This window comes from Bos indicus x Bos taurus, chromosome 3 (genome assembly GCF_003369695.1).
Source record: "Bos indicus x Bos taurus breed Angus x Brahman F1 hybrid chromosome 3, Bos_hybrid_MaternalHap_v2.0, whole genome shotgun sequence".
Lineage (NCBI taxonomy): Eukaryota > Metazoa > Chordata > Mammalia > Artiodactyla > Bovidae > Bos > Bos indicus x Bos taurus.
In genome coordinates this window covers 76,756,212-76,828,300 of record NC_040078.1, presented here as the reverse complement: position 1 = coordinate 76,828,300, position 72,089 = coordinate 76,756,212, and positions in this window count along the sequence as shown.

The following is a 72,089-nucleotide window of genomic DNA, read 5'->3' as shown; positions in this document are numbered from 1 at the left end:
GGTAAGGACTTCTTAGTTCTATTGCACATTATTTAAGAGTAGATTTTTTTTTTCTCCACTCTGTCCCTTCCTATAGCTGCAATGATTTTTCACTGCAGTCATGAGGATGGCAATGCTTGCTGCCCTGTTCCTCACCAACTAAAGTTTTTGTTCCATCTGTGTAGAATTTCTTGTCCTTTCAGCATGGCTCCTGTTTACCCCATGTTATTTTGAACCATTATGGAGACTTCTTTGGGATCCTTCTGATCTACTCTGTGACTGCTCCATGGTGTTCATAAAAAGAAAACAAAAGAGTACAGACTCCCTCAGTTTCTGCAGTCTCTGTGGACATCACACTGTTCCCTAGTTTCACACATAGCTTTCATTTACCTGCCAATTATTCTAGGTAAACTATTTTTATTGGTGTTTGATTGCATTTACCCCAGTTAAGTGACTACTCACATTTCCTATCTTCTAATATGTGCCCAAATCTCAAGGTTTGGGATCATTTGTTTGTTCTGAATATTTTTCTCTGTTCAGTTCCGTGCAGTCGCTCAGTCGTGTCCGACTCTTTGCGACCCCATGAATTGCAGCACGCCAGGCTTCCCTGTCCATCACCAACTCCCGGAGTTCACTCAGACTCACGTCCATTGAGTCAGTGATGCCATCCAGCCATCTCATCTCTGTCTTCCCCTTCTCCTCCTGCCCCTAATCCCTCCCAGCATCAGAGTCTTTTCCAATGAGTCCAAAAAAAAAAAAAAAAAAAAAATCAAAGAATCAAACACTTGTCTGAAATTCAGGCTCTTGATAAAATTGGCATACATAAAAAAACATGTTATCAATGAGAGCCAGTATTTCCCCTGCCTGGAGACTAGAAAAGTTTTCTTATGTTGAGTGTCATGATAGAGCTTAAATGCTGGTGGATCACTGAAGTAGCCCTGTGCCCTGTTCACCTCAACCCTGAACTGAGATCTGAGATTGGGCTGGACACAGGCAGACAAGAGAGTCCTTATTCCTGGGTGCAGTGCAAGGAGCTAACAAAATCTCATAATGCTCCTTATCTAGAAGACGTGGGTACAGTATATAGTTGAAATAGTTGCCTAGTGGTTTAACAGGAGTGCTTAGGTAGGCCATTTGTGTTTCTTATTGCTCCAGAGTAGTGAAGAAAGTTGAAGAGGGCAGGAATGCACTGAGAGAAAGTAAACAGAACCTGAAGAAGTTCTGTGAGCTTGATGTGGAAGAGAGTTGCAGAGATGCTTGTATGTTGATGACTGAAGACTAGGCAGGAGAGTCTCATGGGATGCTGTGTGCATTTTTTATGACATTCAAGAATCAGCCAAAGCAATCTTGAGAAAGAAGAATGGAACTGGAGGAATCAACCTACCTGACTTCAGGCTCTACTACAAAGCCACAGTTATCAAGACAGTATGGTACTGGCACAAAGACAGAAATATTGATCAATGGAATAAAATAGAAAGCCCAGAGATAAATCCACGCACATATGGACACCTTATCTTGGACAAAGGAGGCAAGAATATACAATGGATTAAAGACAATCTCTTTAACAAGTGGTGCTGGGAAATCTGGTCAACCACTTGTAAAAGAATGAAACTGGACCACTTTCTAACACCATACACAAAAATAAACTCAAAATGGATTAAAGATCTAAACATAAGACCAGAAACTATAAAACTCCTAGAGGAGAACATAGGCAAAACACTCTCTGACATACATCACAGCAGGATCCTCTATGACCCACCTCCCAGAATATTGGAAATAAAAGCAAAAATAAACAAATGGGACCTAATTAACCTTAAAAGCTTCTTCACATCAAAGGAAACTATTAGCAAGGTGAAAAGACAGCCTTCAGAATGGGAGAAAATAATAGCAAATGAAGCAACCGACAAACAACTAATCTCAAAAATATACAAGCAACTCCTATAGCTCAACTCCAGAAAAATAAACGACCCAATCAAAAAATGGGCCAAAGAACTAAATAGACATTTCTCCAAAGAAGACATACAGATGGCTAACAAACACATGAAAAGATGCTCAACATCACTCATTATCAGAGAAATGCAAATCAAAACCACTATGAGGTACCATTTCACACCAGTCAGAATGGCTGCGATCCAAAAGTCTACAAATAATAAATGCTGGAGAGGGTGTGGAGAAAAGGGAACCCTCTTACACTGTTGGTGGGAATGCAAACTAGTACAGCCACTATGGAGAACAGTGTGGAGATTCCTTAAAAAACTGGAAATAGAACTGCCTTATGATCCAGCAACCCCACTGCTGGGCATACACACTGAGGAAACCAGAAGGAAAAGAGACATGTGTACCCCAATGTTCATCGCAGCACTGTTTATAATAGCCAAGACATGGAAGCAACCTAGATGTCCATCAGCAGATGAATGGATAAGAAAGCTGTGGTACATATACACAATGGAGTATTACTCAGCCATTAAAAAGAATACATTTGAATCAGTTCTAATGAGGTGGATGAAACTGGAGCCTATTATACAGAGTGAAGTAAGCCAGAAGGAAAAACATAAATATAGTATACTAATGCATATATATGGAATTTAGAAAGATGGTAACAATAACCCGGTGTACGAGACAGCAAAAGAGACACTGATGTATAGAACAGTCTTATGGACTCTGTGGGAGAGGGAAAGGGTGGGAAGATTTGGGAGAATGGCAATGAAACATGTAAAATATCATGTAAGAAACGAGTTGCCAGTCCAGGTTCGATGCACGATGCTGGATGCTTGGGGCTGGTCCACTGGGACGGCCCAGAGGGATGGTATGGGGAGGGAGGAGGGAGGAGGGTTCAGCATGGGGAACACATGTATACCTGTGGCGGATTCATTTTGATATTTGGCAAAACTAATACAATTATGTAAAGTTTAAAAATAAAATAAAATGAGAAAAAAAAAAAAAAGAATCAGATACACCTCTTCACTAGTTTTCCTATGTTGTCATGCTCATGCTACAGAAATGCGCTGAATGTAGATGTAACATTAGAGAAAGAGTGGGGAGACCTCAAGTTATCTGAAAGCACTGTTGCTCACACATGGTGGAGTGGGGGTCCAAAGTGTAATTTAAAACTAGTCATATAGAAGCAATGCTGTATTGCTGATCCATTTCAATTTTGAACTGATATTTGTACTGGTTGTGAGTATAAAAAATCTTGTTTCCTATAATATAATATCTACAATAGGTATCATGGAGAAGGAGATTGCAACCCTTTCCAGTATTCTTGCCTGGAAAATCCCATAGACAGAGGAGTCTGGCGGGCTACAGTCCATGTGGTTACAGAGAGTCAGACAAGACTGAACAACTAACACAACAGGTATCAGTCAGCTCAGTTCAATTGCTTAGTGGTGTCCAACTCTTTGTGACCCCTTTGCCAGGCCTCCCTGTCCATCACCGACTCCTGGAATTTACTCAAACTCATGTCCATTGAGTCAGTGATGCCATCCAACCATCTCATCCTCTGTCGTCCCCTTCTCCTCCTGCCTTCAATCTTTCCCAGCATCAGGGTCTCTTCAAATAAGTCGGTTCTTCACGTTAGGTGGCCAAAGTATTGGAGTTTCAGCTTCAACATCAGTCCTTCCAATGAATATTCAGGACTGATTTCCTTTAGGATGTTGGATCTCCTTGCAGTCCAAGGGACTCTCACGAGTCTTATCCAACACCACAATTCAAAAGCATCAGTTCTTTCCTTTCCTTCCAAGGAGAAAGCATCTTTTATTTTCAAGGCTGCCATCACTGTCTTCAGTGATTCTTGAGCCCAAGAAAATAAAATGTGTCACTGCTTCCACTTTTTCCCCATCTATTTGTCATGAAGTGGTGGGCCTGTATACCGTGGTCTTAGTTTTTTAAATGTTGAGTTTTAAGCCAGATTTATCAGTCTTCCTTTTCACCCTCATCAAGAGTCTCTTTACTTCCTCTTCACTTTCTACATAAAAGTGGTATCATGTGCATACCTGAGGTTGTTGATATTTCTCTGGCAATCTTGATTCCAGCTTGTGATTCATCCAGCCTGGCATTTCACATGATTTATTCTGCATAGAATTTAAAAAGTGGGGTGACAATGTACATCCTTGTTGTACTCCTTTGCCAGTTTTGAACCAGTCCATTGTCCCATATCTGGTTCAAACTGTTGCTTCTTGACTCACATACAGGTTTCTCAGGAGCAGGAGTGTGGTCTGGTGTTCCCATAGTTTTAAGAATTTTCCACAGTTTGTTGTGATCCACACAGTCAAAGGCTTAAGTGTAGTCAATGAAGCAGAAGTAGATGCTTTTCTGGAATCACCTTATTTTCTCTATGATCCCATGAATGTTGTCAATTTGATCTCTGGTTCCTCTACCTTTTCTAAATTCAACTTGTACATCTGGAAGTTCTCAGTTCATGTACTGCTGAAGCCTAGCTTGAAGAATTTCTAGCATTACCTTGCTAGCATGTGAAATGAGTGCAATTGTATGATGATCTGAATATTCTTTGGCATTGCCCTTCTTTGGGATTAGAATGAAAGCTGACCTTTGCCAGTTCTGTGGCCACTGTGGAGTTTCCCATATTAGCTGACATATTGAATACAGCACTTTAACAGTATCATCTTTTAGGATTTTAAATAGCTCAGCTGGAATTCCATCACCTCCATTATCTTTGTTCATAGTAATGCTGCCTAAGGCCCACTTGACTTCACACTTCAGGATGTCTGACTTGAGGTGAGTGACCACACCATCATGGTTATCTGGGTCATTAGACCTTTCTTGAATAGTTCTTCTTTGTATTCTTGCCTCTTCTTCTTAATCTCTTCTGCTTCTATTATGTCCTTAGTATTTCTGTCCTTTATTGTCCCTATCCTTGCATGAAATTTTCCATTGGTATCTCCAGTTTTATTGAAGAGATCTCTAGTCTTTCCCATTCTGTTTCTTTGCATTGTTCACTTAAGAAGACTTTCTTATCTCTCTTTGGCTATTCTCTGGAACTCTGCATCAGTGTATGTCTTTCCCTTTCTCCCTTGCCTTTTGCTTCTCTTCTTTTCTCAGCTATTTGTAAATCCTCCTCAGACAACCACTTTGCCTTCTTGCATTTCTTTTACTTTGGGGTGGTTTCAGTTACTGCCTCCTGTACAGTGTTACAAACCTCCATCCATAGTTCTTCAGTTCAGTTCAATTCAGTTCAGTAGCTCAGTCGTGTCCGACTCTTCACGACCCCATGAATCACAGCACGACAGGCCTCCCTGTCCATCACCAGCTCCTGGAGTTCACTCAGACTCATGTCCATCGAGTCAGTGATGCCATCAGCCGTCTCATCCTCTGTCGTCCCCTTCTCCTCTTGCCCCCAATCCCTCCCAGCATCAGAGTCTTTTCCAATGAGTCAACTCTTCGCATGAGGTGGCCAAAGTATTGGAGTTTCAGCTTCAGCATCATTCCTTCCAAAGAAATCCCAGGGTTGATCTCCTTCAGAATGGACTGGTTGGATCTCCTTGCAGTCCAAGGGACTCTCAAGAGTCTTCTCCAACACCACACTTCAAAAGGATCAATTCTTCAGCGCTCAGCCTTCTTCACAGTCCAACTCTCACATCCATACATGACCACAGGAAAAACCATAGCCTTGACTAGACGGACCTTTGTTGGCAAAGTAATGTCTCTGCTTTTGAATATGCTATCTAGGTTGGTCATAACTTTCCTTCCAAGGAGTAAGCGTCTTTTAATTTCATGGCAGCAGTCACCATCTGCACTGATTTTGGAGCCCCCCCCAAAGTAAAGTCTGACACTGTTTGCACTGTTTCCCAATCTATTTGCCATGAAGTGATGGGACCAGATGCCACGATCTTCATTTTCTGAATGTTGAGCTTTAAGCCAACTTTTTCACTCTTCTCTTTCACCTTTATCAAGAGGCTTTTTAGTTCCTCTTCATTTTCTGCCATAAGGGTGGTGTCATCTGCATATCTGAGGTTATTGATATTTCTCCCAGCAATCTTGATTCCAGCTTGTGTTTCTTCCAGTCCAGTGTTTCTCATGATGTACTCTGCATATAAGTTAAATAAGCAGGGTGATAATATACAGCCTTGATGTACTCCTTTTCCTATTTGGAACCAGTCTATTGTTCCATGTCCTGTTCTAACTGTTGCTTCCTGACCTGCATACAGATTTCTCAAGAGGCAGGTCAGGTGGTCTGGTATTTCCCTCTCTTGAAGAATTTTCCACAGTTTATTGTGATCCACACAGTCAAAGGCTTTGGCATAATCAATAAAGCAGAAATAGATGTTTTTCTGGAACTTTCTTGCTTTTTCCATGATCCAGCAGATGTTGGCAATTTGATCTCTGGTTCCTCTGCCTTTTCTAAAACCAGCTTGAACATCAGGAAGTTCACAGTTCACGTATTGCTGCAGCCTGGCTTGGAGAATTTTGAGCATTACTTTACTAGCGTGTGAGATGAGTGTAATCGTGTGGTAGTTTGAGCATTCTTTGGCATTGCCTTTCTTTGGGATTGGAATGAAAACTGACCTTTTCCAGTCCTGTGGCCACTGCTGAGTTTTCCAAATTTGCTGGCATATTGAGTGTAGCACTTTCACAGCATCATCTTTCAGGATTTGAAATAGCTCAACTGGAATTCCATCACCTCCACTAGCTTTGTTCATAGTCATGCTTTCTAAGGCCCACTTGACTTCACATTCCAGGATGTCTGGCTCTAGATGAGTGATCACACCATCATGATTATCTGGGTCATGAAGATCTTTTTTGTACAGTTCTTCTGTGTATTCTTGCCACCTCTTCTTAATATCTTCTGCTTCTTTTAGGTCCATAGCATTTCTGTCCTTTATCGAGCCCATCTTTGCCTGAAATGTCCCCTTGGTATCTCTAGTTTTCTTGAAGAGATCTCTAGTCCTTCCCATTCTGTTGTTTTCCTCTATTTCTTTGCACTGATTGCTGAGGAAGGCTTAGGCACTAAGTTTACCGGATCTAATCCCTTGAATCTATTTGTCATCTACACTGTATAATCATAAGGGATTTGATTTATGTCATACCTGAATGGCCTAGCATAAATGTCTATAAAAAACTAGCATATTCACAGTTGTTAGTGTTGAAAAAACAGTTTGTCACTCCAATTTTTCAACCCATTGACCAATCATGCTGGTTCCAATTAGCTCCATCAAGCATCAAAGTGAAAGTGTGAAAGCATTAGTCACTCAGTTGTGTCTGACTTTTTGTGACCCCATGGATGTAGCTCACCAGGATCATCTGTTTTGGAATTTTCCAAGTAAGAATACTTGAGTGGGTAGCCATTCCCTTCTCCAGGGATCTTCCCAACCCAAGGATAGAACCCAGATCTCCTCACTGCAGGCTGATTCTTTACCATTTGAGCCACCAGGTAGGCCCACTATATTAAAGACTAAAAGATGAACATTTGTGATATAGTGTATGTTAATGGTAGGGCAAAGCAATTTTACAAGTATATTTGTGGTTTTCTGAGATTAGGTCATCTAAAATTTAACTTCACTTTTTTTTTTTAATTTTATTTTTAAACTTTACAAAATTGTATTAGTTTTGCCAAATATCAAAATGAATCCGCCACAGGTATACATGTGTTCCCCATCCTGAACCCTCCTCCCTCCTCCCTCCCCATACCATCCCTCTGGGTCATCCCAGTGCACTAGCCCCAAGCATCCAATATCGTGCATTGAACCTGGACTGGCATCTCGTTTCATACATGATATTATACATGTTTCAATGCCATTCTTCCAAATCTTCCCACCCTCTTCCTCTCCCATAGAGTCCATAAGACTGTTCTATACATCAGTGTCTCTTTGCTGTCTAATACACAGGGTTATTGTTACCATCTTTCTAAATTCCATATATATGCGTTAGTATACTGTATTGGTGTTTTTCCTTCTGGCTTACTTCACTCTGTATAATAGGCTCCAGTTTCAAAATAAACAAATGGGACCTAATTAACCTTAAAAGCTTCTGCACATCAAAGGAAACTATCAGCAAGGTGAAAAGACAGCCTTCAGAATGGGAGAAAATAATAGCAAATGAAGCAACTGACAAACAACTAATCTCAAAAATATACAAGCAACTCCTACAGCTCAACTCCAGAAAAATAACTTCACTTTTTTAATTGCTATTTTACTTCAGTCTCCCTGTAACATAAATTTAAAATTCTTGCAAATTATATTTCATATAAAATTATAAACATGACAGGTGTACCTATAATTTATGCTAAACAAGTATGATAAGAAGTCAGAAGATAAAATTAAAAACAAACACTTATAAGCATTTCCATAAAGTAATAAATTATTAGTCTTCTTATACTTGAAGCAACTATTAAAAAGTACATGTCTTAATTTAAAATATAACTTCTCAAAATAAATTTTAATATCTTTATTTGTTAAAATATAATTTATTGAATAGAAGTATGTATCAGGTATACTGCTAAGCATAGAAAAAATAAGGTACTTTCTGTGGTCAAGGAGCAATAATTTAGGGTGTAAGTAGCTGAAGAATGAGAAAGTTTATGAAATGAAGAGCATTCCAGGTAGTAGGCATGGTGTGTGCAAAGGCCTGGAGAAATAAAAAATGTTGTAATTTTTGGAAACTGTAAGTAAATAGCTGAAGAGAGCAACCATGTCTGGTTGATCACCACTGTATCCTTAGCACGTAATACTGTGGCTGTTCAATAAATATTTTCTGAACTGATTAATTGATAAATACAGTAGTAGATAAAGTTGAAAACGTCTTCTGAAAACCTTTGTAATCCATTTCATTTTATAGTCCAGCATTCACTGAGATATATTTTATAGGACACTAATGGTAATGGAAAATCATGAGATATTGTGGTTAAAGAAAAAAAAAACTAAGGAGCACTAATTGTTCAGATTCAAGACAGTTTTCTTTACTGAAATATTTCACAGTTTCTAGTATGGTAATGTTAATTGTGATCATTAGGAGAGATTTTAATTCAACTGTTTTCCAAATTTTTCTACCTGAGACCCTCCTACTCACTCACACAAACCTTGTCCATAGAAATATCCTTGATACTATGTGCCTTGGGGAAGTCTACTCTACTTTCTACTGAGATTCACTCAAGAGTTTTCAGTAGGGAACTACTCTGTGGTCACAGTTTTTTAGAAACCCCTTTGATGTGAAGAAAGTAGAATGAAAAAAATTTGGTAACTAAGTTGATGTGGTCATACTATGGAAATTTCCCAGTTTCTTTCTTGGTGGCTCAGATGCAGATGCCAATAAAAAAAAAAATGGATTATATTAACAGAGTGTCTAGGAGTTTTGGAGGGACATGTAACACAGTCAGTTTTAAGCTACTGTGTTTACAGTTCAAGTGGACAGCCAAGATTATTCAGTTTATAGTTCAGTTCAGTTCAGTTCAGTCGCTCAGCAGTGTCTGACTCTTTGCGACCCATGAATTGCAGCACACCAGGCCTCCCTGTCCATCACCAACTCCTGGAGTTCACTCAAACTCATGTCCATCGAGTCGATGATGCGATCCAGCCATCTCATCCTCTGTCGTCCCCTTTTCTTCTGCTCCCAATCCCTCCCAGCATCAGAGTCTTTTCCAGTGAGTCAACTCTTCGCATGAGGTGGCCAAAGTACTGGAGTTTCAGCTTTAGCATCGGTCCTTACAATGAACACCCAGGACTGATCTCCTTTAAAATGGATTGGTTGGATCTCCTTGCAGTCCAAGGGACTCTCAAGAGTCTTCTCCAACACCACAGTTCAAAAGCATCAATTCTTTGGTGCTCAGCCTTCTTCACAGTCCAACTCTCACATCCATACATGACCACTGGAAAAATCATAGCCTTGACTAGACAGACCTTTGTTGGCAAAGTAATGTCTCTGCTTTTCAATATGCTATCTAGATTGGTCATAACTTTTCTTCCAAGGAATAAGCATCTTTAAATTTCATGGCTGCAGTCACCATCTGCAGTGATTTTGGAGCCCCCCAAAATAAAGTCTGACACTGTTTCCACTGTTTCCCCATCTATTTGCCATGAAGTGATGGGACCAGATGCCATGATCTTAGTTTTCTGAACGTTGAGCTTTAAGCCAACATCTTCACTCTCCTCTTTCACTTTCATCAGTTTATAGTTAGATTTATTTATGTGTATCTTAGAAGGGACTAGAGATCATAGTGAAAGCTCTGGAAATGGAGTTTATAGAGTTGCTCAGAATGGATTTCCTTTCCCCTCCTTAGCCATTTAGATATTTGAAGTCTGCTGTCACGGCACCTCTAACCCTTTCTTCTCCAGGCCAAATAAACCCAGTTGCCTCTTCACAATCTTTGCATGAAATAATGTGGGGACCATTTTACTCACGTAGTTCTTTCCTCTAAATGCACTGTAAATCATGAATGATTCACTTAAGATACAGGGCCTTACTGAACCTTATACTTCTAAAATGTCACATAGTATTATATTGTTGAATGTGTTTTTCTGCATTTCCATAATCTCCTCTTTCAAACTGGCTCTATGCCATTTACTGCTTCCTCCTACTCTAGTACTCTTGCCTGGAAAATCCCATGGACCGAGGAGCTTGGTAGGCTGCAGTCCATGGGGTTGCTAAGAGTCGGACATGACTGAGTGACTTTGCTTTGCTTGCTTTCCTACTCAACCCTTAGGCAGCTATGCCCCTTGAATTATAACCCCTCTCCAGATGCTTACAGGAGATCTCTCCAGTGTCTACCTCTGGAATCCTTGTTTATCTTAAGTGTTGAGCCTTCCTTTTGTAATTACTTCTTTTTTTTTGTTTGTTTTTGTTCTCTGTCTGTTCTTACGCACTCAAGTTTCAGACTTGTTCCTTGTTTCTAAGCAGTCTCACTCAGGACGTTGATTTGGAGTTATATTATGCTGGGTCTGCAGCAAATATTCCATTTCATGTGCCCCTAATTCTTATTTATCTGTTTATTTATTTTTGGCTGGGTGTCAGTTTCCTTGAAAGCTGGAGCCATGACTTATTCTTTGTATTCCCAGTGTTCATCACAGTGCCTGACGCTGATATTTAGTAAGTGAATGGATGGATGGGTGGGGGGTTGAAAATAAGCAGTTATACTTTTGAGCATATTTTAACATAATATTTTATGCTTCTACATAAAATTTTGCTTGAGAAAACAGTTCTGGCACTAAAACTGCTAGAAAACTAGAGTTCAACTAGGGAATGCCCTGATTAACTGGTTTAATTTTCTTTCCTATGACTATAGAAAGAGAGAAAATTGCAGGAGTATTTAGGCTTTTTATACTTTTTTTTTTTTTTTTTTAAAGAAAACCTACTACAGGAAACACTGGAGATGGCATTTTCAATTTAATTTTTATCTTACTCTCTAAGTTGCATTATATTATTCTCATTTTACAGATGAGAAAACTGAAGTTTAGAGAGCTTGTGTGATTGAAAAGCTGATGAGATGTGAGGGTGGGATTCAACCCTAGGTTTTTTTTCTTTTTTTACTCTGATTCAATTTTTCTTTTCTTATGCTCAAGAGCATGTTCTAAGTATCTTTGGTGAGTACTGTGCCACATGGAGTTATTTCCTTTTATTTTTATGTTTTCATAACTTGAAAAGTAGAAAATGAAAAGCTAAAATATTAGAATTTACTTTGCAGGCACAGTGATTATTTCTTAGTAGTTGGATGCTCTAATTATTTTCCTGGAGAATAAGTTTTAAGACCAAGCATGTTTTTGGTGTCATTGTTATGCTAAGAAGGTACAGTGCTACAGTGACTTAGAAACAATTATCTGTTTATTGCTGTTATTTTGTAATTTAGAGAAAAGACAGTGCTGACACTCAAAGGTAAAGATGCTTTTTGTTGAAATACTTCAGTTTGGGGGTAGGGAAAATATAGAGTTGTTGATTGGTCAGTTCAGTTCAGTTCAGTTGCTCAGTCATGTCCAACTCTTTGTGACCCCCTGGACTGCAGCATGCCAGGCTTCCCTGTCCATCACCATCTCCTGAAGCTTGCCCAGACTCATGTCCATCAGTTAGTGATGCCATCCAGCCATCTTGTCCTATGTCATCCCCTTCTCCTCTTGCCTTCAATCTTTCCCTGCATCAGGGTCTTTTCTAATGATCAGTTCTTTGCATCAGGTGGCCAAAGTATTGGAGCTTCAGTTTCAGCATCAGTCCTTCCAATGAGTATTTAGGGTTGATTTCCCTTAAAATTGACTGGTTTGATCTCCTTGCTGTCCAAGGGACTCTCAGGCATCTTCTCCAGCACCAAAGTTCGAAGGCATTGATTCTTCGGCACTCTGCCTTCTTTACAGTTCCGCTCACTACTGTACATGACCACTGGGAAGATCATAGCCTTGACTATATAGACCTTTCAGACAGAGAAATGTCTCTGCTTTTCAGCACACTGTCTAGGTTTGTCATAGCTTTCCTGCCAGGAAAGGAAGGGTTACCTCTCTCCAATTCTTCAACTACAATAGACTTATAATAAAAGTCTACCATGTATTATCTATTACCTAGTGGGTTCTCTGTGTTACATTTCAATTTATTCTCCTAGAAACTTAGGAGAGAAATTTGCATTTCACTGGAGAGATGACAGAGGTTCAGAGAAATTTAAGTAACTTACCCAAGATTCCCCGTTAGAAGCTGAGACTTGAATAAGATGTTACTGAATATACCCATTTGATCTCCATTCTATACTGTTTCTTGAGCATTAATCATTTTTTGAACATGGAGCTTTACCTCTCCACAATTATCTTCTTTAGGCATGCTAATAACTACATTATGGACACAAACAACTTTCTTTAGAGAAGAGCATAAAGTACATTTTTTTCAATTAACTGTTTAAACTTTCTACCTCATTACTTTAGGGTCTATATGCAATATTTATAACTATTATATATTGGGATTTAAGTAAGGTAGTTTTTGTTTGTATGTGTAAAGCAAAGGTGGCGAAGGAAGTGCCTCTTGATTTCTTAGTGGATCTTGCTGAAAAGTACTTCATAACTGGGGAAGATATTTATCCTAAAGTGTCCCTTGGTAAACTTCCTGAAGGGTTCCTTTTTCTTGGTGATGTGTTCACTTTGACCACTTTCTTTTTGGATTTCTATTAAATTTTTCTTCTGTGATTCCCATGTGGTATCACCTACTGTTTTAAATCTCTTGGCCCTTTGAAAATGAAGTAGATTAAAATAGAGATAAAGGGATGATTTAAGAAAGAGATGGTATGGGTGAAAAGAAGAGTGCCTCTCTTGTCTTTCTATATTCATAGGAGAATATAATATAATGAAGCTGGTCTCATCTCTCAGAATTATGACTATCATTTGCATACTTGATCAAATGGGATTAGGATATGTATCAGTAACTGAATTTTGGGAGGCAAGTTCATTTGGGGATTTTAAGACTTAAAATAGTTTCTGGTGGGTGATATCCTACATGGAGAGAAAAATATTCCTAATTTGGGAGATGATCTTGATTAGGTCCTCTAATTAATGGGATGTGACATTGATTTGCTTTGTTGTTAAGTCGTGTCCCAGTCTTTTGCAATCCCATGGACTGTAGCCCACCAACCAGGCTCCTCTGTTCGTAGGATTTTCCATGCAAGAATACTGAAGTGGGTTGCCATTCCCTTCTCCAGGGGATCTTCCCCACCCAGGGATCAAACCCAGGTCTCCTGCACTGCAGGCAGATTCTTTACCACTGAGCCACCAGATAGAAAAAGGAATTATTTTCTGGGGCTCATTCAGGAGACATATGCAAAAGATCGCCTGGGGAATCAGAATCCACTTGGAGCAACCTGGCTTTGAAAGGTATGAGAAGTCATTTCTCCATTTTCCTATTGAGGGAAAATCTGTTCAAAGAGCTTCAAAGAGCATTGGCTAGAGGACGGGTGTCTAACACTGTGGGAGGGATCTTGGCAAGTGTTTCTAGGGAGAGGGAATGTACTGCTTTAAAGCCTGGTTAGGGTTAGGTTCACTCCTGGTATGGATTGGAATTGCCAACTGCTGGTTCATGAGATGGCTTCAGTTCTACTCGGTTCTCTTTATCTGTTTCCACATATGTCTGTCCATCTATCATCTTGCAGTTATCAACCATCCATCTATGCCTAATATATATTTTTAGAAGGAACAAGAAATAGAGAAATATACTGGTTGATATATCAAAGATGTATTCCTGTGTGCTGAGTGGAGAAAAAAAATAGTAAATTTATTACAAACCCAAAGATGAAGCAGGAAACTGAAAAGAATTTCACCCAGGAAATTTTGGGTCTCAGAGCTGTTTGCTTCCAGGCAAAGGGAAAGCATAATCAGCTGATGAAAGGCTCTGTATTTGGTATGAGACTTAAAGCTACTACTTAAGCTTTGGAGGAAAAATATCAGAAACCCAGAGCAGAAGTGTTTTAGCTTAAATACACTTTAAATTTTGCAATAAAAAAAAGGAACTGTGAGGGGATTAAAAAAAGAAGGAAGACACTCAATTCAACAAATAATGCAAATTCTTATATCTGTTCTGATTCCTGGTATTGGGAACTGTCTCAATACCAGGCCATAAAATTCTGATTGGCTGTAATTGCAGGGGCCTTTCTGTCTCTGAGATGCGATCAAAGATGAGAAAGGGATTTGAAGGTGGTTGTAGAGGGTCTAGGCTGGTCAATAAATAGTCTTCTTCTCACATGATTGTTCTGTGGTTGTATATGTGCCTTAGACAAGGGCAATTGGTATGAAAAAAAAATCCCTTTGCTTCTAAAATCATAGGTGCTAAGAGGCACATTTGTTGACATATGGAGAGAGTGTGCCTGAGAATCGGCAAATACAGGAGAAAGATGAGCTGAAAAATGAAAGAGAAAGAGAGAGAGAGAGAAAGGAAGGAAGAGCAAAGAAAGAAGAAGCATGAATTGAAAACTCCTAAACTCAGCTATGCCTGAAGTTAGCATCCCTAGGGCTTCCCAATTGCATGGATTGTTTTACTTATGAGAGTTTGAGTTCAATTTTTGTTACTTGAAAAAAATAAAAAAAGCTCAGAGAACATGCAGAAGCAGATTAAGAAACAGATTGAAACTTTTAAAGTCCAGTTGAGCATGCATGAAAGGAATGGGGTGAGCACAGAGGAATTGTTTCTAGCAGCAGAAAGAGGAGTGGCAGAAAAGTATGTGCATCTACTATTTAAAGTACATAGCCATGAGTAATTTTACAATAGAGAAAGGGTTTGGAGGAGAGCATGTAATTGAGTACACATCAGTTTTAGCTGAGCCCATGAATGTACTAGGTCTTCCGTGGTAGCTCAGCTGGTAAAGAATCTGTCTGTGATGCAGGAGACCCTGGTATGATTCCTGGTTTGGGAAGTTCCCATGGAGAAGGGGTAGGCTACCCACTCCAGTATCCTTGAGCTTCACGGGTTGCTCAGACAGCATAGAATCCACCTGCAATGTGGAAGACCTGGGTTGGATCCCTGAGTTGGGAAGATCCCCTGGAGGAAGACATGGAAACCCACTCCAATATTTTTGCTTGGAGAATCCCCACAGAAAGAGGAGCCTGGCGGGCTACTTTTCATGGTGTCACAAAGAGTTGGACATGATTGAGTCAGTAAGCACACACATGAATGTACTGGCTTATGTAACTGTAGCAATTACAATTAAAATATCTTTTGAGGAAAATCTACATCCAGGACAAATACAGGAGCAAATGGGGAACATTTCCTGGCCTCAAAAGTTACAGACTGACAAAAGTTACAAGCTGACAGAATTCTAGAAGAGGTGGTAGAAGCAGCAACTGTACTGGCAGAAAAGAACTAGATGAGCCTAGAAGACCCTGGGAATTTACCAGAGTTGTTGAATACAAAGTAGAACAAAGTTAAAAGTAGGAGACTGGAGGGTGGAGATGGTGCAAAGCCACAGATTTTTTTTTTCTTTTTTGGAGGATTTCTTGGGATAAATATAGATTTATTTGCTCACAGAAAAGAATAGCATCTCTGTCCCTGCAAAGAGATCACACTGAATTTAGTAATGACTATTATGAATCAAAAAAATATGGAAATGGGGATCTAAAGGGGTTGAATATAGGGAGAGGATACTCAAAGGAAGAAGAGGTTTTCAGGAAAGACCGTAAGGCCAGAGAACCCATCATTTTGATTTTCTTTTTTTAGAGATTAAGGATATTCTAGATTCCATTCTTGAAAAATAGAGTCAATCAATATATAGGGCAGTGGAACAATGGTTTTAAACTTTTTTTTTTAAGCAGCAGAACATTTTTAAAAAGAAGTCTTAGGCAAAGTTCTGATGCATAAACCAATGAAATATTGAGTAGTTCAATCAGGGAGTGGGGACTTGGGCATCTGCCTGCTCAGTGTCCACTCTGTGGCCCTTGTTGAGAACACTGGGCCCAATACACATAGTATGAAAATCAGTGGTCTTTCAGAAAGGAATTTTTTCTTAGTCCAGTTATCTAGGGTAGGAAAGTAGTCATTGATTTAGGACCGTCACCCTGGCTTTCAATATATACCATATATTTTCTAGGTCTATATGATTTATATTTCTAAGATCTGTATCTTTGCATGATCTGTATTTTCTAAAACCCTGCCAAAGTTGTTGAAATCAGCAGGTAATGCTTGTGGATTTGGAGACTGACATCCTGTTACCTCTTTTCTATTTCTGTTGATGTCTAAAGCTAAGAAGGAAGTGTTTTGTAAAGCAGTAAAGACCTAGAAAATATATGGTATTTATTGAAAGCAAGGGTGATGACCCTAAATCAATGAGTATTTTCCTACCCTAGATAACTGGAGTAAGCAAAGAATTCCACCCTCTACATACACATAGTCCAGATTTCTAGTCATCTTCCAAGTTTCATTGTGAGTAATATCTCTTACAGGAAGCCTCCCATGTCTTTTTCTGGTCCTCTTTTCCCTAGATTGGTAGCATTTTTCACACTATACTGCAATTGTTTGTCTCCTGTCATTAAATTGTGAATGCTGTGAGGGAAAGGATTGAATATTTTATCTCTATACTTCTACTTAACACAGAATGCATTCAGTTGTAGATATTGTAAATAAATCTTATATTTTATAAAATTATAAAATATTTTTCATAAAGGAATAAATATCATTGGAAAAAGAGATGAAGTAGGAGGAGGAGGGGGCAAAGACATTTTATAATTCATTAAGTACTGAGAACATGCACCTAATTTGATATTAACCCCGAGTCTTAAGGATAAGATTGGATAATCTATTCCTCTAGACCAGAATTAGGACCAACTGAGATCATAACACCTATGCATAGACACAAAGGTCTCAAGATGGGAATTCCCACTCTTAGACATTTAGCTTGAAATGAGTGTTAAAACCATTTTGGCATCTGTATCTTGTCAGTTTATAGATGATATTTGTATATTTACTTTTTAAAGTTTCTGATACTTAAAAGTTGTCTTTTTCTCTGATAATGAGTGATGTTGAGCATCTTTTCATGTGTTTGTTAGCCATCTGTATGTCTTCTTTGGAGAAATGTCTATTTAGTTCTTTGGCCCATTTTTTGATTGGGTCATTTATTTTTCTGGAGTTGAGCTGGAGGAGTTGCTTGTATATTTTTGAGATTAGTTGTTTGTCAGTTGCTTCATTTGCTATTATTTTCTCCCATTCTGAAGGCTGTCTTTTCGCCTTGCTGATAGTGTCCTTTGATGTGCAGAAGCTTTTAAGGTTAATTAGGTCCCATTTGTTTGTTTTTGCTTTTATTTCTGATATTCTGGGAGGTGGGTCATAGAGGATCCTGCTGTGATGTATGTCGGAGGGTGTTTTGCCTATGTTCTCCTCTAGGAGTTTTATAGTTTCTGGTCTTATGTTTAGATCTTTAATCCATTTTGAGTTTATTTTTGTGTATGGTGTTAGAAAGTGTTCTAGTTTCATTCTTTTACAAGTGGTTGACCAGTTTTCCCAGCACCACTTGTTAAAGAGATTGTCTTTAATCCATTGTATATTCTTGCCTCCTTTGTCAAAGATAAGGTGTCCATATGTGCGTGGATTTATCTCTGGGCTTTCTATTTTGTTCCATTGATCTATATTTCTGTCTTTGTGCCAGTACCATACTGTCTTGATAACTGTGGCTTTGTAGTAGAGCCTGAAGTCAGGTAGGTTGATTCCTCCAGTTCCATTCTTCTTTCTCAAGATCGCTTTGGCTATTCGAGGTTTTTTGTATTTCCATACAAATTGTGAAATTATTTGTTCTAGCTCTGTGAAGAATACTGTTGGTAGCTTGATAGGGATTGCATTGAATCTATAAATTGCTTTGGGTAGTATACTCATTTTCACTATATTGATTCTTCTAATCCATGAACATGGTATATTTCTCCATCTATTAGTGTCCTCTTTGATTTCTTTCACCAGTGTTTTAAAATGCAAATCAAGACCACTATGAGGTACCATTTCACACCAGTCAGAATGGCTGCAATCCAAAAGTCTACAAATAATAAATGTTGGAGAGGGTGTGGAGGAAAGGGAACCCTCTTACACTGTTGGTGGGAATGCAAACTAGTACAGCCACTATGGAGAACAGTGTGGAGATTCCTTAAAAAACTGGAAATAGAACTGCCTTATGATCCAGCAATCCCACTGCTAGGCATACACACTGAGGAAACCAGAAGGGAAAGAGACACGTGTACCCCAATGTTCATTGCAGCACTGTTTATAATAGCCAAGACATGGAAACAACCTAGATGTCCATCAGCAGATGAATGGATAAGAAAGCTGTGGTACATATACACAATGGAGTATTACTCAGCCATTAAAAAGAATACATTTGAATCAGTTCTAATGAGGTGGATGAAACTGGAGCCTATTATACAGAGTGAAGTAAGCCAGAAGGAAAAACACCAATACAGTATATTAACGCATATATATGGAATTTAGAAAGATGGTAACAATAACCCTGTGTACGAGACAGCAAAAGTGACGCTGATGTATGGAACAGTCTTATGGACTCTGTGGGAGAGGGAGAGGGTGGGAAGATTTGGGAGAATGGCATTGAAACATGTAAAATATCATGTATGAAACGAGATGCCAGTCCAGGTTCAATGCACGATACTGGATGCTTGGGGCTAGTGCACTGGGGGATGGTATGGGGAGGGAGGAGGGAGGAGGGTTCAGGATGGGGAACACATGTATACCTGTGATGGATTCATTTTGATATTTGGCAAAACTAATACAATTACGTAAAGTTTAAAAATAAAATAAAATTTAAAAAATAAAATAAAAATGTTTTTTTCATAATCAAAAAAAAAAAGTTGTCTTTTTCTGTTTGTTTGTTTCTTGGTCCTGATTGTTCTCTTATACCGTGAGTTTCCCTAGGACGGAAGTTGCCAGTTTTCCTTAATGTGCCTCCCCTCAGTGTCCAACCCAGGGTAGGAGGATTTACTGATTGATTGACACAGTAGGGTTCCCCAGAACCATATTTGTAAGAGTAAAGTATATGAGATACTAGGAGCAAGCATCTTAGTATTTAGATATTTAAGATTTGTGTTTATATAAAGACTGTCAAGTATATGTATGTATACAAACACACACATAATCACCATTACCACCACCACCACTGGCACTGCACCTGTGCTTGTATGTCTGATCAGTATATCTACTACATCTGAGAATAAAATTAATCAAGAAACTTCATAACCAAGGTATGCTGAAAATAATGAAGCATTTTGCAATTAAAAGTAGCGCTCTTTAACTACCATGATAGCATAGTCTCAATCTGGAAAATAATGCCTAAATAACATCAACGATGAAGTTGCTTTCCTAGCTCTGATGAACTTAGGCTGTAGCTAGCTGAGAATAGAGAAAATGTCTGGATGAATGTTAAAAAATAAACAATATATAAAGTTAACAACAATAGAAAAATATATATGTATTTCCATTTATACATATATCTATATTTTGGCTATTGTGAATAATGCTATAATAAACTTGGGGGATGCAGATATCCCTTCTATATAAGAATATCATCCATTTCTTTGTATATATACCAAGAAGCAGGATTTCTAGATTATACAGTAACTCTACTTTTAGTTTTTTGAGGACCCTCCATATTGTTTTCCATACTGTCTGTGCCTGTTTATATTACCATATACAGTGCACAGGGATTCCGTTTCCTCCACATCCTTAGGAACACTGTTATCTTTTTAATAATAGCCATTTTAACTGGTGGGAAGTGATATTTTAATGTGGTTTTAATTTGAATTTTCCTGATGATTAGTGGATGGCAAGCCACTCCAGTACTCTTGCCTAGAAAATCCCATGGATGGAGGAGCCTGGTAGGCTGCAGTCCATGGGGCCGCTACAAGTTGGACACGACTGAGCGACTTCACTTTCACTTTTCACTTTCATACAATGGAGAAGGCAATGGCAACCCACTCCAGTGTTCTTGCCTGGAGAATCCCAGGGATGGCAGAGCCTGGTGGGCTGCCGTCTATGGGGTCGCACAGAGTCGGACACGACTGAAGCAACTTAGCAGCAGCAGCAGTGGTATTAAGTATCTTTTCATGTGCCTGGTGGCAATTTGTATGTCATCTTTATAAGTATCTGTTTAGATCCTTTGCCCATTTCATTTTAGTTTTTAAAAGCTTATTGAAGAATACTTTATTACAATGTTGTATTAATTTCTGCTGTATAGCAAAGTGACTAAATTATACACATATATATTCTTTTTCATATTATTTTCCATTACGGTTTATCGTAGGATATCACATATAGTTCCCTGTGCTATACAGTAGGGCCTAGTTGTTTATCCTTCCTGTATATAATAGTTTACATTTGTTAATCCCAAACTCCCAATCCTTTCCTCTGCCATTCTTTCTTCCCCTTGGCAACCACAAGTCTGTTATCTATGTCTTTGAATCTGTTTCTGTTTCAGATATGTTCATTTGTGTCACATTTTAGATTCCACATGAAAGTGATATTATATGATATTTGTCTTTATCTTTCTGACTTACTGCCCTCAGTGTCAGTATAACACTCTCTAGGTCCATCGATGTTTCTGTAAATGGCATTATTTTGTTCCTTTTAATGGCTGAGTAATGCTATATCACATCTTTATCTTTATTCATTCCTTTGTTGATAGACATTTAGTTTGCTTCCATGTGCTGGCTGTTGTAGATAGTGCTGCAGTGAACACTGGGGTGCATCTATCGTTTTAAAATATGTTTTTTTTTCCCCTAGATAAATACCAAGGAGTAGGATTGCTGGATCATATAGTAGCTCTATTTTTAGCTTTTTAAGGAACTTTCATATTGTTCTCCATAGTGACTGTACCAGTTTACATTTCCACCAACAGTTTAAGAGGGTTCCCTTTTCTTCACGGCCTCTCCAACATTTATTGTTTGTAGGTTTTTTTTTTTTTTTGATGATAGCCATTCTCACTGATGTGAGGTGATACCAAATTGTAGTTTAGATTTGCATTTCTCTAATAATCAGTTTGAACTGTGGTGTTGGAGAAGACTCTTGAGAGTCCCTTGGACTGCAAGGAGATCCAACCAGTCCATCCTAAAGGAGATCAGTCCTGGGTGTTCATTGGAAGGACTGATGTTGAAGCTGAAACTCTAATACTTTGGCCACCTGATGCTAAGAGCTGACTCTTTGAAAAGATCCTGATGCTGGGAAAGATTGAGGGCAGGGGGAGAAGGGGATGACAGAGGATGAGATGGTTGGATGGCATCACCGACTCAATGGACATGGGTTAGGGTGGACTCCGGGAGTTGGTGATGGACAGGGAGGCCTGGCGTGCTGCAGTGCATGGGATTGCAAAGAGTCGGACAAGACTGAGTAACTGAACTGAACTGAATAATCAGTTATGTTGAACATCTTTTCATGTGCTTTTAAATCATTTGTATGTCTTCTTTGGAGAAATGTCTATTTAGGTCTGCCCCTTTTTTGATTGGATTGTTTTTTGGGTATGGAGCTGTATGTGACTTGTTTGTGTATTTTGAAAATTAACCTCTTTTTGGTTATATCATTTGCAAATATTTTCTCCTAGCCCATAGATTTTCTTTTAGTTTTGTATGGTTTCCTTTGCTGTGCAAAATCAAACAAAAGTTTGATCAGGTCCTATGTGTTTATTTTTGCTTTTATTTATATTGCCTTGGAAGACTGACCTAAGAAAACATTGCTACAATTTATGTCAGAGAATATTTTGCCTATGTTCTCCCTTCAGAGTTTTATGATATCTTCTCATATTTAAATCTTTAAACCATTTTGAATTTATTTTTTGTGAATGGTGTAAGAGTGTATTCTAACTTCATTGATTTACATGTGACTGTCCAACTTTTCCAGCACCACTTGCTGAAGAGACTGTTTTTTCCCCATTGTATATTCTTGCCTCTTTTGATTATACACTTACCCCTTTTGATTATACTCTTGCCCCTTTTGATTAATTGTCCATTAGTGTTCAGGTTTATTTCTAGGCTTTCTAGTATGTTCCATTGATCATATATCTGTTTTTGTGCCAGTACCATGTTGTTTTTATTACTGTGACTTTGTGGTATTATCTGAAGTCTGGGAGTGCTTGCTATGCTTCCAACTTTGTTCTTTTTTGTTGGGATTGCTTTGGCAATTCTGGATATATTATGATTCCATATAAATTTTAGGATTATTTGTTCTCATTCTGTGAAAAAATGTCACGAGTAATGTGACAGATTCCTTACATCTGTAGATTGTTTTCAGTAGTATGGTCATTTTAACAATATTAATTTTTCCAGTCCAAGAGCATGGGATACTTTTCATTTCTTTGAATCATCTTCAATTTACTTTATTACTGTTTTGCAGTTTTCAACATAGAAGTCTTTCACTTCTTTGGTGAGGTTTGTTTCTAAGCATTTTTTGGATGCAATTTTAAGAGATTGTTTACATTCCCTTTTTGATATTTCATTGTTAGTGTAAAAAATAATGCAACCTATTCTTGGATGTTGTGTCTTGAAACCTTGCTAAATTTATTAGTTCTAATAGTTTTTGTGTGGAATCTTTAGGGTTTCATTCATATAGTATCATATCATCTGCATATAATGAGAGTTTTTTTCTTCCCTACTAATTTGACTATCTTTTATTTCTTTTTCTTATCTGGTTGCTGTAGCTAGGACTTCAATACTATCTTCAAGAGAAGTGGTAAGAGTGGGCATTCTTGTTTTGTTCTAGACTTTAGTGGGAAGGCTTTCAGCATTTCATTGTTGAGTATTATATTGGCTGTGGGCTGTGGGTTTATCATAAATGACTTTGAGATGTGTTCCCTCTATACCCACTTTCATAAGAGTTTTTTTTTTTTTTTTGTCATCAATGGATGTTGAATTTTACTAAATGCTTTTTCTGCATCTATTAAGTTGATCATGTGGTTTATTTCTGTTCCTTTGTTGATGTGGTTATCACCTTGTTTGATTTACATATGTTGAACCATCCTTGTGACCCAGGGATAAATCAACTTGGTCGTGGTATATGATCTTTTTTATGTGGTTTTGGATTTGGTTTGCTAATATTTTCTTGAGATTTCTTGCATATTTATATTCATCAAAGATTCTGACAGTGTCTTTGTCTGGTTTTGTTATCAGGGTGATGGAGGCTTCTTAGAATGTCTTTGGAAGTATTTCTTCCTCTTTAATCTTTTGGAAGAGCTTGAGAAGGATCAGTATAAGTTCTTTGTATGTTTGGTAGAATTTGCCTCTGAAGCCATCTGATACTGGACTTTTGTTTGTAGGGAGCTTTTTTTTTTAATTATAGATTCTGCTTCACTGCCTATGATTGCTTTGTTCAAGTTATATATTTCTTCTTGATTTAGTTTTTGTGGGCTATATATTTTTACAATGTTGTCCATTTCTTCTAGGTTGAATTTGTTGGCATATAGTTTTTCATAGTTATCGTTCTTATGTTTTTTCCTTTTGTATTTCTGTGATATCAGTTGTGATTTGTTGTCTTGAATTTATTTTGTCTATTTGGATCTTCTCTCTTTTCTTCTTGATGAGCCTGGCAAGAGGCTTGTCAATTTTCTTTACCCTTTAAAGAACTAGCTCCTGGTTTTATTGATTTTTTTTCCTATTTAAAAAAATCTAATTTTTCCTCTTTGATCTTTGTTATCTCTTTTCTTCTGCTGACTTTATGGTTTGTTTGTTCTTTTTCTAATTCTACTAGGTGTTGGGTTAGGTTGTTTGAGATTTTTCTTGGTCCTTGAAGAAGACCTGTGTCACAGTGAACTTCCCTTTAAGAATGCTTTTTGCTGCATCCCATATATTGTGTATCGTTGTGTTTTCATTGTAATTTGTGCAAGGTATTTCTAAATTTCTTTGGTTTTCTCACTGTTTTTTCAACAGCATGTTGTTTAGTTTTCATGTAGTTGTTTTTCTTGTTGCTTTTCCTATGGTTGATTTCTGATTTCATGCTGCTGTGATCAGAAAAGATGCTTGAAATTAAAATGCTTGAAATAATTTCTACACTCAATTTTGTTGAGTCTTGTTTGTGGTCAGTCCTAGAGAATATTCTATGTGCACTTGAAAAGAATGTGTATTCTGCTTTTGGGGGATGAAAACATCAATTAAGTCTAATTGTTATATTGTATCATTTAGAATCTCTTTCCCTGTGATCTCATTATATCATGTCAGTTCAGTTCAGTTCAGTTCAGTCACTCGGTTGTGTCCGACTCTTTGTGACCCCATGAACCACAGCACACCAGGCCTCCCTGTCCATCACCAACTCCCGGAGTCCACCCAAACCCATTTAGGATCTCTTTTATTGATTTTCTGTCTTGAAGATCTGTCCTTTGATATGAGGAGGGTGTTAAAATCTCCTACTAGTATTGTATTCCCATCAATTTCTTCTTTTATGTCTGTTGTTATTTGTTTTATGTATTGGGGTGATCCTATAATTGGGTGCATATATGTAGACAAGTGTAATATCCTCTCCAGTATTGATTTCTTTATTATTATATAGTGTCCTTCTTTATAGCCTTTATTTTAAAGGGTGTTATCCCCTTGATGGAGATGTGACTAGTGTTGTAGTGATCAGAGCCTGTGCTGGGTATTGGGTAGGGCCTCCTCTTTTGCTCTGTGGTTGTCATTGCCCTGTCAAGAGCAGAGTCCGCTCACTAGTTGTTAGAGCAGCAGCCCCCAGATACATTTCTGAACTTTGCTGTGAGGTAGGCAGGATTGGAGCACTCCCACTAGGAGAGGAGTCACTAAGTATTTCTCTGCTGGAGTTTGTTCACTGGTGAGTGTGCTCTGTTGTTTCACTCATTGTGAAGACTTACAAAATACATTATTGTTGGCACTCATCTTGGCCCTGCCTCATCTATAAGAATGCCAGAAATTGGCACTTGTGTTCCTCAGGTGTTATTGTCATCAGGTCACCAGCACAGATCTATCACAGTATTCAGGTATCTGAGTCCACTCCGGGAGCTATGGTGGCAGCTCAGACACTGGCCCAGCCCAGCCCTTGTGTGCATACACTCACAAAGCCCACACCTGCTAAGGCCAGACTCATCCCAGCTGTGGGAGGACCCATTGTCTATTCTGACATCCTGCAGGTGCTGAATTTACAGAACTGGCAATGGAGGTATAAATTTGTGGTTCACATAGTTGCAGGAGAGATTTCAGCCCTGCTTCCGAAGTCGTGTGGCCACTGTGGCTCATACGTGGTTTCAGTCGTGTATCTGCATGTGGGCAACATGCTGACATCTGCTCCCAGGGGCCCACTGATGAGGTGGTTGGCATAGTGGCCAGGGTATGGGAGCCTGCCTAACTTTTGCCCACTTGTAATTGGGCTGTTTGTATTTTGCTGTTGAGTTGTATGAATTACTTTTATATTAATATTTTAGATATTAACCTCATATGAGATATTTGGTTGGCGAATATTTTTCCATAGGTTGCATTTTAATTTCATTGATTATTCCCTTTACTGAGAAGCTTTTTAATTTTATATTATTCTACTTATTTATTTTTGTTTTCATTGCCTGTGCTTTTGGTGTCATCATGTCAAAAAATAATTGTCAAGATCAATGTAAGGAGATTTTCCCTTGTTTTCTTCTAGGAATTTTACAGTTTTAGGTACTACACTTAAGTCCTTAGACCATTTTGAGCTAATTATTGTTAGAGTATAAAACAGGGGTCAGATTTTATTCTTTTGTATGTGATTGTGCAGTTTTCCCAGCCCCATTTTCAGAGGAACTTGAGAACTAAAGAATTAATGCTTTCAAACTGTGTTGTTGGAGAAGAGTCTTGAGAGTCCCTTGGATTGCAAGGAGATCAAACCTCTCAACCCTAAAGGAAATCAATCCTGAATATTCATTGAAAGGATTGATATTGAAGCTGAAGCCCTAATACTTGGCCCACCTGATGTGAAGAGTCGACTTACTATAAAAGACCCTGATTCTGGGAAAGATTGAGGTCAGGAGGAGAAGGGGATGACAGAGCTTGAGATGGTTGGATGGCATCACCATCTCAATGAACATGAGTTTGAGAAAGCTCCAGGAGATGGTGAAGGATGAGGAAGCCTGGCATGTTGCAGTCCATGGGGTTGCAAAGAGTCAGACATGACTTAGCCATCGACTACATACACCTTTTCCCTACTGTGTGTTCTTGGCACCTAGTTGATCATATATTTTTGTAGGTTTGTTTCTAAACTCTTGATTCTGTTCATTGTTGTATGTGTCCATTTTTATGCCAATACCAGGCTGTTTTGAAAAGTGTAGCTTTATAATTTACTTTGAAATCAGGAACCATGATTTTTCCAGCTTTGTTCTTACACAGGATTGCTTAGTCTCAAGGTCTTTTGTGGTTTCATACTAATTTTGAATTTTTAGGATTGTTTTTTATATTTCTGTAAAAATAGCCATTGGAACTTCAACAGAAATTGCATTGATGAATCTCTAGAAGACTTTGTCTAGTATAATGTTTTAACAATATTAATTCTTTCCGTCTATGAACATGGATGACTTTACATTTTTTACACCTTCTCCAGTTTCTTTAATCAGTCTTAAAGTTTTCACTCTACAGATAGATCTTCCTTCTCCTTGGTTAAGTTTATTTGTAAGTATTTTATTCTTTTGATGCTATTTTAAATGGGATTGTTTTCTTAATTTCACTCTCAGATAATTCATTATTAGTGTATAGAAATGCAACCAATATCTGTATGTTGATTTCAACTTTATTAAATTTGTTCATTAGTTCTGACAATTTTTGGTGGAATCTTCAGAAGTTTATGTGTATAAGATCACATCATGTGCAAAGAAAGAAAATTTTACCTCTTTTCCAGTTTGAATTCATTTTATTTATTATTTATTTATTTTCCCTTATTGCTCTAGTGTCATTTCCAGTATTATGTTGAATCTAGCTGGTGAGAGTGGGCATTGTTTTCTTGTTTCTGGTTTTAGAGGAAAATCTTTCAGCTCTTTATCATTGGATATGATGTTAGCTGTGGGTTTGTCATCTATGACTTTCATTGTGTTTTGGTAGATTCCTTCTATACCAAATTTTTGAGAGTTTATATCACACCTGGGTGTTAAATTTTTGTCAAATGCTTTTCTGCACTTACTGAGAGGATCATATAATTTTTTTTGATCATATAATTTTTATCTTTCATTCTACTAATGTAGTTTATCATATGAACTGCTTGGCATTTATTGAACCATCTTTGCATCCTAGGGAAAAATCCCACTTGATTGTGATGTATAATCTTTTTAATGTGCTGTTGAATTCAGTTTACTAGTATTTTGTTGAGAATTTATGCATCTTTTTGGTTACATCTGTTATTTAATCAAAGCCTCAGAATAATTCCATATAACTGAGAGTTACAAAATCAACTCTGGATTCTATATAGCAGTATTCCTCTAACTGTGTATTGAAACAGTCCTTTCCACCTGGAATATATTTTCTTATCTTTAAGGTAAATAGATAAGGATTCAGTGGTCAAACATACTTATTTAATCCCACATTTCTCCAAACCAAGTAGGACTTCCCAGAGCATTTTCTATTAGCAACATTCTCTCTTGGGGACTCAGTGGCATAAAATAATCTGGATTTTAAGGGAAAGGCTCCAGCCACCCCAGAACTCTAAATTTTATGCTCATCAGGCTGGAGTTGGGCTTCCCAGTGTTTGAGTTGTTAGGGTATCAGTCTCCTCAGAAAGGCCCTACCAGGGCAGCCATACCTAACGACCCCACTTATAGAATTTTTATTATTGTCCTTGTCAAGTTCCAGCATAGAAGGAAGGTTGATGTGAAATTTGTGTAACTAGCAAGAGGGCTGTACAGGACATCGTTCAGTTTTCTGCCTCCTTGTCAACATTTTTGAACTCCTGTTTGAAGAGCTTTCATCCTTATGGGTCTGACTTCTCAAGGATTTGCTTGTCATATGTGTCCAAAGGAGCAGTTTGAGGAAGCAGGGCCTCCTCAGAAACATTCATGGGCCAGTGTCAGTGTGTGCATCCAGCTCTGGGGCAGACTTGTCCTGTGAGGGTGACTGTGGCCAAGCCTTTTCCACTTGTGCTCAGCAGGCTTGTGGCTGGCAGCAGATTTCTCCCCAGCTCAGGTCTTTGACATTCTGAAACTGTCATTGAACTTGTCTTCTGCTATTCCCAGTATCTTTTGAAATAAACTTCTCTTTAACTTAATCATCCAGGATCAGCTTCTGATTTTTTACAGCAGAAAAGTCTGATATATAGAAATTGAAATAGTAATAGTAGTAGTAATAATAATAATAACAATAAAAAAAGGAAACCTTTATTGAGCACCTGGTGTTTGCAAGGCACAATATTATATGCTATATATGCAGTATTTTCTTTCCTCCTTTTGGTATAATCCTACACTTTTGGTATATTTTTACTTCCTTGTTTGGTTCTGATTTTTAGTAACAGAGATAACCAAAACTTAGAGATTTCAAAATTTGTTCAAGGTCACAAATTAGGAATTTATATCAATGAAACTTGAAAGGCAGCAGAGAATAAGTCAAAACTACAAAATAATGTTTTAGGCTTCATTATGGAAAACTTTAGAATATGCATAAAGAGAGATCACATCAGATCTAGAGACACATACAGACAGAAAGTGAGGGGAACAGGATTCCATGCAAGTGGAAATCAAAAGAAACCTGAAATAGCAATATTTATATCAGACAAAATAGACTTTAAAATAATGACTGTTATAGTATAGTAGACAAAGAAGGACACTGTATAATGGTCAAGGGATCAATCTAAGCAGAAGATATAACAATGTAAATATATCTGCACACAATATAGGAGCACCTTGCTGCTGCTGCTGCTAAGTCGCTTCAGTCGTGTCCGACTCTGTGCGACCCCATAGATGGCAGCCCACCAGGCTCTCCCGTCCCTGGGATTCTCCAGGCAAGAACACTGGAGTGGGTTGCCATTTTCTTCTCCAATGCATAAAAGTGAAAAGTGAAAGTGAAGTTGCTCAGTCGTGTCCGACTCTTTGCGACCCCATGGACTACAGCCTACCAGGCTCCTCTGCCCATGGGATTTTCTAGGCAAGAGTACTGGAATGGGTTGCCATTGCCTTCTCTGTACTTAGTATATAAGGCAAATATTGGTAGACATAAAAGGAGAAATTGACAGTGACACAATAATAGTAGGGGATTTTAACACCCCATTAACATCAATGGACAGATCATCCAGATAGAAAATCAGTAAGGAAACATAAGCCTTAAATAACACATTAGAGCAAATGGACTTATTTGATATTTATAGAACATTCCACTAAGAATGATCTCTTTATATAATAAAGATGTTTTTAAAATATCACATCTGTGCCAAATAAATTTTATAGTATATTGTTTGCCTTTTAATTTTTAATGATATTTTGACACACATTTTAAATTTTATATAGTTTGAAAACTTACTGTAATTTTTAATTAATGTTGCTCCTCTCTCTATATATGGGGGCTTCTCTGGTGGCTCAGACGGTAAGGCGTCTGCTTGCAATGCGGGAGACCTGGGTTCGATACCTGGGTTGGGAAGATCCCCTGGAGAAGGAAAAGGCAATCCACTCTAGCACTCTTGCCTGGAAAATCCCATGGACGGAGGAGCCTGATAGGCTACAGTCCATGGGGTCGCAAAGAGTTGGACACGACTGAGCGAGCCTCTATATATATAGTCAACTCAAACTCCATACTCTTAAACCTCAAGGATTCAAGAAGACTCACTATAGTTAGCTCCTTTATATTTAAACTAATAGTAGAAAGCATATTATACTCTTATGTATATTGATAATTTGCTGAGTACACAGAAGTTTGTTACATCATTCTCTCCTTTTGTGCATCTTCATTCATCAGGGATATTGGTCTGCAGTTTTCTTTTCCTATCATGTCCTTACCTAGCTTTGCTATCAAGATAACGGGCTTGTAAAATGGATTTGGGACTGTTCTCTTTTTTTTTTAGTTTTTTGAAAGAGTGTGAGATGTAATGACATTAAGTCTTCTTTAAAAGTTTGGCAGAATACACTAGGGAACCCGTTAGAGGAATGGAATTTCATTTGGAGGATGACTGGGTTACACACCAATTCCTGCAGTTAGGGGCAGGCAGAGATATTTGCATGTCAGTTTCTGGAGAAGCACATAGCATGACGGAAATGGTATGGACCTAACAGAAGCAGAAGATACTAAGAAGAGGTGGCAAGAATACACAGAAGAACTATATAAAAAAGATCTTCATGACCCGGGATAAACACAATGGTGTGATCACTCACCTAGAGCCAGACATCCTGGAATGTGAAGTTGAGTGGGCCTTAGGAAGCATCACATGAACAAAGTTAGTGGAGGTGATGGAATTCCAGCTGAGCTATTTCAAATCCTAAAATATGATGCTGTGAAAATGCTGCACTCAATATGCCAGCAAATTTGGAAAACTCAGCAGTGGCCACAGGACTGGAAAAGGTCAGTTTTCATTCTAATCCCAAAGAAAGTCAATGCCAAAGAATGTTCAAACTATCACACAGTTGCACTCATCTCGCATGCTAGCAAAGTAATACTCAAAATTCTTCAATCTAGGCTTCAACAATATGTGAACCAAGAAATTGCAGATGTTCAAGCTGGTTTTAGAAAAGGCAGAGGAAACAGAGATCAAATTGCCAACATCTGCTGGATCTTAGAAGAAACAAGAGAATTCCAGAAAAACATCTACTTCTGCTTCATTGACCATGCTAAAGTCTTTGTATGGATCACAACAAACTGTGGAAAATTCTTCAAGAGATGGGAATACCAAACCATCTTACCTGCCTCCTGAGAAATCTGTATGCAGGTCAAGAAGCAACAGTTAAAACTGGACATGGAACAACAGACTGGTTCCAAATTGGGAAAGGAGTCTGTCAAGGCTGTATATTGTCACCCTGCCTATATAACTTATATGCAGAATACATGATGTGATATGCTGGGCTGGATGAAGCACAAGCTGGTATCAAGATTTCCCGGAGAAGTATCAATAACCTCAGATAGGCAGATGACCCCACCCTTATGGCAGAAAGTGAAGAGGAAATAAAGAGCCTCTTGATGAAGTGAAAGAGGAGAGTGGAAAAATCTGGCTTAAAACCCAACATTCAGAAAACTAAGATCATGGCATCTGGTCCCATCACTTCATGGCAAATAGATGGGGCAACAATGGAAACAGTGACAGACTTTATTTTCTTTACTCTAAAATCAATGCAGATGGCAATCGCAGACATGAAGTTAAAAGATGCTTGCTCCTTGGAAGTAAAGCTGTGACCAACCTAGACAGCATATTAAAAAGCAGAGACGTTACTTTGTCAACAAAGGTCTGTATAGTCAAAGCTATTGTTTTTCCAGTAGTCATATATGGATGTGAGAGTTGGACCATAAAGAAGGCTGAGTGCCAAAGAATTGATTCTTTTGAACTGTGGTGTTGGAGAAGACTGTTGAAAGTCCCTTGCGCTGCAGGAGATCAAACCACTGAATCCTAAAGGAAATCAGTCCTGAATATTCATTGGAATGACTGATGCTGAAGCTGACACTCCAATACTTCAGCCATCTGATGCAAAGAGCTGACTCATTAAAAAAGACCCAGATGTTGGTAAAGACTGAAGGCGGGAGGAGAAGAGGACGACATAGAATGAAATGGTTAGATGGCATCACTGACTCAATGGACATGAGTTTGAACAAGCTCCGAGAGATGGTGAAGGCAGGGAAGCCTGGCGTGCTGCAGTATGTGGGGTCGCAAAGAGCTGGAACAACTGAGCAACTGAACAACAATAGCAACAGCAAGAGGTATTTTGCATGTCACTTCCTAGAGAAGGTCATGACAACCCACTCCAGTATTCTTGCCTGGAGAATCCCATGGACAGAGGAACCTGGCAGTCTGTAATCCATATGATCGCATAGAATTGGCTGTGACTGAAACAGCTTAGCACGCATGCACATCCATCAGAACATTAGAAAGAAGTGAAGCAGTTTCTCGTTAGAAAGAGAAATACAGGCCAGGCTGATAGAGCCGGTATGAATGTCACATATATAGAGAAAAATGTACAGCCTAATTGGCAATCAAAGAAATGCAAAATAAAGAAGGAGGGATGTTTTTCTGTCATGGAGTTGAAAAATAAAAGAGAAATGATAATACTGAATGATGGAGGGAAATAAAAATCTTTGGTCTTCTGTTTTATATGCATTTTCCAAGAAAATAGTTATATTTTAAATTATTATTTAATATGATGAAAAATTAATTGTTATATACAAAGGCAAGGCGTTGACTGTTCAACAAGGTCTCATTTTTATAAAATTATGTTATATCATGTGAGGCCACTCAGTTCTGTCTGACTCTTTGCAATCCCATACACTGTAGCCTGCCAGGCTCTTCTGTCCATGGGATTTCCAGGCAAGAATACTGGAGTGGGTTGCCATTTCCTTCTCCAATTTTATATTATAGTGTGTATATATATTAGTATTTAGAATATTGATTCCATTTTGCCTTTTGATAGTAGAATTATGAGTGGTTTTAATTTTCATCATGCTTTTATACATACCTCAGTTATCTTAAGTGAATGTATATAATTTTATTTTAACTTTAATTTTGAGATATTAAAAGTATAGTATACTACAAAGAATAGTATAAAAGTACTCATGTACCCATAATGCAAATTAGTAGTTATTATCATATTATTATACTTGCTTCTCACTACAGATGATGAGTGCAGCCATGAAATTAAAAGATGCTTACTCCTTGGAAGGAAAGTTATGACCAACCTGGATAGCATATTCAAAAGCAGAGACATTACTTTGCCAACAAAGGTTCATCTAGTCAAGGTTATGGTTTTTCCTGTGGTCATGTATGGATGTGAGAGTTGGACTGTGAAGAAGGCTGAGCGCTGAAGAATTGATGCTTTTGAAGTGTGGTGTTGGAGAAGACTCTTGAGAGTCCCTTGGACTGCAAGGAGATCCAACCAGTCCATTCTGAAGGAGATCAGCCCTGGGATTTCTTTGGAAGGAATGATGCTAAAGCTGAAACTCCAGTACTTTGGCCACCTCATGCGAAGAGTTGACTCATTGGAAAAGACTGTGATGCTGGGAGGGATTGGGGGCAGGAGGAGAAGGGGACGCCAGAGGATGAGATGGCTGGATGGCATCACTGACTCGATGGACATGAGTCTGGGTGAACTCCGGGAGTTGGTGATGGACAGGGAGGCCTGGCGTGCTGCGATTCATGGGGTCGCAAAGAGTCGGACACGACTAAGTGACTGACCTGATCTGATCTGATACTTGCTTCAATTCTTTTTATTAATAGAAGAAATAGTCCCTTTTATCCATCATCATCTGCACCATTCATTCTACTTTTCCAGAGCTAACAACTGGGATTTATTTGATGTTTAAACTTCCAGTCCACTTCTATACCTTTGAAAAAATTTTGTATTCATTTTATATATATATACTTAAAATATAAATTTATTTAGTTGGAGGCTAATTACTTTACAATATTGTATTGGTTTTGCCATACATCAACATGAATCTGCCATGGGTATACACGTGTTCCCCATCCTGAACCCCTCTCCCCCCTCCCTCCCTGTACCATCCCTCTGGGTCATCCCAGTGCACCAGCCCCAAGCATCCTGTATCCTGCATCGAACCTGGACTGGCAATTCATTTCTTATATGATATTATACATGTTTCAATGCCATTTTCCCAAATCATCCCACCTTCTCCCTCTCCCACAGAGTCCAAAAGACTGTTCTATACATCTGTGTCTCTTTTGCTGTCTCGCATACAAGCTTATCGTTACCATCTTTCTAAATACTATATCTATGCGTTAGTATACTGTATTGGTGTTTTTCTTTCTGGCTTACTTCACTCTGTATAATAGGCTCCAGTTTCATCCACCTCATTAAAACTGATTCAAATGTATTCTTTTTAATGGCTGAGTAATACTCCATTGTGTATATGTACCACAGCTTTCTTATCCATTCATCTGCTGATGGACATCTAGGTTGCTTCCACGTCCTGGCTATTATAAACAGTGCTGCGATGAACATTGGGGTACACGTGTCTCTTTCAATTCTGGTTTCCTCGGTGTGTATGCCCAGTAGTGGGATTGCTGGGTCATAAGGCAGTTCTATTTCCAGTTTTTTAAGGAATCTCCACACTGTTCTCCATAGTGGTTGTACTAGTTTGCATTCCCACCGACAGTGTAAGAGGGTTCCCTTTTCTCTACACCCTCTCCAGCATTTATTATTTGTAGACTTTTGGATCGCAGCTATTCTGACTGGCGTGAAATGGTACGTAATTGTGGTTTTGATTTGCATTTCATTTTATAATTGGAAAAAGCACATCAATGTGTTGCTGGAATAAACTTCCAAAATTTCAATGGCTTACAGCAGAAAAGGTATATTTCTTGGCACTGCTTGATTCCCATATTAGTACAGATGTTATTTTTCAAATTTTTATATTTCTTCTTCTCTTTTAAAGAGAATGCAGAAAGGCAGACATTAAATACACAGGCTCAAATGATTACCCATATCATAAGCTGCTTGTTTGACCCCACTGTTTTTTAAAAATAGTATGACTTATCTTCACATTTGAGCTCCTTTGGTACTATACACTCACGTGAATGTGCCAAGAGCAGGTAAAAACCCTTCAGTAGGAATTAACAACTGTCTGTTAAATTTGTTTAGATCAGCTTTTGTTCATGTATGGCTCCTGTATGCTGCTTCTCTTGCATCTCAGTTCCCAATATTCTCTCCAGGCTGCCCTTGTTTGACTCTCTATTTTGAATAAGCTTATTTGGTTCACTTTCACACACCATATTCCGTAGACATCCTACAGCCTCATTATCTTTGGGTGGGGCCACAGCAGATGCTCAGTTACTATTTGTTGAAAGCATTTGAAAAAGGCATGGTTCTCTTTCTCCATGCCAACTATAGAAGACAGATTGGCCAGGCCTGCTTCCCACATGGCTTCCCAATCGTGGGAGGAAGGGACATGGCTAACCACAATCCTGAGCTCACATTTAGTTAAATATATTACTATTCAAAATTATTTATGCAACACCTTATACTTTAACAAAAGTCTCATTTAACATGGGAAAATAGGCTCACAGGGAGCACCATTCTCCATGTGGTAGAATGGGTGTACCCTTTTTCCTCTTTGGGTATAGTAATGACTTTTCAAACCAGAATAAATACCATGCTTATAAGCACTCTCAGGTTGGTGTGTTTGAAGAGGGAAGCTCTGTATGTCCAGATTTGGGGTGTCCATTTCAGCCATCATTCCAGAGCATGGCAGAACTCAGCAGCACTGCAGGATCTGAAGCTCTCAGCTTTCCACTCTGGCACACCCCCATGTGAAGCGAGTGTGCTTCTATGTCCTGCTGGATTTTGACTAGGTTTCTTTACTTCTTTCAGAATTGTATTGTAAACACTTTCATTCTGTTTGGCTGGCAGCTTTACATCTCTCCTGTTTTCCCAACCAGCTCTGCATCTTCTTCTTGTACTTACTGCCAACTGAGACTATATTCCTACCACATTTCAGCAAGTAAAATAGTGATTTTCTTGAATTCTCATTGAGGGAAAAGGAACGTTGCAACTAAATACTTTGTGACTTCAATTGAAAATTATTCAAAAAGTTGTTTTAAAAATCTGTTAATGGCCACTTTCAAGCGTTGTTTTCTGAAATTTAGCATTTCATCCTTAACTTGGTGAACTGTTTTACTGCATCCTAAAAGGGATGAATTTGTGGGGAAAAGAATAAGCTAATGCAGTCTCTCTATGGTGTGATAAGTGACTGTGATAATGCATGCAGTTTCCCATAATGCCAGAAAGGCACAGAAAATTAGTGCAGCTGCTCCACTGATGGTGGTTTTGTTTTTCCTAATTAGTAGCTTCTTTTGTATTCTCACCAGAACACATGTGACTCTCATGAACTTTTTTTGTTTTCATATTCCTTGAGCTGTGAGATATTACAGGTACATGTGAGGTTATTTTTACTGTGGCACAAGCTCTGCGTAAATTAACACACATTTTAAAAGAGTGGTAGGAACAAAATGGATGAGATCTGCATTATCCAAATTTATCTCTGTCCTTTCTCAAATTAGGAGCTCTAATCAAAACATAACGGCATTTTGTGTATTTTGCACAGCAATGTATGTCTGAACCAAAAGAAAGAAGTACACACTTGGTTGTCTGGAAGTAGACTGACCCAGGAGGAAGCGTGATCAATTTGTTTGTGAGTCTTACGAGTTGCATGTAGCCCTGGTAGCCAATGGGGCACCTCATGAAACATAGATGAACCATGATGAAATTCTGGTTTGAGGTTTGTTTAAAGTTCTGCTAGTGGCTTCTTCCCACTGCAAATCTCATCTATTATTTGGATCTAAGAGAAATAAACCCTTGGAATTATGTAGTAATGTTTCTTTTAAGAACGTTTGAAAATTAAAAGTGCAGCTGTGCTTGAGAGACTTATTTATTCCAAATTCAGACTTTGACACCATTATATCAAATCTTAATTCTGCCCTTAGGTGAAACAGTAGGTTCTACTTTGTAGCTCTGAAAACTAGGATTTATTTTAAATCAATTTGTGGGTGCTGAGAGAGTACAAGTAATAGGATGGTTGTCCAGTGTAAGTTTAGGGGTGGTTTTTATAAAACACAATTTATAAAGCCATCAAAAACTGAACTATCTGCTTTACAAATATAAGTTCATTATCATGTGTATAACTAATATTCTGAAGTCAGAATTAGGTAATTTTGATTTAGACACAGTAATGTAAGTTTCTTGATATCCCTTTGACTCAAATATTTTCATCTGTAAAGAAAGAAAAATAGTTATTTTACCTCTTAGAGAAATGGTAAGAACTAGGTACTCACATGAGGTAGATAAAGCTATGTTTGAATCCCTGTCTTGCAATTTGCCAAGTGCTTGACTCGGGGCCAGTTACTTGAACTCTGTAGGGTTCATTTTGTCATTACAAAATGGGGATACCAGTACATTTACAAAATGGGATACCAGTACACACTTCAGAGAGTAGTTGTTAGCACAAGATAAGATAAACTATATAATGTGCAGTTGAGGCTATTAGACTATAATCATCAGTACAGTGCTTGGCTCATATTAAAGGCTCAGGCATTTTAGCTCTTTTATATTTGAACTGTGGTGTTGGAGAAGACTCTTGAGAGTCCCTTGAACTGCAAGGAGATCCAACCAGTTCATCATAAAGGAGATCAGTCCTGGGTGTTCATTGGAAGGACTGATGTTGAAACTGAAACTCCAATACTTTGACCACATGATGTGAAGAGCTGACTCATTTGAAAAGACCTGTTGCTGGGAAAGATTGAGGGCAGAAGGAGAAGGGGACGACAGAGGATGGATGGTTGGATGGCATCACTGACTCAATGGACATGGGTTTGGGTAGACTCTGGGAGTTGGTGATGGACAGGGAGGCCTGGTGTGCTGTGGTTCATGGGGTCCCAAAGAGTCAGACATGACTGAGCAACTGAACTGAACTGATGAAGATGAAACGTAATAAATTAAAAACATCTTGTGTTTTAATCTGACATTAATGGGTTCTCAAAAACATCAATTCCTTTTCTCTTCCTTTTTTCTTTCTGCCCTTATTTTTGGGAGTGGCAAGAGGTAGGAGAGGTGGGGGTGGAGTTCACAGAATGTGGCTATAAAAATGATTGGATATTTCACTGAAATTTTCCTTTAGCTTTCAAAAGCTGTTAGGTAACACTCAACTCCCACCTGTCACCCTTTATGTAACCAAGCTAGACATGATGCATATAGGGTTTGGGGTCAGGTAGCTGTGTGTCATCTATCCTCCCTATAATAACTTTGGTCTCTGTGAGGACTTCATCCCTCCCGTTGGTTGGGTACAGGAATAAGTCAAAGCTGATGTTATGTTTAGATCAGGTTAATTCTGAGAATCTGTATATGTCTCCTCATTCCTCTTCCCCTGCTCATCTGTAACCCTCCCTCATGCTTTCCAGTTTGTCTCCCCTTGACTTCTCTTGGCAGTTTGGTTAGACAACTCCCAAGTAATCCTTAGTTCTTGTCCTATTATATTGGGATCGAGATTTCACTCAAGTACTGTTGAAGGAACTGTGGGTTACAGCTTTAATTTACAACATTAAATCTTTTGCTATATAAAATGAATTATAGCATTATTTGGCTGAAAAAGACAACACTAGTGTTACTGCAGCTTTTTACTCACAGAAGTTTTCTACCATGGCTTTCATGTATGGATTTCATGTTACTCAAAATGAGTGATTCCATATGTAAAGTTCTGAATAGGTTTTAAATTGCTTATTTTTAGAATAATTATGGGATGGATTATAGTCTTTATAATCCATCTACAATCTATTGACACTGTAAAAATGAAATGATTAGCTGGGATTTTTTTTCTTTGAATAACTGAGGAAATGAGGTAAGACGTAATAATTAAGATGTTAGAGACCACTTTAATTGGGATACTCTAATTTCTTACCTCAATTTAAATATATAAAAAAGATAAGACATTTGGGATTTCTTTTTCTGTTAGGAAATTGTACTTACCCTATTGCAACTATAACAAATGATCACAAACTTAGTGGCTTAACACAATGCAAATTTATTCTCTTCTAGTATTATAGAGGTCAGAAGTCTAAAATAGGTAACCATTTCTCATGTCAAACCAAGAAACATAACATCTTCTCTCCTCTCTGATCCCTGCTTCTGTTGTGTCCATCTCCCTTTCTCTTCTGCCTTTCTCTTTCCCTTGTAAGGATGCCTATGATTACATTAGGTTCACCTGGAAAATCTAGGATACTCTCACTCTCTCAAGATCCTTGATAAAATTTGTCAAGTACATTTTACCAGGTAAGGTAACATATTAACAAGTTCTGGGAATTAGGAGATAGATGCCTTTGAAAGTAGTGAAAGTGAAAGTTGTTCAGTCGTGTCCAGCTCTTTGGGACTCCATGGAATGTAGCCTGCCAGGCTTCTCTGTCCACAGAATCCTCCAGGCCAGAATACTGGAGTGGGTAGCCATTCCCTTCTCCAGGGTATCTTCCCAACCCAGGGATTGAACCCAGGTCTCCTGCCTTGCAGGTAGATTCTTTACCAGCTGAGCTACCAGGGAAGCCCAAGAATACTGGAGTGGGTAGCCTATCTCTTCTCCAGTGGATCTTCCCAACCCAGGAAACAAACCAGGGTTTCCTGCATTGCAGGCAGATTTTTACCAACTAAGCTACCAGGGATGTCTTTGGTGGACCATTATTCACCCTATAAAAACCAATATCAGAATTCTGAAGTATTTTTGGTAAAAGAAAAAAAAATGTGAAAGTTTCTAAGAATCAAGGTCAAAAGAGGCAATCAAAGATTGAAAAATGGACATGATAAGAACTGACAGATGAGTAACAGCAAAAATTAACATGCCATAATGCAGCAGCAAATGTTTCAGATATATAACAAGGATGACCACCCAAAGATATTTTTGTAGCTTACCAACAGCATACAAAGGGAATAGAAAACAGGTAATAGAGTATGAGATGGATGGGGTCAAGAAAGACCTGTTGGAAAGCTGACAATTGAGAGAGTGTATTGCCATTACTGTGAGAGGAGTGAGTGGCACTTTTCTAGCTGTTTCCATTGATGGCCAGCTAGTTGACCTTTCATAAAGTACTCAGGTATTAGTGTAAAAAAATAGAATATTGGATTCATCTATTTTTTAAGCAAATTAAAAAAAATTCTGAAATGAGAATTTAGAAAGTTAAATAATATGGTGTGGGTTAAAAACTTAATTTTTATTTGAAACCTGTGATTTATATGAATAAAGCTGACTTTAAATGTATACTAATTTATTGCCCAAGAGATATATATTAGAAAACCATAAGTTTTCCTTTGATAGTAAGCCAGAAAGATGAATTCCATGTTCCTATTTTCACCTGCCTCTACCCTTTCCTGATCCTGTATAAAGCAACATGCCTCTCTATTCCCACTGCTGGCCTCCTTCAGGCTTTTATTTCCTGTCTCCTGGACTATTTTATTAGCCCAACCAGTCTCCCAGTTTTTTCCCTCTTTCTATAATCTACTTTATGTTATGCTATTAAATTAATTGATTATACCACTCCTTGCATAAAACCTTTAGTTTATTACTAACGAATATATTTTCTGCCTTTGACATGACATTTAAACCTCTATGAACTCAGGTGGCCTGGTTTTAGCAAGAGATGAGGTACATTGGAAAGACATGAGGAGGAAGGGACACCTCGGCTCCCACCCAGCTCCTCAGTTTACAGAACTGTGAATTTGAGCAAAGCAGTTAACTTCCTCAAACCATTGCTACTTTGTCTTTACCTTATAAAGATAATCATAATGCCTGGATTAAGAGGTTTCTTGGGAATCATATTTTAAAAATAATGAATATGAAAGCCCTTTAAATAGAAAGCAAAATGTTATCATTATTTTTTTATTATTTTCCTTTTTGCCTTGTCCTCCATTGAATATCCTTATATACCTTTCACTCTGAAGTTTAACATTCTTTACAAATAGTGCACAGTTTTCCATTTGCCTTTGTGTGTTAGCTTCCTATTGATGCTATAACAAATAGCCACAGACCACTGCTTTAACACAACACAAATTTACTATTTTATGATTCTAGAGGTCAGAGAGATAAAACAGGTCTCAGGAGGCTAACATCGAGATGTTGCAGAGCTGCGTTCTTTCTGGAGATCAGAATGGGGATCTATTTCCTTGCTTTTTCCAACTTACAGAGGCTGCATCACTGTAACCTCTCTGTCTGTCCTCACATCTCCTTCCCTGACTCACATTCCTACCTCCTTCTTATACATGTGACACTTAAGGTCTACTTGGATAATCAGGATAATCTCCTCATCTCAAAACTTCCTAATCTAACCCTCTCATCAAAGTCCTTTTGCCTTGTAAAGATAACATGATCTTGGGATTAAGACTAGACTCCTTTTCAGGGACCATTTTCTGTCTATCCCACTTGATTTGTAGTCTCTTCCTACTTTGGGTTGCTACAGTTCCTAACATATTTACACATTGCTGCTACTGCTAAGTCACTTCAGTCGTGTCCGACTCTTTGCGACCCCAGAGATGGCAGCCCACTAGGCTCCCCTGTCCCTGGGATTCTCCAGGCAAGAACACTGGAGTGGGTTGCCATTTCCTTCTCCAATGCATGAAAGTGAAAAGTGAAAATGAAGTCGCTCAGTCGTGTCCAACTCTTAGCGACCCCATGGACGGCAGCCTACCAGGCTCCTCCGTCCATGGGATTTTCCAGGCAAGAGTTCTGGAGTGGGGTGCCATTGCCTTCTCCACATGCACACATTATATGTGTCTGTATCCTTTCTGCCATAAAGTGAAGTGAAAGTTGCTCAGTCATGTCCACTATACAGTCCATGCAATTCTCCAGGCCAGAATACTGGAGTGGATAGCCAGTCCACTTCTCCAGTGCAGTAGCCTATCCCTTCTCCATTGCAGTAGCCTATCCCTTCTCCAGTGGGTCTTCCAGACCCAGGAATCGAACCAGGGTTTCCTGTATTGCAAGCAGATTCTTTACCAGCTGAACTACCAGGGAAGTCATAAAACCTTTCCCAGTTACTCCCAACAGCAAATCATCTCTTCCCTCAGTAACCCCCCTGTATCAGAAGAGACATTTTTAATGTGTCCATAGCTTTTCTCCACCACTTTTCAACTGAATATTTTGAATACTGTCTTCTTAGCTTCTCTTCACTTCTCAACTCTGTGACAAAGGAAAGAGGAAAGCTACATGGAGCAGGTTGGTAAGAGAAGACAAATGAGTCAGGTGATGATCTGCATTTCCCAGGGCTCTGCTTCTAGTAGTGGGTGTCAGAATACTAGTGCTGAGTTAGAGGAATCTGGTGGAATCCACGTGCTAGAGTAAAATACCTCATTCATCTGGAGTAGGAGAGCCATCACAGTGCTGCACTAGGAGAAAATACGGCACGTTAATGAGTTGGCTATAGACAGCGATTTGAACCCTCATTAAGTGTTTCTGAGAAAGAAACAAGAAGAAAAAAAAAAATGCGACTGGCAGTTATCTATTTTTCTGGAAACTCAGCCTAGGGATTTGGATACTTGGTTTCCATTATGAACTTGACTCTTTAGGGATATGGGAGTTTTAGGGTAAAACTTGAGTCAACTGATTAAAAAAATCTTAAGCTTAGAAAAATAATAAATATTTCTTTTCTATTCCATCTCATTGGACTAGACAGAAGCATAGCATATTTCTCTTAGATGTAAAAGCATATAAAACACATTATTTATTTTTTGTTTTTAAAATTACAAATAATTTTTTTTTAGCTAAATACAGCTATTTCTGGCATTAGAATTTAAGGTTAATGTAACTGTGACTTAAATTACAATTTAGCAATAGAGAGAGGTTAGCAGAATTTTTTATTCTTTAAAAACATTTATTCAAAAATATTTTAATCATAGTTAACAAGTTGGATTTTTTTCTAAATGGGGAAAATATTTAAATAAAAACCTGGATTTCTTTATCTGATGGCAATTATATAGGGAAGGCAATACTAACACTAAGACTTTAAAAAAGTGATATGGACAAGGACAGATGTCCCAAAACTCAAAAATAAAACGAAAAACAACCATTCAAATAATATAATAATATAATAAAAAAGATTATAATCTGATCAGAATTCATCAGTAATGGAGTTGATTTCCATGGTACTGTACTGTTATCTGTCAAACATTCTTACAATTAAGAGAAAATATCTCCTAGCGTTTCCATGGTGCTAGAGCATTCTGATAGAACAGTCAGCCCACACAGGGCCAAGAAGCTATAAAATATTAATTCAGTACAAGTATGCATCCAACAATCTTAACATTTATTACAGGTTACAGTAATTTTGCCCTAACAAATAAATCAATTAAAATGAACACTGCCAAATATTGTAGAATAGGGCAAACCTTTCCAGTTTCCAAAAGACATATTTTTAGATTGCAATAATAAGGTCCATATGCATGAGAGATATAAAGGGGAGGTAAAGAACAGTGAAGGTTGAACAACATCCATTATTAATCTAACTATGGTATGCTGTATATATGGGGCAAGGAGGGAGCTTTTGGGGGCACAGTGAAGTAAGTTTTGTTTCCTTAGAACTTATCTGTTCAGGAATTAGAGAATTGCTGAATTTTGAGGTGGAATTAAAAATCTCTCTGTTCTAACAAATTTCAGAGGAAGAACACATCCAAACGGAAGAAGGGAGCCCAGATCCTTTTTGACCAATCCTAACAGTGCCTCTTTGGGGAGCCAGAAATAACACCATTCAGGCAAGAATCACACTGCACACTGAACAAACTAAAAATGTCATTTCTATTTCCAGTTAGAGGAATGGATTCATATAAAGTTTTGGTAAATCAAGCTATTCCTGTATTTGGGTAGGAATATTCATAACTTGTGAATGAGAGATTTCTTTCACTGTTTATTTCCCCTCTTTAAAATTCTCTTAGTTCTTAAAGGTATTTACCATAATAAGGGGTTGAGACTTAGAGTTATTTGTGGAATTTGTAAAAGTTCTAACCAATAACATTTATCGTATATGATTTCAGCTGTCTTTGAGGTGACTCATTTTGGCATTAGTCATGCCATTATCTATCATTGCTGGCATTTTTGTCTGAAATATCACAGAGAAGAAAGTCTAGTGTTTTATAGACTTCATGGAGCTATAGTAACACAAACGCCTTATTTGCAAAGGAACCATGTGCATGCTCAGTTGTATCAGATTGCAATCCCATGGACTGTAGCCCACCAGGCTCCTCTGTCCATGGGATTTTCCAAGCAATAATGCTGGAGTGGGTTGCCATTTCCTTCTCCAGTGGATCTTCCTGACCAGGGATCAAACCCGAGTCTCTTGCATCTCTAGCATTGGCAGGTGGATTCTTTACCACTGAGTGACCTGGGAATCCTTATATGCAAAATATCTTGGAAATGGAGGATGATAGGCCAGATTCACTCACCCTTTCATCAGTGATTGATTTTCTAGTGTTTCTAAATTGACTACTTTTTCAGTTTTTTGATACTAATGGCTAGTGTCTGTAGGTGTTGCCATTTGACTAGTGAAGAAAATACTAGTATTTACATATATATCTTATATGAGGAAATATACATTTCAAAATATGAAAAATCTTCTTATTTAGGATTAAAAATGGCTACTCCCAATAGAAAGATGAGCACAAAGAATGGATAGGTAATCATAACAATTTAGTAATAAAAGCAAGATCATAAAAAACAAAACCTAACATCTACTAGGCCTTTAAAATTTTATTTCATTTATCTTCATAAAAATTCAAGAGGCAGATTCTATTATTATTATTCCTGTTTTCCAGAGAATTTCTCTAACTTGCTTAAGATAAAGCAACTCTGCCTAGTCAGGGACTATCTGATTTTAGAGCCCAGAGTTTTCAAAATTAAAAAGTCCACACCAATAACATGGAAAAGAAAGGAAAAAGTGAATAAGGGCCTACTATTTTTAGTCGTCAAGTTGGCAGCTTTTGATTTTATTGTGATTTTTAAAAAGATTAATTCTCAATTTTAGTGAAGGCTGGAGGAAACCTGAACTCACACTATTTGTGGGATTGTATATTGACAACATCTAAGTCCTTTGTCAGAGCTCAAGAATGGGCACATGATGCAGACTGATCTAAAGTAAGATTTAGGAGTTTTGTTTGAGGGTTGGGAAAAATGTTCTTTCTCTAAACTTAAGAGAAATGCACAATACTGGATGCTTGGGGCTGGTGCACTGGGACGACCCAGAGGGATGGTATGGGGAGGGAAGAGGGAGGAGGGTTAAGGATGGGGAACACATGTATACCTGTGGCAGATTCATTTTGATATATGGTAAAACCAATACAATATTGTAAAGTTAAATAAAATAAAATTTAAAAAAAATGTATTCCCAAGAGTTGTTGGTAATCTATGGAATCTATGAGAGGAGGAGGCTTTTATAAAAGTGGGTAGAACAGAAGACAAAAAGTGGCAGGATATAACGTCATTGAGCTACTGGAAGTATCCAATTATATGACCTGAATTATTTCTGGACTCTATGACATCCATTATAAAAAGCTTTATTATTTAAGACATTTGTTTTTTTTATTGTTGTTAATAGCAACTGAAGCCATCATAATTAATACACATAACAAAAGCCTTAACATTTTAAATTTGATCAAGAAATTCCAATGCAAGTGTTTATTAATAATGATATAATTTGAGAATGTAGCACTTTGTTTAAATAATAAAACAGTATTAAAATAGCAAAACTAAATTGTTTTAATAACAACATGAGGGGAAACAAAACTAAATTTCTAACAATGAGAGGTTTCTTGATTAAATTTGGTATACCTATAAAATAAAAGTGTGAGGATAAACTATTATAATACTGAGGGCAGTTTCCTACCATAGAAATATTTACAATATATTTATGTGAAAAAAATAATTAATAGCATTTAATATTAATTTGTTAAAAATTAAAAATACATTTTATATTAAGCTGATCTAATTAAATATATATTATACTAGACACATACAAACGTGTGTGAATGTACACATACATATTAAGCTGGTGTAAAACTCAGAGATATTTCTGATTGTTGGAATATTGTGGATGATTTTAATTTCTATTTTTCTTATTTGTATTTTTCAATTTTGAAGGTATGTATTTTTATTAAAATATAAAAGCTATTTATAAATAGCTAAAATTGATATCAACTTGGTATACATAATGTTTAAGCCTTTAACAAAAGTTTGTAATTTTTCTGTGCATACTTGTATGCTTGAAAGCCTAATGCCACTTTCAGTGAAACTCACAGAGCCTGCTGTTTTCAGAAGCAGTCATTCTTACTGCATCAAGATTCAAGGTTGAATCAGAGCAAATCCTCTAACCTCCCCCTGTCTCCTCTGCTCATCTTTAAGAGATGCTCTGATTTTTTTTCCATTTTTCCCTGGGGCTTTCAAGTTCTACAATTTTAATTATTATTTTTCTTTCTCCTAGAGTCTGTAACCTTATCCACATCTTTGGGGTATGATTTCTTTTTATTTCTCTCCAATCTTTACTATTTCTGACTTCACAGCTTCCTACGAACACCTTTAAGTTTCCCCCTACTTTATATAATTGTTCTTTTGTTCATGCCTTCACTTATTATTTCACATTTTTATTCACTTATTTTTCCACATATTAATCCTTGTGCCCTTGCAGTAATCCTTCTATTCATCTGTTCTTCCATGCATCCATCCCCCAGGCTTTTCTTCCCTTAGTGGTTTTTATATGGGTCAGATGCTGGTGGGTACGGCAGCATCCATAGAGAAAAAATATATATGACATTTCTCATCCTTTTCTCATTCACTGTTGACTGGGGGTATCTGAAAGAATGGTTGGTATTGAGGAGTAGAAAAGAGAAGGCACAGTAATTAGGTAAACGTCACCTAATATGAAGGTGGAAAGAAGCACCAGTGATAAATTTCTGACCAGATTTTGGCTGCAGACTTGCCTTTTCCTCTTCCTTTCCCAGAATTCAGATAGGATGGGCTCTCCAAGCTCTTTTATTAGTGAAGGGTATCTATCATTCACTGTTTGCCAGCCTCTGTCTTAGATACCCAATTTCATTTTTTATTTTACCTGAATCTTAGTGCAAGAGGGAAAAGAACCTTATTTAGACTTTGTATGTATGCCCATGTATCCACTAGAATGTCTGCTCCAAGGAGCAGGGATTTCTGTGATTAACTCACCTTTCTATTAAAGGTGATTAACTCACTTTCTATCCTGTATAAGTATTAATTGGATGTGGAATAAATGAATGCTTTGAATTTTACTCTCTTAAATCAGAAAAGTAAATTTCCCCTTCTCTTGCCTTTCTTCACTTGTTGCAGTATATTTGGTCTATGGTGACTGAAGAATAGGGTACATTGTAAAGCAGTGAAGTTAGGATCAGCTTTGTACAGACGGTATGTATATGTGGAATCCTTTCACATCATGCAAGGCTATACATTGTTCAGTCCTGCAGCTCTCATTTAGATGATGCATATTTAGCTTCTGTGGTCTGTGTCCATATAGTGATACATTAATAAATGAAACCAATTACTTTCAGTTACATTTTAACTGGTTTTAGAAACAATTTTTAAATTCAGTTGAGATGGTTAGTCCTATAGCCCAGTGTACACATAATATTAGGTAGGCCAGCCCAACTTTTGCTCTTTGAATCAATTATGTGAAAGCTGAAGCTACATATAGTGCAGCTGAGGCTACACAGAGTACAATTTTGGACTATTAGTCATCTCTTACCTAGATGTATAAATCTATTTGTGCTTATTCTCAAAAAAGGATTCCTCAGGGAGTTTGAAAGCCCTCTTGAGAAGTTTAACATTTCTTTGTTCATGCTATGGTCTTCCCCACGGGGTAGGAGAATCATTGAGGATAAAATCAACATATAGGGTTTCAGGTGGGCTTATGCTGTACAACTAAAGAGTGGCTGCATACTGGTGCTGTTTGACAGATAAGATACAGATTACTTGAAGATTTCATTTGTAGAGCTGTGCCTTTTTGTGAACTTCCTCTCAACCTGCAATTGGGAACTCTAGAAATTCTTCACCAACACACTCTTAAAGTCAAAGTTCCCATTAAATCTTTTTAAAATGTGGATTTGTTTTATTGTTTCTTTTAAACTAATTTTCAAACTGAATTTTTTTTTTAACTAGAATAATTCACAAGCATTAAGAAGACTTACAAAATACAGAAAGTCATTAAAATAATGCTATCTATCCAGAGACAACCACTATGGGATTGGGGGCAGGAGGAGAAAGGGATGACAGAGGATGAGATGGCTGGATGGCATCACTGACTCGATGGACATGAGTCTGAGTGAACTCAGGGAGTTGGTGATGGACAAGGAGGCCTGGCATGCTGCGAGTCATGGGGTCGCAAAGAGTCGAACACAACTGAGTGACTGAACTGAACTGAACTGAAATCTTTTTCAATGAATATATATATATTATTTTACAGAAATAGGATAATTCATTAAGACTTCTGAATACTGTAAAACAAAAAATGTTACTTACCATTCAGTTATACAAGGATTAAGTCATTAGCCTTTGGAGTCTCTGACCAACAGTATACCCAAGAGCAATTCAGGATGAAAAACAGGGTGAGATACTCTATGCTTTGGAAAAATAAGCCTCTTAGATAATTGCATGTATGTTTCAGAAAGAATTTTAATGAACCCAGATTTTTGCATCTTCCCATACATAGAAAAGCACTAAAATCATTAACTAAAATATCTATTTATTCTTCATGAATAGCAGTAATCTTTTGCTGAGAGGTATGCTTGACTGCCTCCACATATTCCCTAGCCAAAAGTCACATATATACTGGCTTTTCACCCTTTCTCTTTCGAGCATTTCTCTCAGAGACATGGAGAGGCTGTTTCCTGGGCTGTAGTCCTCAGTAATATCCCGAATAAAACTTACCTCACAGCTCTGTTATGTGTTTTTCTTTCAGTTGACAATATCTTAGAATATTCAAAATTTAGAAACAAGTAACCAGCATGGATTATTCTGTTGGTTTTAGTAATGTAACAATATATATATTGAGCAATTTTACATGTCAGTAAATATTGATTCATGGGGTCGCAAAGAGTTGGACACGACTAAGCGACTGAACTGAACTGAAATATTCTCCCACATGTAAAGGCTGTATAATATACCATTATATTTATGTATCAGACATTGTTGTACATTAATTTTTGGATATCTTAAACCAACCTAATAGATATATCTTTGTATTGAACCATGATTTTTTCCTTGGAATAAATTTTAAGATATGATATTCTGGAACAAATGTATGTAAACATTTAAGTCTTTATATTTAGTCCAATTTTTCCATAAATACTTCAGTAATTTATTGCTTCATACACTGTGCCATATATTGTCACCTTGGTTGTTTAACTTATATGCAGAGTACATTATAAGAAATGCTGGGCTAGATGAATCACAAGCTGGAATCAAGATTTCCAGGAGAAATATCTATAATCTCAGATATGCAGATGATACCACTCTAATGGCAAAAAGTGAAAAGGCACTAAAGAGCCTCTTGATGAGGGTGAAAGAGGAGAATGAAAAAGCTGGCTTGAAACTCAACATTCAAAAAGCAAAGATCATGGCATCCGGTCTTATCACTTCATGGCAAATAGAAGGGGAAAAAGTGGAAGCAGTAGCAGATTCTTTTGGCGGCTCCAAAATCACTGCAGAAGGTGACTGCAGCCATAAAAAGATTCTTGTTCCTTGGAAGGAAAGCCGTGACAAACCTAGACATCATATTAAAAACAGGGACATCACTTTGCCGACAAAAGTTCATATAGTCAAAGCTATAGTTTTTCCAGTAGTCATGTATGGATGTAAGAATTGAACCATAAAGAAGGCTGTGTGTGTGCTGTGCTCAGTTGTGTCTGACTCTTTGTGACCCTAGGGACTGTAGCCTGCCACACTCCTCTGTCCATGGAATTTTCCAGGCAAGAATACTGGAGTGGGTTGCCATTTCCTCCTTCAGAGGCTCTTCCCAATCCAGGGATCAAACCTGCGGTTGCTGATTGGCAGGAGGATTCTTTACCACTGAGCCATGTGGGAAGCATACAGAACGCTAAGTGCCAGAAAACTAATGCTTTTGAACTGTGGTTCTAGAGAACACTCTCAGAGTCTTCTGGACTGCAAGGAGATCAAACCAGTCAACCCTAAAGGAAATCAACCCTGAACATTCATTGGAAGGAATGATGCTGTAGCTGAAGCTCCAATACTTTGGCCACCTGATGTGGAGAGACTGTAATGCTAGGAAATACTGAAGGCAAAAGGAGAAATACATGGCAGAGGATGATAGTATCACTGACTCAGTGAACATGAATTTGAACAATCTCTGGGAGACAGTGGGGGACAGAGGAGCCTGGTGTGCTACAGTCCATGGGGTCACAAAGAGTCAGACGTGATTTAGCGAATGAACAACAAACACAGTGTGCCTGCCTAAACTTGTTTTTTTTTTTTTTTTTTTGTACAACCTCAGTGCAACTGCTCTATCCCTCGTTCTCCATTATGTAAAGCTGCATGACTTAAAGAGAATTCATCCCATCTTGGTCACCACGAATGGTCCCTAATGCTTTAAACCAATTATCAAGCTGTTATTGTCCTGGCTTCAGTGATTGATTTAGCCATGGACAGTTAGTAGGAGTGTTAGTTGATCAGTCTTGTCTCACTCTTTTCGACCCCGTGGACTGTAGCCCACCAGTCTCCTCTGTCCATAGAATTCTCCAGGCAAGAATACTGGAGTGGATTGCCTTTCGTTTCTCCAGTGGATCTTCCTGACCCAGGGATTGAACCTTGGTCTCCTGAATTACAGGCAGATTCTTTATCATCTGAGCCACCAGGGAAGTGTGTGGACAGTTAACACAGGACTAATCCAATTGGATAATTCTATTTCCCTGGCCACAGTTACCTAAGGATTGGACAATGACATACATTTATTTAATCAGAATGAATGCCAGGACTGAGCTTGTTGATAAAAGAAATACTCTCTTTTTTTCCTAAATGATGTTTTGCAAAGCCAACTCTTGTAGCCATTTTATCTCATGAGAGTAGCCATCTTTAGCACAATGCTGATAAATAGACCAGATCCAAAGAATTAAAGAGAATTACAGCTTCATTACTGATTAAACTATGCCTGAAGGCAAACTTCTCTCTGGAATTTAAAATTTTTGAGAGTTCACTAATTTTCCACTGTTGTTTTGCATCAATTTTCTGTTATTTGCTATCAAAACAATTTGAACTAATATATCTGTGTACTGTTTTTAAAGTAAAATGTCTTTACTCATATACAGACAAAAAAGACATTACTTATTGCCTTTTTTAGTTTATTTGATTATATGCAAGGCTGAGATTTTTTTTCATATATTTATTAGTCATTTTTATTCCTTATATAGGAGCTTCATATTCTATGCTCAGTTTTTAAAATTATGTTTTAATGTGTTTATTCTTCCTGGAAAAAAAGAACAAAACTTCTAGTCATACACATTGAAATATTTTCCACATTGGTTATTGGTTGTTAAATTTTGAAAATTTTGTTTAAGATACCCAGAAGTCTTAAGTTTTCACTTTGTCTTTCAGATTCTGCTTTTACTTACTCATATTCCTAAAGGATCCTTCTGCACTCTAAAATTAGAGAGATATTTACATTTTCTAGTTCTGTGTTTTTGTGCTTAAACCACACTTAAATCTTTCATTAAATTGAAAAATATTTTGGTGTATGATGTATGGTTCATTACTTTCTTCCAAATAATGACACAAACTAAATAGTTGAGGCAAATAATCTTCAAATATAAAAATACTAACGCGTTAGTAATAAAAATGCTAATATATTGTTCATTTTCCTTAAATTTATTCCATGGGGGATAGGAAAATTTTTGCATATGACTTTGTTATTCAAGGTGTGATATTTAAAAATCCATTTTTGTAATAAGCTACTTTTAATCTAAATTGCCTTTTTTTTTTTTTCTGCCTGTCTAGGAGTATTGGTGCTATGACTATGACTATGATTAGATATTTCTGTGCTTGCAGATTACCTTTTTTTTTTTTCTTTAAGAAAGGCACTTGCCTTTATCTTTCAAGTCCTGATAGAAAAGGCCTAGCAACTGGCCAACTGTGTCCTATAAATACATTTCACCAGTACTTTGTAGTGTATATTCAAACAGGAAGTAGAGAAGCAGGAACTGAAAAAAATAGTCACCCTAAATCTACAGTTCAGAGATTAACACCAACAAAAAGGACCATGACAGTTCTTTACTTTTTCTTTGAATTGCAATCTTTTATGTTCTGACTACAGAAAAGGGAAAAGAAATTCAAGCCTTGTGGAGACTTTTCGGGTGAAAAGTTTTTAGAGGACTCTGGTGCAGAGCAGCTTAATGAGGTAAAAAAGATTTAGGCCATCTCTGAAGACCTGCAGGGAAAACAAGAATGTGGCAATAATTTAGAGGTTAGGAGCCTTTTAGAAGATTTATATAAGGGACCACAGGGCTGATACTGTCCCATTACTGCAGAACTATCTTTGTCTAAGTGGACCAATCAGATACTGCTTCTGCTTTGGATCTGTAACTCTGTGTGATAAGTGGACTCCACCATGTGTTCTTCAGAGTTTAAGGATCTTGGTGGAAATGATAGTTCAATTTAAATTTGAGAAAGTAAATAGTGAAAGAGAAAGTTGCTCAGTCATGTCCGACTCTTAGCAACCCCATGTACTTTACAGTCCATGGAGTTCTCCAGGCCAGAATACTGGAGTGGGTTGCCTTTCCCTTCCAAGGGATCTTCCCAACCCAAGGATCGAACCCAGGTCTCCCGCATTGCAGGCATATTCTTTACCAGCTGAGCCACAGGGAAGCCCAATAATACTGGAGTGGGTAGCCTATCTCTTCTCCAGTGGATCTTTCTGACCCAGGAATCGAACTAGGTCTCCTGCATTGCAGGTGAATTCTTTACCAACTGAGCTACCGGGGAAGCCTGAGAAAGTAAATGAGACTTGTCAAAAATTACGCTGGGACACTTGAAAGGTTTTTATACATATTTATACTGTGGGCCTCTAATGTATATGTGATATTGTGAAATAGAACTAGGAACAAAAAGTAGTGTCTATACCAAATGATTTTGTCTTATAAATATCATCTGCATCCATCCTACCTACTCAGTTATATGACTCCTACTTCAGTTCAGTGCAGGGGTCAGTAAACTTTTTTTGTAAAGGGTCAGATATTAATATTTTAGGCTTTGTAGGCCACGTATGGTTTGTGTGTGTAATCACCAAACTGTTGCTGTTACAGCATGAATACAACTATGGGCAATATGTAAACACATTTTTGTGACTGTTTTCCAATAGAATATTATTTACAAAAAGGAGGTGGTGAGCCAGATTAGGCTTGTGGGCTATGATTTTCTGACTCCTGATACAGAACATCTCTCATCAGAGTTGTAATGAATTCTTTTTCTTCTGATCAGTTCACTTCCTTTCACTTCTGTAAATATGTATTGTTTTAGATAGTCACAATAGAAGAATAAAGAAGGCAAGCTTCTTGTCCTTAAAGAACCAATAGCCCGGAGGAAATACAAATGTGAAACCCCCATGTAATGTAATGAGGTAGGACTGCTTTCTGCATTGTTGCCAGAATGGGCTTTCTGTAAAAGATGATCATTTCCCTTGAATGCTAAATTACATTCAGTGGTATCTTATGGCATCATCACAAGTCTTCAATGAAGCATGTAGGTCTTTTATTATCTGGCTATCTGACCTATAACCATCTTCCTAGGCTCATCTCTTTTTCTATTTCTACATCTTAAGTTTTAACTGCAGTAAATCATAGTAGCAGCTGTGACAATAACACATACCATTCTGCTCTTTTATATTCTATACTTTTGCATCTGCTGTTCTGGAATGACCTTACTCCATTCTCCCACATCCAATAAGAGAAAGGGTGGGCTTTTCTATTTAAGTTGTCCAAGTGTTACAATGGGCTGCCTTACTAGAAAGGAGTGTGATGGTGAGTTCTTTCTCACTAGAACAATCTAGGCAAGGACTGGCAGAACACGTGGCAGATATATCAGAAACTGTTGAAGCCCTGTCTAGATTAAGGGGCCTTGTATGAATCTTCTGCTACTCCAGGTGTTGATTGTTAGTGGCACATACCTGCATCTTTATTCTGAGAATTTCTCCAACTTGATGGGAGCCATCTCTTGTCTGAAGATGCCTTCCCTTCTTCCTTCCTTTCCCAGTATACCCACCTTGCAGCCAGTGGCTTTCTGAGGTGGGGTATAAATAGTCTAGTAACTTTGCCTCTGGATGGGACAAGCTCTCTAGTACAATTCTTACATCAGAGCTTCCCGGTGGATCAGGTAGAGATTAGAAATCTTTTTTTTTTTTTTTTACCTTTCTTTTTATTTTTTAACTTTTTATTTTATATTGGAGTATAGTTAATTAACAAAGTTGTGTTAGTTTCAGGTGTACAGCAAATGATTCAGTTATACGTATATGTGTATTTATTCTTTTTCAAATAATTTTCCTATTTAGGTTGTTACATAATATTGAGCAGAGTTTCCTGTGTTACACAGTATGTCTTTGTTGATTATCCATTTTAAATATAGTTGAGTGTACATGTCAGTCCCAAACTCTCTTAAATATCGTTCTATACCACCCATCCCCTGTGGTAACCATTAGTTTGTTCTCTAAGTCTGTGAGTCTGTTTGATTTCATAAATAAGTTCATTTGTATCATTTTAAAATATTCTGCATATAAGTGATATCGTATCATATTTATTTTTCTCTGTCTGATTTACTTCAGTCAGTATGATAATCTTCAGGTCCATCCATGTTGCTGCAAATGGCATTATTTTATTCTCTTTAGTAGCTGAGTTAATATTCCATTGAATCTATGTACCACACTTCTTTGTCTGTTTATCTGTAGATGGACATTTAGATTGCTTCTATGTCCTTGCTAAATAATGCTGCCATGAACATTGGGGTGCATGTATTCTTTTGGACCATGTTTTTTTTTTTTTTATGAATATATGCTCAGAAGTGGGATTACAGGATCATATGGTAGCTCTATTTCTAGTTTTTAAAGGAACCTCCATACTGTTGTTCATAGTGGCTGTACCAATTTACAACCTCATCAACAATGTAGGAGGGTTCTCTTGTCTCTACACCTTCTCCATCATTTATTATTTGTGGATTTTTGGTGATAACCATTCTGACTTGTTGTGAGGTGATATCTCATCATAGTTTTGATTTACATTTCTCTAATAATTAGTGATACTGAACATCTTTTCATGTGCTTTTTAATCATTTGTATGTCTTCCTTGGAGAAATGTCTGTTTAGATCTTCTGCCCATTTTTTGATTGAGTTGTTTCTCTTGTCATTTGCATCGTTTGCAAATATTTTCTCCCATTCTATGGGTTGTCTTTTCCTATATAGTTTCCTTTGCTATGCAAAACCTTTTGTTTATTTTTGTTTTTATTTCCATTACTCTGGGAAGTGGGTCAAAGAGGATCTGTTGTAACCGACTTTTCTGTTTGAGGGTCTTGGAAGGCTACAATTCAGTATTGACTGGGCTGCATTCTCCTCTGGTTTCACTTGAAAGGATATACTTTTAAGTTTGCTCAAGTGTTTTTAAAGTATCTCACAATTGGAGCAATGAGGCCCTTAGCTCTTCCTGCAGTTACTTGTCATGTGGACCTATCCATTGGCAGTTTATATCATAACAACTTGCTTCCTCAAGGCTCACAAAATAATCTCTTTCCAGTCTGCCAATAGAAGTTTGGCAGTGATATCTGAGTACTTTTGCCATATAACATAATATATTGGTCAGCTTCAAATGCTGTAATGAAATTAGCATAGACTGGATGAGTAGGACAAGAGAAATTAATTTCCTCACAAATATAAAGGCTGCAAGTCCAAGATCAGGGTCCAGCATGGTCATGTCTGGTGAGAACTGTCTTCCTGGCTTGCAGATGACCACCTTCTTGCTGTGCCCTCACATAACAGATAGAGAAAGAGCAAACTCTCTGGTGTCTTTTCTCATAAGAATACTAATCCCATCATGAGGGCCCCATGCTAATATCTAATTACCTCCCATATGCTGTAATAATGTTAGTTCAAGCTTCAATATATGAATTTGGGGGAGCACAAACATTTTGACCATGACATATTTGAGCAATACTTTCTGGGCAGCATCATATCTGCCTTTATCATATTACATAATCTTATAAAAGCAGTGATATTCTATTGGTTAAAGCAAGTTGCAGGGCTCATACTCAAGGGGAGGGAATTATGCAAGTGTAGGTCTCACTGGGCCCCCTTAGAGTGTGTCCATTATAGTGGTGTGGACATACTCTTCCATCAAAAGATGGGGTCCATATATTTGTTCCCCTTCAATATGAATCCTTCTTTGTGACTTGCTTCTAATCACCTTAGAATGTAGTAGAAATTACATTGTGAAGTTAAGTCATAGAGGATGATAAAGCCTTCTCTGACCTTATCTCTGTCTCTGAGAACATATGCCTTTGAAGTCATGAACTGCTGTGATAGAAGTCCTGTGACCTTTAAGGTATCATTTGCAGAGACTTCATGGAGAGGCCCATTGGAGAGGAGAAGCTGCTAGCCAACAGGAGGCATCAAATGCCTAACATGTTAGCATGCCAGACTGTAGATGATTTTAGTTCCCTGTCTTTGGATCTTCCTTCTGAGACCAAAGCCACCATAAAGCATAATTGAATTTATTATTTATAGCAATTTATAACAATTTATAGCACAATTGAATAATTGCCCTATTTGAATTCCTCACCTATGAAACCATGAACAAAATAAATGTTTTGTTTCTTGCTGCTAAGTTTGGGGGTAATTTGTTATATAGTCATAGTAACTGGAACAAGAGTGAAGAAAAATAATTTAAAACTAGATACTCTACTGTATATAATGGCTCTCAGGCTCATAACAAAGATTCTCCACAAGAAGGCTCCTACTGGCCATTTATCTTCTTTCAGTTAGAATGCCCTGAAGAGATTCTGCCACTTCCTACTGGAAGTTCAGGCCTAACTTTTCAGACTCTTAAAAGAAAAACAGCATCCTGAAGAGGAAGCAAATTCTGTATATTTGTAATTATCACCAGCAATGAACACAAAGCCATTGACATTTCATGAGGAGCACTTAAGCACCTCACACCTTTCCATTGCCATCATGGGTTCTTTGCTTATTTTGCCTAACCAAGTTATATATTATACTGTCCAAAATCACTGCAGATGGTGATTGCAGCCATGAAATTAAAAGACGCTTACTCCTTGGAAGGAAAGTTATGACCAACCTGGATAGCATATTCAAAAGCAGAGACATTACTTTGCCAACAAAGGTCTGTCTAGTCAAGGCTATGGTTTTTCCAGTAGTCATGTATGGATGTGAGATTTGGACTGTGAAGAAAGCTGAGCGCCAAAGAATTGATGCTTTTGAACTGTGGTGTTGGAGAAGACTCTTGACAGTCCCTTGGACTGCAAGGAGATCCAACCAGTCCATTCTGAAGGAGATCAGCCCTGGGATTTCTTTGGAAGGAATGATGCTAAAGCTGAAACTCCAGTACTTTGGCCACCTCATGTGAAGAGTTGACTCATTGGAAAAGACTGTGACACTGGGAGGGACTGGGGGCAGGAGGAGAAGGGGACAACAGAGGATGAGATGGCTAGATGGCATCACCAACTCGATGGACATGAGTTTGAGTGAACTCCGGGAGTTGGTGATGAACAGGGAGGCCTGGCGTGCTGCAATTCATGGGATTGCAAAGAATCGGACAGGACCGAGCGACTGAACTGAACTGTAGTATCCTAAAACAAAGATTCAGTCTTCTCTTGGAGGTGAATCAAATCCTTAGTATCTAGAGAATGAGAAAAACTATCAACTGCTTTAAGAATGGCATTTTTTCTCATGATTCATGAACATAAAGTTCAAAACTCAAACTACAGACCTGATAATTTCCATTGTATTCCAGAGGATGGATTTGGAAGAGATCAAGGAATCATCTCACTTTAAGACAAGTAACCTTTTTTAAAAAAATATATCTGATGATTAGGTAATGGGGAGAGATGGGATATGTTCAGAAGAGATTTACCTTATTATATACTGAGAAAATAAATTCCTGGTAGTTCTGAACACGGAACTACCTCATTAAGAGGATGTTTTGTGATTTGTCTTATAATAAATGAGAACTATGAAATTCAACACACAATCCATATCCTTCAGCTAAATTACTCTTGAAATGCTTTTTCCATTGGTGAAGAGTTAATCTTAAAATGTAGTTTCCCAGGAATTTTTCTTAATGTTTTCAGAAGTGGATTGTCACTTTGTCATCTGTCTCTTAGAACACTTTACTTGAGTAGTTTCTGAAACCACAGGCAGTATTGTTTAAATTGTTTGTCCTTGTTTATCTTACTCTCAAAACAGGACTCCAGGGGCAATTGCAAAGAAAGAGAAGGAAAAAACCCTTTGTATCTTATATTCTGTTAAATCACTGGGTCATCTGTTTCTGGCAACAGTAATACCACGTGGTCAGTTGAAAATGGTTTAATAAATATCCTGTGTGACACTAGCTGCCTCGTCAGATTTGCTCAGGGGACTAATGCTCAGAGTTTGAGAACCTTTACAGGACTCATTAATATACATTTGATGGAAGGATGCCTGGTGACTTCAGTATTCCCATGGGAAATTTGCATGTTATAGAGTTGAGGGGCTGTCTTCAGGGAATTACAGTCTGGTCCTGTTGTTCAGTACTGGCTTCTTTTAGGGTTACTGCAAAAGAGGACCTTTTCAAGCTTGCCACAGAGCATGAACCATTTGATTAAGGGTGCAGCTTTCTGTTTCAGAGAGACCTCTGCACTTCCTTGTTAGGAAAACTACAATCCTTGTTCGTCCCATCATTTGTCAAAAAAAAAAAAAATACGATTCTGACTGGTTCAAATACAGTAGTAATCCTTGCAGCAAGGGTGGGGTTGTAAACTTGCATTACAATAAAGAATAGCATTGAGTACCCTTGTTGCAGATAATTTCTAGCAAAGAATCAGTAAATTTTCTCTTGTTCATCTGTTTGTGGATTTTACCTCCCGAGTGTTTTTGTAAGTGGAGGGCCGTGGTGGGAGTGGTGGTCAGGAGGGTAGCAACCTTTCCATTTCCTAACACACCAGATTTTTCATGAATCTAAAGATTCTTGAGAGACAGGTTTAAGATTTTTTCAAATGCAGAAGCTGTTATAGCAAATTAAACCAAATCAATCAGCCCTTCACAGGAAATTTTTTTATTAAGAATAAAATCTCACCCATTTTGGTCACTTGGCAATAAACATTCTCTTTTGTAGGAGAAAATTTGGTGTAATTCTAGGGTTTTATTTTTCCCTGCCTTTCTCCTTATGTGGTCATTGTTTACTCAAGCTTCAGTATTCCAGGTATAGTCTTCACTTTATTTCTGCTTTTTCTAATTTCTCCAGAGGGTTAGTTGCTTCATTCAGAAATCTTGCTTGGTTCTAATAGGCAGGACCAATCTCCATTATGATGCTTTAACAGTGTATTATAATTACCTCTCTATTGTATTTGTTTTTCTCAATACATTTGAACCTAAATGTCAAGGACTATACTGTGTCTTTTTTTTTTTCACATTTCTGTAGCTAGGACTTAGATAATGGTATGTGGTTCTGAAATGTTTCTTGTAGGAAAAAAGTCCTTCAGTGTAGAAGATTCTGGCAGATTAGTGTAGAAGACTCTTTTGACACAGAGCTTTCTCCTATAAGCTTCTACCTTTCTACAGTGAATTTCCATGGCTAAGAGTTATTCATTTCATTTTTTCCCCAATGTGGTTATAATTTTTTTTTCTGTGTACATTGTTTTCTTATTAAATATAATTTACCAGCAGTACAGTTAACACTCATGCACATATGCACAATTAACATTAATATTAAAATGAATAATTGGGGTGTTCATTAAAATAGCAAAATGAACATCATTTACTAATGTTCAGTGATCCAATTGCCACTCTGCCTTTATTTTTGTTTCTAGTGAAAGGGAGTGTCAATCACTCAGTCGTGTCTGACTCTTTGTGACCCCATGGACTGGAGCGTTGGGCTCCTCTGTTCATGGAATTCTCCAGGCAGGAATACTGGAGAGGGTTGCCATTTCCTTCTCCAGGGGATCTTCTGGACCCAGGGATTGAACCTGGGTCTCCTAAATTGGAGACAGATTCTTTACTATGTGAGCCACTAGGGAAACCCTAGTGGACCTTGTATTTATTATGTAAATACTGTAGATAATGTAAACTCCATCAAGGGGAGGACAGTGGAAAAGGAGGCAGGTATCCTTAAATTCTTGACATAGAAAGGAAGGAATAAGCTAAGGGTTACACATTTCCTTTGGACATTAAATAGTACATTATATTATCTTCAATATCACCGAGGTAAAGTGCCGATCTTGTTAACAAATAATGCAGCCACTAGGCCCATCCCCAGAGGGGTTCTGATTCAATAGATCTGGGGTGGAGCCAGATAATTTGCATTTCAAGCAAGTTCCTGGGTGATGCTGATATTGTGGGTCTAGGAGCACAATTGCCTGCTTTTCAAATTTAAAAGTTTGTATGAATCATCTAGGATGTTGTGTGTAGATTAAGTATATGTGGGATGAGATCTGAGATTTAAAATTTCAAATAAATTCCCAGGTGATATGAATGCTGTTAGTGGACCATACTTTGATTAGCAAGGGTTTAGAGTTGAATCCAATAGTTCCCACATTTGCTTTGTATGTGATTCACTTGGCATTATAGACTGAATGTTTGTTTTCCTCCAAAACTTGAATATTGAAATCCTGATCCCTAAAATGATAGTGTTAAGAGGTGGGTCTTCTAGAGGTCATGAAGATAGAATTCTCAAGAATGAGAGTAGTACCCTTAGAAAAGAAAATTCAGAAAGCTCCCTTGCACCTTCCACCACCTGAGGACACAGCAAGAAGGCAATGGCCTTTGAACCAGGAAGTGGTTCTCTCCAGACATTGAGTCTGTCAGTGCCTTGATCGTGGATTTCTTCAACCTCAGAACTGTGAGAAGTAAACTGTTTAAGCTGCTCAAAAGGGAGAAAGAAAAATAAAGGAAGGAAGGAAGAAAACCATATTGTATTAACTAGTATCTAACAACTAGGCATTTCATTTCATTAAATTCTGTGGACAGTTCTTCAGTAGTCAGGTGTTTGAAAGAATTTAAATCTTTGTAAAAAAAAAAGTTAGACATTTTTCAACTCTCATTCTTTCTCTGTTACTCCAAATATGATCTAAAATATAGAATAATAAATTTTTAAAAAAGGGTCAGTGAGGTTTAGGGTCAATCTATTGCTAAATCATGCTTTTTATATTTCTTCATTAAGATGATGCTTTTTTCATAAGAATTCACTGTTATTTTCATTTTGGTTTAAGCTGGGTAGGACTTCCCTATTCATGGTTTATTTTTTTTCGGTTTTGGTCCATTTTTAGCAGTTTTAGCACAGACATTTATTGTCTGTGTTACACATATGATATTTATACTGTATCTGGATCAACAAATATTGATTGTCCCAATTTTTTTGAAGGTATACTCTATACATGTAGGCCTGTTCTCAACAACTATATTAAACTCCTTTTGAGACCAGAGATACAGCTTATATTTGTTTATATTCTTTGTGTGTGCTCAGTCATTAAGTAGTGTCTGACTCTATAGCCCACCAGGTCCTCTTTTCATGGGATTTCCCAGGCAGGAATACTGGAGGGGGTTCTCCAGGGGATCTTCCCAACCCAGAGATCAAACCTGTGTCTCCTGCATTGGCAGGTGGGTTCTTTACCACTGAGCCACCAGAGAAACCCTGTATGTGGAATTTAGAAACAAACATGCAAAACTAAACAAAACCCAGACTTATATATTCGGAGAAGCAGTTGCTAGAAAAGAGGGGGGATTAGTCGGGGTGTGTGTGTGTGAAATTGGTGAAAAGTACAAAATTCCAGTTATAAAATCAATAAGTTATGGGGATGTAAAAACTAAGATCATGGTATCTGGTCCCATCACTTCATGGGAAATAGATGGGGAAACAGTGGAAATAGTGTCAGACTTTATTTTTTTGGGATCCAAAATCATTGTAGATGGTGATTGCAGCCATGAAATTAAAAGACGCTTACTCCTTGGAAGGAAAGTTATGACCAACCTGGATAGCATATTCAAAAGCAGAGACATTACTTTGCCAACAAAGGTCCGTCTAGTCAAGGCTATGGTTTTACCAGTGGTCATGTATGGATGTGAGAGTTGGACTGTGAAGAAAGCTGAGCATCGAAGAATTGATGCTTTTGAACTGTGGTGTTGGAGAAGACTCTTGAGAGTCCCTTGGACTGCAAGGAGATCCAACCAGTCCATTCTGAAGGAGACCAGTCCTGGGTGCTCATTGGAAGGACTGATGCTGAGGCTGAAACTCCAATACTTTGGCCAGACCCTGATGCTTGGAGGGATTGAGGGCAGGAGGAGAAGGGGACGCCAGAGGATGAGATGGCTGGATGGTATCACTGACTCGATGGACATGAGTTTGGGTGAAGTCCAGGAGTTGGTGATGGACAGGGAGGCCTGGCATGCTGTGATTCATGGGGTCACAGAGAGTCAAACAGGACTGAGCGACTGAACTGAACTGAACTGAACTGAAAGTACAACATGGGGGATAAAGTCATAATATTGTATTAACTTTGTATGGTGACAGTAACAGGGCTTCTTATGGTGCTCATTTCTTAATGTATACAAATATTGAATCCCTATGTTGCACACCTGAAATTAATGTTGTATGTCAATTATACCTTAATAAAAATACACTTTTAGTAGGGAAAAAAAAAAAAAAAACACTTACCCCTTTTGCTAAAGGTTTTAATTGACTGAATAGTTCTGAGAGGATGAATAAGTAAGGAACATATCAGAAAATTCTCAGCTCAGTTTTCCTATTTTGACATGCATAATACTTTAAATTCCTTTTATCTGCATTGAAACCTATTATGGTTTATGTTAGTTTAGTCTTATATGTGCTTCTATAGTGATTCTATATAAATGAAAACAAATAACAAAGGATGTTCACTATATAGATGAAGACCTATAAATATAAGTTTAGCATATATACTTGGATTTTGATTTGTTTTTCCACTAAGACAGTATCTTTTAGTTTTGCACAATATAATTTGCTTCTACAGGGAAGAACTGTGTAACATATCAATACTTAAAGCAATTGTTTTTTAGTTCAAGATGGTTTCTTATTTTATGCTCAATATATCTTTACAGGGACTAGTCTTGCTTGAATAGTTTAAACTCTACACAATAATTTCCTAGGTGTTAGGAGCTACCAGTTATGAGAGATTTCTTTATGAGTGTCATGGAAGATTACTTCATATATTTAATAAGAACAATGAAGCTAATTCTTCTTTTTGAAAAGGTCTAATTTAAGGCTGTTCTTTTACTTTCCCTCATGACATCAAATCATTCTTATTCTTAACACTTAAAGAATTTTCCAGAATCTATGATTAGCTTTCAGGTCATAAAAACTTGAGTGTAGAAGTTATGTCTGCCTTAAACATTACCTGGGTAGAATTATTTGCAGATAATTTAGCATTCCACAGTTTCTTTGATTCATCTTTCTATTCTTGGCATAATGTGAGTGTCTGGTACCTATTAAATCCCCAATAAATATTTGGTAAATAATAATGGCTTATATTGTGTCAGACATTATGCTAAGTATTTTATTTGTATCACCTCTTTTAATCATCAGCTGATGGGGCAGATACTGTTATTATCCTTCTTTTACAAAGGAGGAAACTGAGGTACAGTAGCTTGAGTAACACTCTCAACTTCTAAGAGCTAGTGAGCAACAGAGACACTGGGTCTTTTTTATTCTGAGAGACTAAGTCTAAAAATGCCTCTCATTAACTTATAAATGAGACATGAACGAGTGTTACCAGGATACGTTTTGATTTCTTGGTAATATTATTTCAAGTTTACCCTACTTGTCTCTGTTGAATCTATAAATTGAATGTATCTGCTCCAATTATTGATTCTATTTGCCTTCATCTCTCTTCTACTAAATTATAAATGATTCTGTTGCAGGGACAGTGACTTTAGTTATTTTAATCCCCTTACTGTGTCTTCAATGCAGGAGACCTGCAATGCAGGAAACCCAGGTTTAATTCCTGGGTTGGGAAGATCCCCTGGAGAAGGGAAAGGCTACCCACTCCAGTATTCTGGCCTGGAGAATTCCACGGACTGTATAGTTCATGGGGTCACAAAGAGTCAGACATGACTGAGTGACTCACTTTTCATTTTCACTGTGCCTTATATGCTGGATTCACCATGGATATTTGCTAAAGATTATAGACCACACAGGCTAGAATATACAAAAAATAAGCAGCAGATAAACAGCAGGTAATAGGCCTCAGTGCTCCTGATTTAAAAGGTTATGGGGATAACTGATTATTCTTTAACTTCTTCGGTAAAACCTAATACAACTTAAAATTTTCTTTTCCAAGTGTAATTTAGACAATTGTATACATTTATAGTGCTGGGAGGGATTGGAGGCAGGAGGAGAAGGGGACGACAGAGGATGAAATGGCTGAATGGCATCACTGACTCAATGGGCCTGAGTTTGAGTGAACTCCAGGAGTTGATGATAGAGAGGGAGGCCTGGCATGCTGTGATTCATGGGGTCGCAAAGAGTCAGACAAAACTGAGCGACTGAACTGAACTGAACTGATAGTGAACAGTGTGATGATTTGATATATGTATGTTCTGTGAAATGATGACCACAATCAGGTTAATTAACACATCCATCACCTTACATTTTTTTGTGTATGTGGTGAGAATGCTTAAGACAAATGTTTTAACAGATTTTGAGTATACACTACATTATTATTAACTATCATTACCATGCTGTACCTTAGATCCTCAGAACTTATGCATCTTGTAACTGAAGACTTATAACCCTTTAACTAGCATTTTCAATATCCCTCATGTCCCAGCCCCTGGTAACAACCATTCTGTGTTTTATGAGTTTAGTATTTGTTTTTCTTTGTCTGACTGATATCACTCAGCATAATGTTCTCTCATTTTGCTCATGTTTTTGCAAATGGCAGAATCTCCTTTCCAAATGGATGAATTATATATATATATATATATATATATTCAATACATGTAATACACTATGTATATGTATATATGTGTATGTTGTATGCATGGATATGTATGTATATATATCACATATTTATCCATTTGATAGATGATGGACACTTAGTTTGGTTCAATATCTTGGCTACTGTGAAAAATGCTTCAGTGAACATGGGGTTGCAGATATTATCTTCCTAAGATACTGATTTGTTTTCTTTGGATATATACCCAGAATTGGGATTGCTAGATCATACAGTAGATCTATTTTTTAAAGTTGTCAAGGAACTTCTCTACTTTTTTCTATAATGACTATACAAATTTACCTTCCACCAACAGTGCATAAGGGTTCTCTTCTCTCCTCCACTTCCTCAATAACACTTGTTATCTCCTATCTTGTTGGTAGAAGCTATCCTGACATGTGTAAGGTTGATTAGTGATATTCTGTGTCTTTTCATATACCTATTGACTGTTTTTATGTCTTTTTTTGGAAAAATTTCTTTTTTGCCTATTTTTAATTGAATTTTTTTTTTTTTAACTATGGAGTTGTATGAGCTCCTCAATATACTGAGACTCAGTGCTGGTGTGAGATTAAATGCAAAAGCACACTGTAAATGTTAAAGATCAAAGCACAGCCTGATTGTTACTAGGGTATAACATAGAACAGCTTCTTGAGAACTCTGGTGCTGTATGCTTCATTGTTGTAATGCAATGGCTCCAAGTCTGTTTATGGGGTTAAAGCATGAACTTTGGAGTAGAATTGCCCTGGAGTTGTCACATTTTAATTAGAGACAGTTGGATAAGTTATCTGTCACTTCGTATCCATGTGCCTTTCCTCAGGCTGTTATTTTCTTTATGTAAAAAACTGCTTATATGTAGGACAAGTTGTACATCAACCTTAACTTGCCATGACTTGTCCTCTGTCCTCAGGCAGGATTTATTATTCCTTCCTGTGGGGCACCACTGTACACTCCTGTCTCACAGCTCCACCCTTTCACTCTACACTCTTGTGAAAATACTTTTTATGTGATTCCTTCAATCTGAGATGTTCTCTTTTATAGCAGGACCTTTTTATATGCTACTTTTCTGACTAGAACATTATTCTCTGCCTTTTAACTTATTGTCTCCTTATTCTTTAGTCTCTTGGACAACCTGGTGTAACCCTATCATACACCTAATTGCAGTTGCTTACCCAATTTTCTGATAGACTATAAGCTCCATAAAGACAAGCGTCCATTTTTCTTGTTCACTGCTATGTCCTCAATGCTCGTCGAAGTGTTTGGCACATTATGGTTACTTAAATATTTATTTAAGGAATTAGTGTTTTTGACTTAGTAGGGAGTCTTTTGGAAAAATTATCTGATATGATATGAGCTTTAGATTTGTGAGGCTATGAAAGTGTTAAGATTTATCCTACACACACACATACATGTGTGTATATATGTTTTTTTATCAGTTCAGTTCAGTTCAGTCGCTCAGTCGTGTCCGACTCTTTGCAACCCCATGGACTGCAGCACGCCAGGCCTCCCTGTCCGTCACCAACTCCCAGAGCTTACTCAAACTCATGTCCATTGAGTCAGTGATGCCACTTGAGTCTCATCCTCTGTCGTCCCCTTCTCCTCCTGCTTTCAGTTTTTCCCAGCATCAGGGTCTTTTCAAATGAGTCAGTTCTTCACATCAGGTGGCCAAAGTATTGTGTACACAAAAACATATACCTGTTTGTGTATGCATATCTCTTATCAGTTTTAAAAGTGATGGATCTTTAAAGGGGATGGACGCTAAATGCTCTCAGTTTGGAATTGTTCTATAATCAAAGAAACAGAGAGTAGGTAGATGAGGCTAGGGAGACCTTCCTAAAGTGTGCTCCAGAAAATAGGAAAGGCCCAGAGAATAGGGTTGTTTTGGAGTGATCTGCTGTTCTATGCTAAAGAAAACTTGTTCCCCAATGAAACAGTCACATAAGATCCAGAAAAATTTGATATTATATTTCACATTCAATTTCACTTGTATATCAAGATAGCTCTAAAAGCAGAGTAAAGCTTCTGAAGAGTACATGAGAAGACAATGAGTATTAAGTATTAGTTTGCTAATGTCCATCTTCAGATAGCAAAATATGGCTTGGGAATAACTTAATCAAAACTCAGCCAGACAGCAGCAAACTTGCACACTCACCAAGTACAGGGTTTCTTTGCAGTAAATCCTTTATTAAAATAAATATTGCAGAATTGTGTTTCTTTGGAGACTAGAAAATTTCATAGAAATTGTATTAAGAAAAAAAAAAGTTTCTGACTAAGCAAAGGTCCTTGAATCTGTTGATACCGTGTTTCTGAGTAGTTATATAAACAGTAATGTCAGGCATTTTCCTCCCATGAGTCTACCACATCACAAACTCAAGATTATTGCATTTGCTCACTTACTTTCTGACATAGCTGCTGTAGAGAGCTTACATAGGTCATAGCACAATCCTCTCAGCAGCCTTCTTAGTACAATATTTTGCATGGAAATTTAACAGATAGGAAACAAATATAGGCATGTTTTATGTATTTATATAATACAAAATTGAATCTGGAGTTTGTATATAAGTATTGTCTAATACAAAGTGAGTATATATATAATTTTAAAATTTCTAAGAACCACATAAAAATGGTAAAAAGAAACAGGTAAAATGGATTCACTGGTATATTCACTTTATTCAAATATATGCTATATTATTTCAAAATATAACAATATAAAATTATTTAAAAGAATTTCTTTTTTTATATTGTACATTATTTTTTATTATTTTTATTTATTTATTTGGCCACACTGGGCAGCTTGTGAGATCTTAGTTCTCTCACCAGGGATTGTACCTGGGTCCTTGGCAATGAAAGTGCGGAGTCCAAACTGATGGACTATGAGGGAATTCTCCTATACTGTATCTTCGAAGTGTTTACTTTATACTTATAGCTCATCTCAATCCAGACCAAATCTCCATTTCAAGTGCTCAGTGATCACAAATGGATAGTGACTATTCTTTTAGAGAGGAGATTTCTGGGGGATGATAGGGAGAGAATAACATGGGAAGAAACCCTGGGTTACTAAACAACTGTGCAGAAGTGTTATATACCACTGGTGCACACTGAACTGTGAGTAACAAAGTATATTGATACATATATGTGGAATCCAGAAAAATATTACAGATTAACATATTTGTAGGACAGAAATACAGACACAGGCATAGAGAATGGACATGTGGACACAGGTCGCAGGAAGTGGAGTAGGGTGAATTGGGAGATGAGATCGGCATACATGCACTACTGTGTGATTAGATAGCGCATGGGAAAGTGCTGGATAGCACAGGGAGCTCAGCTTGGTGCTCTGTGATGACCTAGAGGGTGGGATGGCGGTAGTGGGAGGGAGGTTCAAAAGGGAGGGGTTATGTGTATACATATAGCAGAAACTAACACAACAGTGTAAAGCAACTATTATGTTCCAATGAAAAATAAAGAAACCTTTGTTAAATCTTCAAGATTTCCAGGTTGAATTTAGAACTCATGCTTGTAAAATGAGAACAAATTTCATGGTCACATTGAGGTGAGCAAACACCAAACTTATTTATTTATTTTTTATAAACGTATTTACTGCCTATCATCTGCCAACTTATCTACTTTCCTTCATGTAAGGTTAGTCATACCATGATATGAACTCAATGAAATAAGAATTCACACACAGATATATCAGATTGCAGGGGTTTATGCATTGGTGAACATCACAGGGAGGCATGTCTTATCTGTGACTGTCCTCTGTCCATTGCTGGCCTCCATTGGCTTATAAGTCATTTAGTCTGGTCGTGAGGCAATGGCCCCTTTCTTTGACATATCTGTTGTTTTTGTCCTCTGTCTTTCCATGGTCACTGGCAGAGTATACTGCCATGGGCGGAGTACCTCACTCTGGCCCCCCGCGTAAACCAAGCTACTCAGCCTCTTTTCTCCACTGAATTTTCCTACTGAGCTATCCTTATTCTATTACTCTTTATATCTCTAATTAATATCTAATTGAAGCTATCGTATCCTGATCCTCGCCGACGCCGTCTCTCCTTCGAGTACCCTGGATCAGCCGGGGCTGGTCCCCGGCAGTATACATACTCTATGGGTTATTGACAGAGTGTACCACACTGTACACTCTGACCTTGTTTTAACCATATTCTTGAACCTGTCCCAGACAGCCTGCTTTCTGTCAGTCACTTTCATGCCCTCTGAGAAGAAAGGGTTTCTTCCCAAACTAGTATATGGGTTATTTCAAGACTCCATTCTGGTCTATCTACTTAAACATCTTTCTCAGGCATTGCCTGGCAGTCACAGCTCCCCAAACATGTCCTCATGTTTAGTTCCCAGAACCTGTAATTTACCTTACATGACACAAAAAGTACTTTGCATGTATGATGAAGTTAAGACTCTTAAGATGGAAGGTCATATTCAATTAGCCAGTTGTGGCAAATGTAATCACAGAGGTCCTTAAATGTGGGAAACCTTTCTCAACTAAGTCAGAGCAGGATGTGCCAATGAAAGGACAATGTAGAGATGAATCAGTGCTAACTTTGAAGATGGAAGGAAGGAGTCATAAGCCACATAGTGAAGCTGGTCTATAGGCTCTGGAAAAGCTGAGAAGATGCATTCTTCCTCAGAACCTCCAGAAAGGAATTTAGCCTTGCTAAGACCTTGATTTTGATCCTGGTGAGAGCTGTGTTAGACTTCTAATCTACAGAACTGCAAAACAATAAATGTATGTTGTTTTAAACCACTAAATCTGTGGTAATTTACTTCCATAGTGAAAAAAAGCTAATACACTTGCAATAACTGGGCCAAGACTTTTCTGTGAAGCATGCCAACTCTCAAAAGTGTTCCAAGATTCTCCTGAACCTTTCTGAGGATTCTAAGATCCCTCACTCGGCAAATTATCCTGAAGAAAGGTCGGGTTCCAGCACTTTCTCCTACTCGCAACACTGGACAAATTTCCCTGTATTCTTCACTAATGAAAAAACATCTTCCTGCTTCTTACATTTGATTGAACTTTTTCAGTGGCTCTTATAAAACCCTGCAGTTTTCCCAACACTGTCATTTATGGTATAAAATTTATATCCTATATTCTTCATGCTTTTAGAATTTTTTATTTCAAATATTGTTGTGTGTAAAGAAGTCTCATTACAATCTAAAGACTTGGCATTCAGGAATATTGATTTTGTTCAGAGTTTCAAAAACATATTTTATAAGTTGAAAGTTAAACAATAGTTCTTTATTTTGCTCTGCAGTTTTTCAAAGCAATCAGCTTAACTTCTAAGGAGAAGATTCAAATGTTGCCTGAATGAAGGCAAGGATGAGATGTATTATAGTGTTCATAGAATTCCTTGTTTGTCCTTTTACTTTCCATTAGATCAGCAGTAATGACTCCTCTTTAACTTCTGATACTGATAACTTGTATTCTCTTTGTCTTGGTCTTTCTCTTGTTAGTCTGGCTAGGAGTTACCAATTTTTTGATATTTAAAAAAAATCGCCTTTGGAGTTTCTTGATTTTCTTTATTATTTTCCTCTTTTAAGTTTCATTGATTTCTATTCTAATTTTTATTGTATTTTTCTTCTGTTTGTTTCAGGCTCAAATTGCTATTCTTTCTTTAATTTCCTAATGTAAACCTTTAATTTTCTGATTATAAACATTTGAAATTCTAAAGATTTGGTTTGGTGTTTTAGTTTAATCATAGAAACCAAGGTTAAACTGGCACAAGTACCTATTTTCAAACTTTACTGTGAATTTTAAGTGAAAATAAATGATTGCCCCAATCCAAGCAGGCTGTTTGCTACAGTGTTCAGTGCATTATCAATGTTCATACTGATGAAGAAATGTTTAATAAATTTTGTTGTTGTTGTTCAGTCACCCAGTCATGTCTGACTCCTTAAGACCCCATGGACTGCAGCACACCAGGCACCCCCCACCCACCCCACTCCCCGTCCCTCACCATCTCCTGAAGTTTGCCCAGGTTCATGTCCATTGCATCAGTGATGCCATCCAGTTGTCTCATCTCCCTCTTCTTCTGCCCTCAATCTTTCCTAGCACCAGGGACTTTTCCAGTGTACTTTAATAAATGTAGCTCTCTTCAGTTTGTGAATTCATTTGAATGGTGCAAGGTTAAAAGAGTTACCAGTAAAGTTCAAGTGATTTTCAAAATTAAAAATTATAATAGCTATTGATTTTGCATGCTCAGACCTATGTTTTGTTTGAGAACCTGTATTTATCAAATCATGCTCGGATCAAATTGAGGTATAACATTTCACATAAGTGAAAGAAAACTTGTACTTTTATGATTTGTCTCACTCATTTCAGTAATAACAGGGTGTGAACTAAGTAGCTTCAGTTGAGTTCAACTCTTTGAGACCCCATGGACTCTAGCCTGCCAGGTTCCTCAGTCCATGGGGTTCTCCAGGCAAGAACACTGGCATGGGTTACCATTTCCTCCTCTAGGGGATCCACATGACTCAGGGCTCAAACACATGTCTCTTACATCTCCTGTGTTGGCAGGTGGGTTCTTTACCACTAGCGAGCACCACCTTGGAAGCCCAATAACAAGGTAGCCACCATTGAATTATGCATAAAAACTTCATGTGCAATAATAAACCTTACACAACTCATCAGTGATTATCTGTTGGTGAAGTCAGGCATATGTATCAGAATTGCCTAGAAAGTGAAGCTGCTCAGTCATGTCCAACTCTTTGCGACCCCATGGACTGTAGCCTACCAGGCTCCTCCATCCATAGGATTTTCCAGGCAAGAATACTGGAGTGAGTTGTCATTCCCTTCTCCAGGAGATCTTCCCGACCCAGGGACTGAACCCTGGTCTCCCACACTGTAGGCGGACGCTTTACCATCTGAGCCACCAGGGAAGCCACCAGGAAAGA